At 44.7% G+C, this 56,586-nt stretch overlaps 1 protein-coding gene across 1 annotated transcript; it reads left to right on the top strand.

Moving 5' to 3' along the window:
- Positions 1–15,463: 15,463 nt before the first annotated feature.
- Positions 15,464–56,160, top strand: LOC128301682 (protein bowel). The gene is made up of 3 exons (XM_053038272.1): positions 15,464–15,628; positions 32,131–32,955; positions 53,610–56,160. Exons 2-3 carry the CDS (start codon positions 32,141–32,143, stop codon positions 55,087–55,089), a joined length of 2,295 nt encoding a protein of 764 aa, XP_052894232.1. The 5' UTR covers positions 15,464–15,628; positions 32,131–32,140; the 3' UTR covers positions 55,090–56,160.
- Positions 56,161–56,586: the final 426 nt, after the last annotated feature.

Below are 56,586 nucleotides of genomic sequence, written 5' to 3'. Positions count from 1 at the left end.
GTAGTAGGAAAAGTGTTTCCCCTCCTCCATTTCCCACAGCAAACGCTTCCCGGGAAAAAGTTTCTCTTGCCAAACGTCCCCCGACGACGTCACTTTTCACCCGCGCGCGCCGTCTTTTCTTCTGGCACCCGAGAGCGGGCGGCCCACTTTTCGACGGGGGAAAATTGATGAAAATCTCTCCCGTTCCAGCACCAGCACAGCCAAACTGGGCTGGTGTGCTGGAGAACCGTTTCATGTAGCAGGTGTTTTGGCGTGGGTAGCGAAGCGATGGTTTGACACCTTCGATAAGGATTTTCAAACCGCACAAGGACACCAAAACTTCCGGGATATTTACAAAAAAAAAGATTTAAAAACAGACACACACACACAAACTGCTAGCAAATAGGTGCGAAACGAGACCAACTTAACGAAGTGAAAGCATACAAAACACGGGGCCTCCTAGAGCTGAGTCGTAGCGTTGTTTCATCGGAGATCGAGGGATGGATCGTGCTTTTCGTAGCGTAGTATTCTAGCGGCGAATGTTTAATAGCATATAATAGCGCACAATGATGCATCAACATCAACTGTATTGAAGCACGTCGCGTCAAAGTGACGTCGATTTGATGGAAAACGTGAATGTGTACGTGGTATGTTAGATGTAGTGGTAAACATATTTATCTAGAAAACCAACCGCAAATGATAGCTTTAAGAGTATGCTGGAAAACGCTCGTTAGCAGTGTATTGAAAAAAGAGATTTTGTGAAGCTGACCGCATGTTTGCTTCGTTTACAGCCTTAAGAAGTAATGGTGCCCCCGCAACTATGCAACCCGCATAGCAAAATCTCTTTTTTACAGCACAATGTGAACAGCTTTTTCCACTCTTTAATGGGAACTTTGTCAAACGGGAAGGTTTTTGCTGGCCAAATTGAATGGAGCAGGTTGTTTTGTTTTGAATGAGATGAATGTTATCATGAATAGAATCACAGATAGACACCAGATGCTAGAATTAGCGTCTTAATAGTTGAAGGATCTAAGTAGTATTAAAAAAATATATTTCTAAGCGTAAATTAAAATATCTGTTATCTAGGACAAAGCAACTGTACAAGAGCTGATGCGATCCCATGTTTGTAAACCAGATGAAAATTGGTCGGATCGTTTCTATGGCAGACGCAGCACAAACTGTCTACTGCAAACAGAGTTATGGATAAACAACGAAACATACCACAACTTTTCAATTGTATTTTTATGGAGAAACTTACAAAATTCTCCGACGGTGTACAGACGGTGCACTTCTGTCATAAAAGTGGTCTTTTTGAAAACTTTCTCTGGATGGAAAAATGATTCCGGTACCGTTACTACCATTGTAATGTTTTTAAGAAACACTGGTCTTTACAAGAAACAGTCGCTTGACGTCTGTGCCCTTTTGTGTACATCCCAACTTTCCCTTGAAATTAGATAGGATAGAAAGGCTTAAGCAAGTACGCTTGTGTCACAACCGATCGTTGTTCCGAATACTATAGACCGATGTTTCCCACAATGAAAATAAACCGCAACAAAAATGTATGAAGAAAATAAACACTATAGGACCCACGTGGAAATGCAAAAAGTAGCATCGTAGAGAACAGAACCGTGAAACGTACATACCGTGAGCAGGAATGCCTACACCGTAGAGAATGAGATAAATGTTAGAGCTTTAAAAGTTTATCCAACCGGACAGCGGAAACCGGAAAATTGCTCCGGAAGCAGTGGCTCTCGGATGAAATAAAATCACGAAAAGCGACCATCTGGATCTTTTCCTTTTGTGCTGGGGAAAGCCATTCATGCATACACGGTAGCACTTAGCAGGAGAAACGGAAGCGGAAGCAGCAGTCGTAGAAACTTAGCAACAAATGATCGGTAGAGTAAAACCATATCAGTATATTTGTCGGCCGTAGAAACACTTTAAACCTAACCATCGAGTAACTAACTAACGGATAGTGATAAGCGGAAAGCAAGGAGACACGAGATAGAACCAGCGTTAAGAGCCAAGGAGACTATTTTGTGGTTCTCGATTCGATTCGAAACATTGGTTTTCGATTTCTTGTTATTGGTTTTCAAAGAGTGCGATACTTTATCGTGAAACGCACCCGGCAGTGCGGCTGGGCAGTTTAGTTACAGGTTTGGGTAGATATGTATATGTTGGCTAGTTAAATGGTAGTTAAAATCGGAAATAATTAAACAATGCGAATTATAAACTGTAAGCGAGTAAAAAATTCAATAACGACACGACCGGTGGAAGACGAGTAGTAAATTTAACACATTAAATAAAATCGAACTCCCAGTGCCAAACGAACGAAACGGATAATGTCCGCATCGGTATGCAACAGTTGCTAAAACGATTTGGTAACCAACCACACTTGGTATCATTTAACTGTGTTTTATTTTACTTCACTTTGTCACTTTCCAAACTTTATATCGGTTGTTCACTGTATTTTTTATCTCTTACTCACTCGTGAGCTAATTATAATGGCCCAGAACTGATATCAATACGGGTATAGGGACGATGGCGAACAAATTATTGACCGATTTTGGAACACTTCTTCTCTCGGCGCAAAGTTTCTCTGCACTGTTTTCACTGCTAAATCTTGTGCATGTTTTACGGCTTGCTCTCGTACTTGTTTGATATCTAATCTCAAAGAAAGTAAGCAAAAAGTATCATTGTCAACTTCTGCTATATTTTATTGTGTTCACCCCTAAGCGTTGGTTGCCAAAGACATGTTGTTGGATCCTCTCGGTAGGAATCATTCTTGTTATGATATCGCAGTCACAAAGCGAATAAAAAGACACAAATACACATGCATACTCACACAATGAAGCGAAAGAGCAGCAAACGCAATAAATCTTTACTTCATACGACAAATAACAGAACCAGAACAGCATCCAGAAAAGCGATAATTTCAGCATTTAGAAGGGATAAAGCGAGAAAAATCAAATCCAAAACACAGAATATTAAATTTCCACTAGTGCTTTGTGGTCGATACGGTCGAAATGGACATGATTTTTAAACAGCTTAGCCTTATAATCTTATGTTTGTAAGCACCTTTTAACCCACGTTTGATTAATTCTTTATAAATTTCTAAAAATCCACACTACTGCCCACACACAAAATCCACACACAAAACCACACTACTGCAGTTCTTTTATTTTAGATCACTTTCAGTTATATAAACAACGCCAAAAAGTATGCAATTCGGTTGACATCATTATACTGTTGGAGCAATAAGGAAACTATAGATGAATCGATTAATTTTGTTTGACCACTACACTTACACAACATCCTCCACACTCACACAAACACTTATCCTCCCCTCAAAGGTTTCCTTGCTTTCTGAAAAGCAAATGCCATTCGCATAATGACAGACACCATCAAGAGGAATCGAAAACAAAAAGCTGTGCGCACCGCAACACCTCGACATACAATGATAGGTTTGTTTATTCAACAAACGACACAAAAAGAAGAAAATTACAAACTACACAAAGCAAAGCACCACAAAACCATCAGCCTGGTGAAGCTGGCGGGAAATTTATTAAACCAAAAAAAATATTTAAAAAGAGAAACGTTTTTTATAAACGGTAAAGACTATAAACAACAGAGATAAATGTAAACAAACAAACAAAATGAAGCAGATGGCGCTGAGGAGAAAATGCTGTAGATTAGCCCAAAATCAACCAAATTTACTTCGATGTTGTACGCGAGATGTGCAAGTCACAAGGTTATATTTTTTCGCGTACGAATGAGTTTGTCTTACTGTTAAGGTACGGTTTGATGGAATGCGGTAGCTTTAGAACCCGGTATCGTATTAACGAACCAGCGATCGTTAACTCACAGCTCGCTGTAATGGGAAATGGACGAGAGAAAAGTAATTCAAAGTTTTATTTGAATTTTGCCATTACGTTCCAGGACCCTGTTTGTACTGCAAACGGGTTGGAAAACCAATTTACTTGGCCCGGTAAATGACAATGTTGTGAACAAGTTAGGGGAAAAAAACCAAACCCGAGCAAAGCTCCATTATAGAGAGTTTGCCAGTGATCGGCATGAGTTCTGTGCTGCCCACAGCATGTTTGGTAGGTTTAAGTTAAACACAAAACTCCGGTTCGAATTATGCTCGAAGCACTGCCACAAACTGAACTAACTACCAGCAGAATCCGGCAGTGAGCGTGAGTCCAAAACAGCCAGACGAGTCAGAAAGAGATTCCATTTCCACTGGCTATATCGAACGACAAGTGTTGGATGGTCAGGAAGGGAAATAGCTTTGAATTCAATGTAAGTGTTTAGTGGATCAAATAGAATGCCAAAATTGCGTCTACCCCTTGCGTAAAGGGATCAACTTGTTGAAAAAAAAAACACATTTGCAGAAAAACCATACAGTGTGTGACACACAAAACCACACAAACGATCAACGTTAGCCGCAAACGTAGAAACGTATTTAGAGCGTTTCATAAACCATTTTTTCAACGGGAAAATATGATACAAATTATATACATACATGCATACATACCGATTTACACACAACCAACGCATATTCAACCCCCGTCAACACATAGCCACGCTCAAAAAGTGCTACAGCTACACATTGTGCTGCTAAGTAAACGCTGCAAAAGCGAAAACAAAAATGAAACAAACCCACAACACAACCGTAGACCAAATTGAGCCCAAATCACCAAACGTTTAAAATGAAGGCAAAGAAGCTGTACGGCTCAATGCGAACGATTGTAGACAAAAACCAGAGAACCAAAACCCCATTTTTCGTGCAGCTGTGTGATGTGAGTGGGAAACAGAGGAACTGTTGAAGGATTAATACAATGTAAAACTTACAATGTGACATACATTATCAGCGAATAAAAATGGAAAACAACCCTTATCGGAACGATTGAAAGCATGCTGTATTGTTCTTTTTATATGTTTTCCACAATATCACAATAGATGTTTCCTATTTTTTCGATATATTTTTATAATGGTATACATAAGTTTTCGTATATCCAATCATTTCTGACCAGAAAGCATTTTAGTTTCTAACCTGTTTAACACGTTTTAATAAGGCTGTCAATAGGGAATCTTCGACACAAAACATAAACGCCTAAAGGTATGCAAAATGAGTGTATTGTCTTAAGCTCCTATGCTTACGGTACAGTGAGGCACATATACCCTTTTTATATTGTGGTTTAATACAGGCCAAAGGTTTGTTCTACTAAATTTAATATTTGGAAACATATCAACAACAAATAAATTCACTCTTGCATGTATTTTGATAATTTCTAATAATTATTCTTTTGAACTATCGGCAACCTATCTTCTATTAAAATTTATTCCAGATAACTTTACTAAACTACAAACTAAAAAACACCTTACCAAATTTCTACCCAGTTATTACAACTAACTAATCGTTACTTATCGTCAAGTAACTTCACAAAAACATCAAATAAACTATTTTCCGAAGTTGCCTTCGTATTAGTATGAATTGAAGTTTTTCTTCGCTCCTAAATCTTTACCAAAACCTTCAAAGTCCTGTAAACACGTGTTTGCCAAACATTCAACCCGATGCAATAAGATGCAACGGCAACAAATCACTCAACCAAATTCCTCTGAAGGGATAATCCATCCCAAAAAAATATAGCATCTCCCTCATCACCCATTACCATCCTTGAGATGCAATTCCTTAACCTTCACCTCGTTCGCCCACACGCTGGGAGGTCAGTTGCCCTTTTTTTGCCAGCAAACAGCCACAAGCACTCACGCACACAAAAACATCAAGCCGTGCGTATTCTTGGTCGCTGGCTGCACTCACGTCCGGATGCTGCTACATCACCTCCCGGAGCACATAAATCATTTCGCATCGTTTTTCGTTGTCTTTTGGCCCGATATCCTTTTCTTTCCGCTGCATTCCATCACATAGCAAATCCGACAAATGGCAAGGGGACAGGCATGGCCATGGGCAGCAGGAAATCTATATCTTTCCGCTTTAGTGCCAAAAGCGAATGTAGCGAATACGGCACAAACGAGGATAAAATGCAAAAACTCAATCCCGAACAGGGTAAGGTTGCAGACCGAGGGAATAAAGATGTAATCCGCTTAAAAAATCAACTTGCTTTAATCGTCTCACTCCCGAATCCCGGCGGCCAACGCGAATCGATTCCCTCGCCCTTGCCAATACGCGAGGTTGTCCCGGTTGCCAATACGTTCGGTGAAAGCGAGACAGCAAGTGACGTGCATGGGGCATCTGAGAAGAACAAGACCTCCTCCAATCCTGAAACCTTATCGCACCGACGGGATACGGTGGACGGAAACTTGACCGGAATGTAATCGAATCGGACCACGGCCCATGGACGGGAAAACCCGTTCAATCTGCTTCACGGTTGCGGACGGTAGCAGAGAAATTAATCCCTCCAGCATGAATATATTTAATTTCTGGGATAGCTTCAAACAACTGCGTGTCCCTTTTACCTTTTACCTGTCCCCAGATATGGCTACCGATGGCCAGCTCTACTTCAGCATCTTAACGACATGAGGACCGTTTAGCTAGGACCCTGAAGAAGAAGCGGAAAAAACGGAACCATCTCACTAAAGCAATCCCTTTCCACGGCTTACTGCGATGGAGCAGAACGGGTGAATAGTACAAAACCTCTACACCTAACTGCACTCGATTGAGCTTCGGTACGGCTGAACAGGTTATTGGAGCTAATAAAGTAAGTGCTTTAGTTGCCGAGACGCAGCAATCCCATGTATTGACTACGGCATCCGAATTATTAGATCTGCAAGACTCACGGAGCGATAAAGTAAAGATTATGCAAATGTCACCGTTTGGAATCCGATCGGTTGGTCATCGAACCTATTCCACTGCAGCCTACGCATCTGGGTCCGGTCCGGATCTGGGCAGATCTTATTTCTGACTCAACTCGTTTAATAGACGCCAGATAGTGTACCCGGTGGTGCTGTTTGCATGAGATCATTCAACAGTAGCAAACTAACCTGTCCAACTCCCTTTACGGGCTCGAAATGGACACTTTAGATTCGATCTGGCTAGCGCTGGCGGATGGAACGGGTAGCTATCCAGTTGCACCGGAAATGAACACAGTTGGGTCGCACACACGCGCGTTTCTTTTGCGTGTAATACAATCCGCGGATGAGCATTTAGAGTGTGTTGGAAGTATTATTTACAAGACATCCGGTAGCAGCAGTAGACACCATTACGACGGCCAGTGATTGACGCATAAATATGACTTCTGCTAATGGTGATGTTTAAGATGGTTAGATTGTTACAAAATTACATAGAAATTAACCATCGACATCCCCGGCATTTAAGTCAAATCAGATTTAGAGGAATATCTCAGAAGTGGTGGTCACGAGGTTTTCAAAACATCTTTCGAAACTCTAAAACTTTTAGTAACAAAGTGACAGGTGCTTTAACTGATCGAAAACTCCTAATCGAAGCAAGTATCTTGAGAATTGAGGCGACAATTTATGTTATATTCTCCTCAACAATTCCGGTTTCAGTATTGGTTTACAGAAATAGCTAACAAATATTGAAAGACTTCTTTAAAAACTCCAACATTAGTTCACAATTATTCCTCTTGACAGAGAAGGTACTTTAACGAAGTCACAGTTTAACTTCAAGTTCATGAACAATTGTTATGAACATACTCCATGAACAAATTGAAGCTGATGAGATCTTCGTCACAATGATCATCTGCTGCTTTGCGCTCTTCGCAGTTTCTTGCCCATGCCGGTCGTCGGTACATGCATTGCAACAGTCAGCTTCATTTCCTCCAGCACGATCGACGATGGCCGTCTCGGGACATAAAGAACCGATCAGTTTGTTTATTTCTTTTCGCTCAGCCGCTCTCCGTCCATCATGTGTGTCCTACGCTACGCACATATGGTCCTGTAGCGTGTTGTCCAGCTTGCTTCTGGATTCTGCACAGAAGCTCACACAGACGGGTGTGTGCAGTAGCACAATAAAATCTTAACATCCATCCAGTCAACCTATTGGAACTGTCGGGCTTTATGTCTTCCGTTTTTCGTTCCCCGCGATCTGGCAGACGCAATCGCATGAAGATTCTGCTTGTCTAGCAGGTTTAGCTACAACTCGGCTTTGCTCTCCCGCCTGAAGGTTGCACCGCCTGCAGCGAAAAAGAAAGTCCATTGCGTTATCGGATTGCTTTTTAGACTTTATTTCATGGCCAGCTCTTCCCATTGTCTTCCCGATACGGTCATTCTTTTCAAACGTTTGTACGTTTTCCTGCAAACCCCGATGTGTGTTTTCTTTTCTCCGGTGCTTTTCACAAAACAGAGTGTTGTCCGCCGCTTTCCATTCGCTGCACCCAAAATAAAAAGGGATCGCTCAACGGGGAATGATTATTTCGTTGTTTGAAAAGGACCAGCTAATGGATATTTCCGCAGGTAGCACTAAAAGCCCAAGAAGTGAGAAATAGACAGGTTCCCTTTTTTTCCTACTGATTTGGTAGCACTCCCGGGGCTGTCCTGACGCTGCGTGGATGAGGGTGTGAATTAGGCAAAGCAAAAAAGTAACTTTTCCCAAACAAATGGAAGGGATTCAGCTGGTAGCAGGGAACTATGATGCTGCCAATGAGCGTGCTTTTTTATCGTTTTATCTTCACTTTCTGGGACGCTTTAAGGTAATCGTTAGATTATGAAGCATAAAGCACATTACAAAGGACATTATTACAAGCTCAGTGGGGTTTTACATATTGTTATGAGGCTGGCACTGGTCCGTGATCTTCGTGTTATGGTTAGGTTCTAGAAGATACATCATGACTTGTAGTTTTGAGAACATTTTTGGTACTCTTATCTAAACGAACAAGAGAATCTGAAGATCATTTTCTAATGTACAGAGCTTCAGATTCGGTACGCAAGAACATTGCCCTGGTAATGTTCTTCACTAAAGCACTCTATGTACGATATCGATAAACGTGTATCGAATTCTCTTCCCGGTACGAAATGCTGGGTTTCTTCCAACCATCTCACTTTCTTCTATATTTATCACAAAAAAAAGAAAACCATACGCTGCCAAAAGACTCCCGGGGGGTTTTGTTTTTTCTTCAATATCTTTTCATGCTCGAACGCACAAGAACCAAAGTCAAAGCGCATCATGATAGGAAAAATATATTTAAAAAACCCATCCCATGTCTATTTCCTCCTCCTTTCGGGATGAACAGTACCAAAACAAGACAAAAAAACCTGTCGAAATTCGGGGACGACTCGACGATAACAAGCGCAAAGTGAAACAAATTGAACAGGAGCCGATAGCTCCTAGAAACGGCCGGGCATACACACACTCCCGGGCAGACCGTATAGAGTCGAAGCGAGAAACCCGGTGGCAGAACCGATAGGAGAAAATGACTGTTTTCTTTTGTCCATTTTCGGCAACAGTGAAAAGCGGTAACGGAAGTGGGAGAAAAAATGCCTTCCATTTTCCCGGAAATGTTGTTGCCACGTCATTGTCGCTTTTTTAAAGGGGCGGCTAAGACTGCCCATGGTAAGGTTGTTGTTTAGGATTGCATAAGTATTGTGTGTATTAAAAAAAGCATAAGTGACGGATTTCCAGACATCTATTCACGCTATCAAGATGGTACGCAATGCTTTTTTTAAGTATTGACCAGTTTTTATTCACAAGAATTTTTGAGTAAGATTTAAATTTAGGAAAGGGTGATCAATTTTAATATTCTATTACTCATTTTTTAAACACAGTCATACACAAATCACATATTAATACACAACAAATAAAATGTCTCATACTGATTCCAATCACCCTTTCTCAGATTCGCATAAATATCAGACATTTTGTAATCGAAACAGTAAACTGACAACAGGTCAAACGATCATCGATTTGCAAACATTGGCAAACAAGCAGACACACGGTTTGGAAAATGGCCACATGCATGCCAAGCCAAACTGCAATCCGTACGAGAGCCGCTTCGTGTGCAGCGGAAAAGCCCAAGTCCTAACAATACACAAATCTTCCTGCAGCCATTATGCCAAGCGCCCTGTTTGCTGGGGGAAAAAGTGAGTCAAAAAAGAAAACACCAGCGTAAGAAGTAAAAGCACGGCTCAGCTCAAAACAACAATAAATAGAAGCGGACGCACACATGCTTGGCAAAATTTCCTCGCGTACAAGGCAGAACATATCTGCGCGCTGTGTGCGAATGTGATACAGATAAAAGTGCTTTTCTTTTATACTTCGACACTGTCTTTCTCCCTTCAACTCGATCGTTTGCTATCCCGTCCACCAAGTGACTTAAGAAACCTTAAATCTTCTCGATCTGTCCAGTTTCCTGTTCGGTGTGCCGTTCGATCCTGCCTGGTTGTTTTTTTTCTTCCTTCTCTCTGCCACCAAGGGCATCGAGCGGGTTTTTTTTGTGTGCCAGTGTGTGTGTGTGTGTGTGTATGTGTCGGTGGTTGTGTGTGGGTCTTTTCGGTGCTTCTCCTGCTGTTCCTTTACTGCTGCTGTTAGTGCTGCCGTTGTGCGTCTTTCCAAATGCCGCCCGACGCACCCGCTTGTGTGTTGCATTCCCTCCCAGAGCAAACCCAAAAACGCAGCCCGGGCTCGGGATCGAGAAAATAACTTTTATAAATACATTACACCAAACCTTCTTCCCCCAGTGCAGCATCTTCGCCGGTGTCGTGGCCACAGACACGATGCTCCGGGACATATACACGTACGCCTTTTGCGGTTTGTGGTGCGCTTTTCTGTCTTGCTTCCACTGCCTGCGTATGGGCTTCACTCCCGTCTGATGCTGTTATTGTTTGCCTTTACGTCACCATTTGCATCTCCAACTCTTCTCCCCAGCGGCTTCCCACCGAAGACGTCAGCCATGGTTCAACCAGAGAAGAAAAAACGCTACAACACACAACGTCGCATCCCCAGCATCCCTGACTCGAACGAAGCAACAGACAGAAACGGAGAAGAAGAGAAGGAACAAAAAAAGCTCCATCGGCGTAAACGTCGTCCCTAATGATCGAACGGAGGCAAACGGTGTGCTTGATCACCGACCACCTCCGAAACCTTCGCCAAGCCCGCCGTACACCACGAGCACCCAGTTCTTCACCTGCCGATCACCAACACCAAGGTCTGCGTCTGTGAGATAGCAGAGACGGCCCCAAAAGCCGTACGAAACGTAAGGCAACAGCGAGAAGCAGAAGACGGGAGGGAGGGTGAAAAAATACAGTCAACCCCTTTAGGGGATGGGCTCGATCGTCAAAATGGTGCGAAGAGAGAAAGAGAGAGGTTCGTGGCTGGTGGTATCGTTGAAGTCTTTAGTCTGCACCTTTCTGCTCCAACGCTGTAACATTGCGTCCCCCTTTTGCCAAACCATTCCCAAGCCAATGATCGATCGGCTTTGGCATCTTCCAGTTCGAGCTCCACATCTTTCCTCCGTTTGGGGCGATCTGGCAATGGCTCTTGGTGGTCAGGATCGCGATGCTGTGGTTGCAAACGGGAGGGAGCTGGCAGGGCGGTAAAGCCGAGCGGTTGCTGAAGTAGCCCGCTGGCAGCCGGAGACCACTTTCCTACTACATGCAAGCGACATACCTACCAGACACCAAAGCCGCCTCGTTCGATGAGTCTTGAGCTCGTTTCGGAACTTGGCTAACGGCTGTCAGATCACTATGGGTGAATGGAGCTGATTTCCTGGTCAAAACACTAGAAATCCTTCTTAATGATTCAGCTTTCGTGGTTCTATCATTTTGTGTTAATTTAATTGAGGTAATGCAGTGAATTACATACAAGAGAATATTTAATATCAATGTCAGTATTGTTTGCTCCCCAGAGATTTTTGCTCTACTCCAAACAGGTTCCAATCTTACATTATTGATTCTAGCTTATGTTGTCTAATGCTACTCAAGGAAGTAACAATTCTCGTCTAATCCCACAGTGCCCACACCAACCAACGATCCATGCGACGATCATGCGGCACGTACAGTGCGATCTCGGCTGTCAGTGGGTTGAAAGAGCATTTTGTTTCGCATTTCGTTCACCGTCCAGATGCTCTCCATCCAGCTCGGGTGTCTTGTTTTTTTTTGCTGGTTGGTCCTACCCATTCCACTCGGGAAGTCTCGTCGTCATGTCGCGTACACTCCGCTTACGTTTAACGTCCATTTTTTATTATTATTATTTCGGCAAGCTCGCCACGGCCCTACCCGACCCACTGGTCACTGTGGCTCGGGTGCCGGGTGAATTTTCTGCCTTAGATTGTTCCTTCGCCGAGCGGTTTGAACTCTTTGAAAAGCAACCCCCTCCGGGATGGATACCATTAGAGGACGCCTCGTCCGTCTCGATTGTGCCATTACGGGGTGGTATGGTGGGCCCTTTTTGCTGTACGCTAGAAGGAATTTACTACCTCTTCACTGAAGGGCCCTGACAACTGTCCGACCTAGGTGGGGTTATGTTTGCTCCTAGGTCCGGGGGCGCTTTCATCAGGCACAGATAGGTTTGTTTGACGCTGGCCTGACGGGCGTCAGTGCGGGTGGAGTGTTGTACGCGGTGCATTAGAGGGAAGCAAAGGCATGCGGCAGGATGGCGCAAAAAAAGCAACACGAAACAATTTCTCCCCTTTGGCTAGGCTCTGGTTTACGAAAGGAGAGCAAGAGTTCACTAACCCAGGTCGAGTATGCTATCGGACGGGAACTCGTTTTTATGCTGCTGCCGTTGCTCCCGTGGGCCTGACGATGCGATGCGTGCGTACATGATCTGCATGTGCGTGTACGTAGATATGGATTAGATCGCGGAGATCATCTAGCGAAGAAAGCAAAGCAGTATTAGTTTCAGTACTGCTATTTTATTCGACGAAAGAAGACTGGGTAACAGATCAACAGTGCATTAAATAGCGATTGTTCGTCCGCATTCTGGAGAGTATTGGTGCCTGAAATGAACTGGTTGAAGCAAAAATCTATACGATCTCTACTAAAAGATCAACAATTGTTCAAAGTAAGGATCTTTTTCTTCATGTAATGCTTTCCCAAAACAACATTAATTTGATTATTCTTCATGACTGCAATTATCAATTTGCATCAAACCGTACGTTTCCTACACATCAACAAATTAATTACACCTCCGCGATAAAATCTTAAGTGTCTTCCGTTCATGATAAATGCTATCATGCGGCGTGCAAAAACTGCCTCCAACCAGACAGTCAGTCACGCCGACTTCTTATCTTAAACACAACAGTGCAATTAAAATAAAGCGGCGGCGCTACTTCAACTGTCGCGACTGACCGATTCCAATTCATTGTTGTCCCTCTTACGTGTGCACGTGCAAACACCGATCTCGCTGCAGATCGCTGCAAACGGTGGCGGATCACACACGTATCGCACACGGTTGCTCTTAATGTTATCAATGCAAATGTCTGCTCCCTCGTATGCAGTGCATTTTAATGCATCATACAGCAGAAATGCATCACGCCGAGAGAAGGTCTTTAAATCCACGCAAGAACTTCAGTCGAGCCTGGCATTGGGTTTAGGGGTAAAACGTCGAGAAAGACACCAACAAAAAAAAACGAAAGAAACGATGCGAAGAAGAATATTACAATAGCTGGTCCACACTTAAGCAGGACTGTGTCCAGTAAGCGTAAGCGCTCACACATACTGTGGTAGGTTCAAGCTTAAGATGAAATTACTACGTTCAAGACGTTTCATTTTGAAAAACACGCATACCAATGGGAAGGTGCAGACGAAAAAAACCGGCTTTTCTTGTTTCCGCTGTGTGCCGAAGCGGGTTTTGGGGTGCGTGGAACAGTGTGTGCGTGAGCTTTTGACATTCTTTCGTCGGCGGAGGGTTTGCTAAGGGTTGAAGCACCTGCAACAATGCTCAAGGAAGGGTGAGACGCACTATGGGATGTTTGGTGGTGTTTTACGATACGATACGAATTTCTGACGCCTTTTTTTCGCGAAATAATACAAATAATCAGTCTGTGTTACGATGAATTAATTTAACAAAATCTGAATAAACTAACTTATTAAATAAACTATCTTCTTCTTATAATTGAAGCTGGCTAACTGCTAAAGCAAATGAAAAAGAACTTAAAGAAAAGTTCAAATTTTCCCAACGAAAGCATTCATTGCGATCACTGTGTAGCTCCTTCCCTGTGTACGTTCTGGCAATGGCCACCCGCGCTGGTGTGCGTACGATCGTGCAAAGCTTCTGCGCCAAGGCGGGCTTGTTGTACAACAATGCGATCGGGAAAGCGTTCGTTTGCTTCGAGATACCGTGGCCGCATGACGCTACGCACCTGTGCACCGTCGTCACAGTCGCTAACCGCTGAAGAAAAATCGCAAAACATCGGTCCGCCTTAACCTTCCGAAGTCGCGAGGCGGGTTTAAGTTCGTCTCGCCTGTGCTCGCATCGCAAGATTACCGTGAAATGCGTTCGGTGCGCAAAATGCCGTCGGGAGTGTAGTTCGAGGGAAGAAATGGCGCACCAGTGCATGTGAAAATAATTAACACTTTTCAGCTTGCTTTTTTTATTAGCAAAAAAGTAAATAACATAAAAGTAAATGTGTGAATGAAATAAAAATGTTAAATGGTATGTGAATTGTGTACAGAAATAGCAACATTGTAAAGATAGATTAGGAGCGATTACATACAGCAGTGAAAAATAAACGGAAAAGTGCTTGGTGACTTGGTGACTTAAGGAAGGTGACTTAAGTCAAGTTAATCACACAAAAGTGAATTGATGTGCAAAACAAAACAACACACACGCAAAAGAAATAAGCCAATGAATCGAAAGAAAGGAAATATGAAAGGATAACGCATCAGTGAGAAGAAAATAAACCGAAACGAGAAGAGATTAAAAAGTTAAGCGCATTGTGCGTTGTGACGTGCGAGAATAAAGGAGGGTGGCAGATAAGCAGAGGAAAGCATGCAGTGCATAAAGTGGGAGATGGCCACAGAGGCAGCAAACGAAATGTCGAAAGAATAACAAACAACCCAACCATCTCAGAGCACCGCAGCGCATACACACATGCACCGGTAGAAGTCCGCAGAGTGGGTCCGAGAATGCAGGCACTGCAATAAGCCGCCCCGTTGGCAGCGAGTAGCGAATGGAAGGTGAAAAGTGATGTGTGGTGCACCGTACGGGATTAAACTGGCGATGTCCGAAGGCCGCTGGGAAAGGCACACGGGATGCTGTTGCGATATATGATATGCTGTGCTGTGTAGTTCATTTGGGAGGTCTTTAAACCGTTTGGGGTTGGGTTGAAACCGTTGCGACGACAACTGATTCGCCTCCCTTCCGTTTGCTGTTTGTGCGTAGCAACTGATGCTGTGATGCTGTGTGTGCAACCGAATATCGTTTCTCTGTGAGTTTTGCTAAAGAAGTTGCTGGAGGAAGGCAGCATTTTACACAAAAAGTGACGAGTGTTTCGAGTTAAACTGGGAATAATATTTGATGGAAGTAGTGGCCAAAACGGCACAGTAAGCTAAGAAGGTGGATGTGTGTATGTTTTCTGTGTGTGTAGTGTATTGACGTCGATTACTAAAGCAACACTACTGCATCCAGTTTTGTGCTTCATCTGTGTCAAAGCAAACGGTGCGTGAAAGTACGTCGTCTACAACGAGACGTAGGCTAAACCGACAATTCAGGCTGGGCTTGGCTAAAGTGGTAAGTGTTTCACTAATGACTGTTAATTATTTTAATAAGGGTGCTGTCGTACAAATGATGGCGAACAACTGAATCATACCATCTCAGCGAGTGAATTGTAATACGTTTATAGTACTTATATACATTGTAATCAACCTGTTTGTATCAAACATATTAGGCATTCCTGTAAGTTTCCAGAGCATTCTTCGTAAAGTTGATTGCTTTCCTTAATAGTTTTTTTTTCATCCATTGTAAATCAGAAATCATATTAAAAAACCAGACCAAAACAAATTTGCATTTCTCTGAGCCCAAGAACAACTCATTCCAATTTGTGATATTCTCGGTTAAAAAGAAGTATGTACCGTCTAAGATCGGTAAAGGCATTCTTCAGCAATCGCTACTAGTGTTGGATTAATCTGCGTATCTATTTTCGTATTCTGGTCATTTTTATTTCAATGTCCACTGTAGCGGAATTCGTTGGGTTCTAACCGGTCACACAAATGATAGTTTGACCACTCGGAAGCAGTTTGATGCATATGAAATCCTTTTGAACCCAATGGTGGACAACGGTTTTCAGTGCATATATATTTTAATTTCGCATTTAATAAGTTAACGCATTGAGTTTTGTGTAAGTAAAGTGTTTGAATATTAGCCATCAAGATATTTTAATGGGCAATTGTAACACAAGTTTGCATGAAATGTACAAGTATTCCATTTTAAATTTAAATTATCAATTCTCTTTTCGGGACTCATGTTATCTCATTCCAAAGCCACAAAGATCAATCAATATTAATATAATCAGATTTAAATCATTCAATCGTTCATGCTTCCTGTGGAAAACGACTTTTATTCCATCTCGCCAAACTACACTCATCCTGTGCTGCATATTTACCCCAGATATTGAAGTTAATTTACGATTATCGATAACTCATCTCACCACCATTTTTCGGTTCACTGCGGCTGGCCTGTAAACGGCCATACAGAACAAAACCTCCGCCATTCCACCGTTTTGTGCAATCACTGTTGTCGAAAGGGTGCAAACAATTTACTTTACGCGTGTACGCATCGGTGCGTTTATAAAGATCGGTTCATAAATTTCACTATCAGGTTTTATGTGCCACTTCTCTGCGCTTTGAGGTAGTACTCATTAATATTATTGACAGTGATAGCAGATAGAGCGAAGAGGTGTTGGGGTTTCTATTGATTTACTCGGAACCGTTAAAAGAGTGTTCTAGTGGGTTGAATATTTTCTACCAAGCGATTATTTTTTATTCAATTTATTTCAATTTTTCAAGTCAACATAGAAAACGAACCGATTTTGTTGATCTACTTCCTACGCGTACACCAACATGATTTATAGCTTCCATTCATATTCAATTCTTTTTTTTTTTTAGGTTTTTTTTTTTTAATTTTACTACGCTTCCCGTAACACTTCCGACCCGGTTTGGATCCGGAAACCCATACGGGGTGGGAGTGTAGGGGCAAAAAGCAAAACTTTTAATACGTGACAAGTGGCGACCTTATCCGGCGCGGTTAAGGAGGAAGCCACATACACCCGAACTGGTAGCTAACGGATGCTACTCATCCGACAGCACCCCAAAGCCTCCGGTGTTTTCCACTCTCTTTCTTTCTCCTTCCAACTGTCTCGCTCCATCTCGCTTCGTCCCACACGGAACAGCTGCGATTCCAATAAAACCAGAGGCCTACACACCTTTATTTACAAAATGGACACAATTTCATTAGCATCGAAAAGCCATAACTCAAAAACTGGCTCTTGTCGAATGCAAGAAAAGGAGAAGAGTAGAGAGAAAAGAAGCACACTTACACACACTTTCGACACAGCCTAGTTGATGGTTTGAAACCAACGCCATGTTTTTATTTTTGGGGATCGCTTTAAGTGAATGAAATGAGCGTAAAGGCGACGAACGTACGATCGGTTTCGTTTTGTTCGCGGATTGGCATGGCTGTTTTTGCGCCGTGCAAAAAGACGTTTGAAAAAACACTTTCTAAATTCGCACCACCTCTTACCTTCTAGAGGTGGATGGGAAGAGGAGTTGAAGCTGAAAATAATACTAATGAGCATTCATTACCGCTTGCCATTAAACGAAAGATTTAACATTGAGGACATTTTTTTTCAAGCACACTCATTTAATACTTCATAATGTTGGCTGTCCATTCCTAAGCGATATGTTCAGCTAATCGAACGGAATTGATCATCCGCTACATTTAAATGTACAAGCTTCCTATCACTACCAACAACAAATCCACCATCACCACCACACGGCAGCACCGCACAGCAGCACCTGATCGGAAACTGGATGGTGGTAGTGGCGATTATTAATGACGCTTAAAGGCGTCGTTGGCTGTCGTGGCTTCATTTCGACGTTTCGACTCGTACCACGCTCGATTGCTACGATCCGTTCCAAAAGGCCCGTACGATCTCACGATCGGCTCCGCGGCCATGATTCACCGTGATCGGGGATGAAAGGGTGAAGGGGATGAAAGGGAAGCGGAGGAGGATGGAGCGGTGTGCGCGGTACGGTGGGAGACGAAACAATCATTTAATTTATTGAAAACGAATAAAACTAACAATAAAAACGATCGTAACGTGCTGCGCTCCATCCGCGATCATGCTGTGTTTGGGGTGGTTGGAGATTTTCTGTTTCTTCTTCTTTACCATCCTTACCGCGGGAGGATTCATTCGTGAATGAGTATTGCAGTTTATGGATGAATTGAGCTAATATTTAGTTGTGAAGGAACTTTTATTCACCTTCACTTTTAAATAATGAACTTTAGTCGCTTCTACTAATCTCCCGTCTTATGTGAATTTTATTTAAATCAATGCTTATTTCACTGAACTAATTCGAATACTCTTCCACAATCGCTTCGAATTCGTTCGAAAGATTCACATTCGACCACAGGTAACGGTCGTATTTTACGCTTTTTTATTGCCTAACCCGGTGGGATGCCCTTCGAAATTAGTCCTATCCCATTCCGAACCGGAAATAAGACCACATACGCGTCAAAACTTCCCAAACTAGACGCAACAAGACGCGACAAATGAATAAACAAAGATCGATAGTTAAAAAATAAGCTGGCAGTCGTTTAACCTTAGCTAGCATCGGCAGATAAACAGCAGCACGAAAATATCGCTAATTTAATCAGTAGCCTCTGTGTTTTCCTTGCTCATTTTCCACCGGTCCGTTCAACCGCAACGTTTTCCCTTCCTATCGGTAGCTGTTTTTAGGAGATTTTTCATACCATCATCACTTTATTGTTTATTGTTTGCTTTTTTACTGGCGGGCCAGTCTGTCGTGAACTCTTCCTTCTCTCCGCCGATCTATTTCTTTGCTTAGTTTAGTTTGTTACGTCCTTTAATCATGTTGGCCTGTCAGTAAGATCGTTTCTGCTTGCACTGCAGTATTTCATTCCAGCAGTTTTGGGAGCCACGCTTGTTAGGCCACTTTTGGCCTTTTGTGCGTGTTTTATCTGCTTTGTTTTATTTTTCGATGGAAGGCTTAGCGATTTTTTTGTTTGCTGCCTCCACTCTCGGCAACACTAATTTGCAGTGTTTTCCCAATCGAGAAGGTTAGCTTTTCGTCCGCTAGGCGTGGGAAACAAACGAGCTCACACATCCATCTCCTGCTAACGCTGTACGGTGGACGGAGGAATGATGGAACGTTGGTGGTAATATGGAAGCACTCGAAAAATCACCTGCTCTCATCTCTGCACCCGGGCACACAGCAGTGGCTGTAGGAAGAGGCGCCAAGAAAAAAAAAACCGGAAGGAAAACCGACGGTAGCGTCTCGTTGGGGTAGTTGCTTTTGCTACCGTTCGTCTGTGTTGCTTTGTATTGCGCTGGAGTCGTTATGGTTTGCAGCTTCTGTTCCATCTTGTGTTTCAGGTTGCAGCTGCAAGAAAAATAAAACAACAGCGCTTGATAGCATTTGCCTCATTAGGCAATGTGTTTTCGCTTTCCGGGAGCATCTGCCAACTAGCAAGGTAGTTGATTAATAGCCACACAACCCGATATAGCCGGTCTGGCAAATTGTTCGAACCAGCCCGGTTTTGCGATCGGTTTGGTGTTTATTGATTTTTAAACATACCCACTTGAAAGATTAACAACCTACCGGAAGCATGTTCGGCCAGGGTTCCGGGCAGTACAGTGCGACTAACTAATAGGCTTATAGTTCGCCTACGACCACGTTCCATTGCATTGCAAATGAGCACCCCGGTGCGGCGTGTTATTATTTCGGTTGATTAAAAGCTTTTGCTTGTTTTCAAGGTCCAGAAACACACCCTCCCGAAAACAAAACATCACACAAATCACCTGTTACAGGAAGCATCATTATCACAAGAAGATGTTTAAAAACTCCGTTATGGTCTTGTGGTATAAAACATCTCCCCTCGCTAGCGCTGGGTTGAAATTTTCTCCATCAATTTTTCCACCCGAAAAGAAATCTCATGCCATCAACATAAAACGAAACGCCTACGCTACCACAGCCGGGGAAACAATCCTAGAACATCAGTCACACGCGAATCGATTGTAATGGGGTCGGATGAAATGGACCAGGGACGGCAACCCGAAGCAGAGAGATGAGGGAAAAGCAATAACTATAATTTAACAGGCTCATAAAAGTTACCATAAAATTATAAGAATTGAATTTGATTTAAAATATATACGCTCGGCCGTGTTTGCTTTGAACGCCCTTCGTCCGCTGCATCATCGATCCGGACTGATTCGAGATGTCCATTCCGTCTGCCGGCCTCATGATGCACTCACACAGCACGCTAAGGTCGCAGCAAAACTGACCCACAGAGACATGTGCAGTGTGTCTGAGTGCTGGCTGCAGTCGAAGCCATTCCACGGTAGTCGAACACGGTCCAACATGTCCACCGAGCCGGAACGAAACTGCTTCTGACAGTGGCGATCCTCGAACCCGACCCGGTGCCCGGTACCGGCAGCCTGACCGAATGTTCGCTTGTGCGACTTTATGTCGCACTCGGTAAAGTTTCTCAAGTGGAAATTTACGACCATGAAAGCATCATCCGTGCTTCCCTTGAAGTCCTTTAGAGAGAGAGACCGAGAGAAAGAGTGGGGAGGTGAGTGGGGCAAGAGAAAAGGGCGTCCAAGAATCGCAATGTTTGCCTCATGTTTTATTCATCTTGCTCTTGGTGTGCTTCGCGCTGCTCGCGTATGATTTACACGCATCGCCTCGGGTGGTGACCGTGTACTTTCGTACGGCACCTACCGGTAACCCTGCTGGAATTCCCAACAAAAAACGCGAACCATGTCTCAGGTGGACACCTTCAGCTAGGATGGTAATTTTAATTAATGGGAGCAAAGGTGAGCTTAATTACGCGCAATGCAGGCGTGGACATGCTGGAACTGGCAGTAGCATCATCGTTCTGGCCCGCTACACCCAGCCAGTTCCACCATAGATTCAGGTCACCAAAACATGTCTCAAAAAATGTCCATTATTGGAGAATCTTCCTTTGAGGCTCCATTCCCAAACACACCCGACTCGAAACGCAATCACACCAACGTGCCTGTTTTGCCATCCTATCTATCACCTCTAATTAATCTCACCCGGTTGTAAAAAAGACCCTCAAATTAATCACCAATTTTTATAGCGGCACCATGAATAACGAATCAAGCGCCTTGACGGATGCGTGCGAGATGTCGCCGACGGCTGTCAAAATCGCGGCTTTCCGTTCGGATTCGGTTTTATTTCTTTTCTGGCATCAATAAACCAAACAAAAAACGTTCTTTTTACGGGTCATCCTCAATCCTTCGATATCGCGATTGAGTTGCTGGGACTCTGCGTAGACTTGGTGGTCAGCAAATAAAAAAAAACGATGTTCAATAAAAGCTTAATTTAAAATCAAAACCCTCTTTCCCATCTCGGCCACTTCGGTGTATGGGGACAAAAGGTAAAGCATAAATGGGAGAAGGTGTCCATCATGCCGATCAGTCAAAACTCCCTCGCCTAACGAACGGTTTTGATGGGTGATGGGTCTATAAAACTCAATGCTCCAGGCACTAAGGTAAAGCGTTCAACCCTGCTTTCAAGCCATAAACCTTTTGATTAGACACTATTGGTGGTTTAGGTGATTGGGCGCGTAGGATCGCGTAGGCAAACGCTTACTTCTAAGACTGCTCCTATTGCGTCGACTGTTCGGAAATGGAGGCGATTCCAACCACAAAAGACGCAAACGTGCTGCTATCAATGGGTAACGCACGGTTCCGTAAATCCGGTGGCCATTATTTGGTCTACTTATGTCAGCGCTGCTCAGCTTCAAGTAGCGTTACTGCTGCTATATGCACAACCAGTCCGGAAAGCATTCCTGTGTAGCGTTTACCAAACAGTCGAACCGGGCAAGCGATAAGATTGAAGTGCTTTTTATGACGTTAGCAAACAGCTTTCTGATTTAAAGCTTGAATATTTAATTAGGTCGACTTGTTTGGCATTTCTAAGTAGTACAGGAAATTTACGACCCTAAATACATTAAGATCTGCAATCTTGTGGTATGACGATCGCTCGGTTTCACCTCTTTCCTACGATCAGCTTCTTCGGCAGCTAACAATTCTTAGCCTAACGAGCGCTAACTCCTTCTGTGCTCGGTTTTGCAAGATTCAACTGGAGATACCACGCATACCGAGACGCGCAAGACACACCACAGAGAGACACTGGACAGCATTAAAAATGCATGCAATTCCTCCTACCGTTCGCCATTAAAATCACTTCACGTGCTCACCGTGCTTTTCCTGTGGCCGTTCACCCGTCCACTAACGAGGGCGCGAAAGACCCATCAATGTTTGTAATTAAAACTTCACATTTTTGCTCCCTTTGCTTTCGAGCCAGTCCAGAAAGACGGACGACGGGAATGAGCGAGTTAAGAACAAAAACAACAAGGGGTCTATAATTTTACGACCCCGCAGGAAAACGGGGGCGTTCAAGATCGCGCTCGCTCGGCCAGTTAGCAAACGCTGCGTGAAGAAGGTTTTCCTACTTTAATTTTTATGGTATCGTAAAATTATAAAAATTATACCGATTTTGTCTGCTTTTTGCTCACTTCTTTCCAATGCGTGGTGCGTCGCGAAGGGTGGAAACTTTTCCTCGGAAGGTGAGCTGTTGATACTTTTGAACTAGTTTTCCTACGTCGCGGGAACACACTGTTGCTGATTACTGTTTTATGGTTTGGTTGGGGCTTTATCCCACCGAAGAATTTCCCGTCAACCTTCTAGCGTGGGGAGGGAAAACCCTTGCCGTCATTTCCCGCTAGCAGTACCAGTTTAAATTAATTTATTTTCAAAACTATCAAATTACAACTTTACGTCAACTGCGGTGAGGTTACGTTTAGGCAGGTAGATTCGTAATCGGACGCTTATTTCTACACATCTTTGGCTTTCTTTGATAGTTTTCCTCGCTATTCAACGCGATTAAAAGGGGGCCCTGTTTCGGACAGTTTGATGGCATCGAGTAGGCACTCTGTTTCCCCTTTTTCGAGCACTTTGATTTGTGATCTGCACTGCAACTGTGTGATCTGACCGGTACCGTTAAAGAGATCCACGAGGTGGTTGAAATGGTTCGCATACCTTTATTAAGAATCTCGCCAACTAAAAAAGGGAAGCTCATCACGGACAGCATAACACGCACACTTTGATCCTCCCTCGTGTCTGTCAAAGCTCGAAAGGTAGTTGCTGGTTTGCGCTTATCTTGATCCTGGTCTATTACACCAACGAACGACGATACACCCACTGTGCGCCCTCTTTCCTTTCCATCCCAGTCCATCGCCATTGCCGTTGTTTTCATCTTTCAAAACCTATCATTTGCCTCCAACTTTTCACCCACAATCCGGACGACCGTTCCGAGCGGCACGGGGTTTATTTTTCTTTTCCATCTCCCCGTTGTTGTTTTCGGTCCGCATACCAATCAGGCGGTAATAAATTGAAAAAAAATGTTAAGATAACAATCAGTTTTATTTTACTTCCCCCAATATCATCGTCATCGCCACCACCGACAGCCATTGAAGCATAACAAAGTATTTGGCAGTACGCGACCGTAAAAAAAGGGAGTCATGAGGTCGGGAGCAGCAGCATCGAGTTCCCGTCAAAAGGAAGGCTACTCCCAGTGTGCCCTTGCCTGCCGGCACACTGGGCTGGCTGCCGTTGGGCTTCTCGTGATCGTTCTGTTCGATGTTTGAATTCGTTGAACTTCTCGGCTCTCTCACTCTCCTTCTCTCTTTCTCTCTGTTTTATTTTATGCTGACGCATTCCTCGAGTCGCCATTCCGTTTCATGATCGTGATCCTTCCCAGTGAGACGATCTCACCGAAACGCAACGGCATCCCACAAAACCACAATGATCTGTTGCTTCAGACGTTGGTCTGATCCACCAGCGATCTCAAAGCCCCTTCAGAACCGGTACAGCCGGGCACAGCATCTTATCGGATCGAGCGCATCTCGCGCACCATAACAAATGCGACTTCGTTACGTGTCCAGCGCTCAGAGGAATCATTTTTTCACGGCGCGAGCGCGCACACACACACGAAAAAGCAAGAAGGAAAGAAATAATAAGCCACCGAGATCTTTGAGTTCCAAGCAGGAAAGACTTCAATCTTTTCTTTTCCTTACCGGAGAGAGAATTTAATCGGATTGCTTCAGAGATAATGGAAGCGAAGGAATCGTCGTCGGAAACAACGACGAATCCGAAAATATTTTAATTGTAATTTATGATTTTCCACTAGCGAATTAATTGTTTCGTTCGTACGCCGGCCAAGTGTGATCGGTCCGGAGTGATCACGTGCGTTGTACGTTTGGGTTGGGTTTTTTTTATTGAATTAAATTCAATTTCCTTTCATGTATGCGCGAATGGATGGAAACGATAATTGACAGATATTCAATTAAATGCATGCAAAGGAAAATCTTATAAAGCGATTACGACGAATTAGCGTTGAAATTGCTTCACAAAATGGGAAACCCTGCAGTAGGGGTTTGGAGTTTTTTGTTGTTGCAACCTTAATATAAATCAGTTCATGGTTTTTGTTAACCTCAAACCAAAAAATTAAATTTCTTTCAATATTTGAACGATAATCAATCATCAAAGTTGAGGCCAATCACCAAACTTCTCTCGGACTCGTGTAAACATCCTTCGTAAATAAAAGATTCGAACAAAACAGTAAATAACGAAATAAAATTAATCAATCGCAACACGAGCATAAACCATATGCACAAACACGGTAGTAAACGTACTGTTTCCCTGATGGACATCGCTCACCGAAACTTTGCTTCCGTATTGATGCGTTAATCCATCAAAAAACAAGCACGTCCGATTTAATGTCGCTCGAGGGTGAATTATGAGCGCGCTGTCGAACTCGTCTACCGTTCGTACCAATACCGACGTACAACCGTACCCAAGAGGGATAGCTGAAAACAGAATGTATGCCGTGCCGTATTTTTACAGCCAGTGAGGCCATTTTGAAAACACTCGCACACAAAGTAAAATCGCCTCGAGGATACTTCATTTACTGCTTCGAAAGTGCTCCACGGTCGTACGGTGTGGTCTCTTGTGGGATTTGTTTCTTGTCCCGAACGTTTCTCGTGGACGAACTTTGGTACTGGTCGGAGTGTTACATTGGACTCGTTAAAAAACGGCCCCTACCAACTTCATGACAGTGTCCCGGTGACAAAGAGCACAGATGGTAGTTGTTATTGTCTTTTTCACTGACTTTTGGGGACGAGGATGCCGGACTTTGATGGACCTTCGGCGGATAGCTAAAGGAGTCTGTTGTGCAGCCACTTGGAAGAAGGTTTTGTGGGTAAAGTTCGGTCTAATATCGTCTAGTTTCACCGGGTCCTTGGCAGTTTCCTTCAAAGAAGGTTAGAGTTTTTAAGTGGCTCTTTGAAGGAGGCTTTCGTGTAGCCGTACTTATAATTTATCATGCTTCAATGTTCTACATAGTTTATCTTGATTATTTTTTAAACAAAGCTGCCCAACATGATACTCACCGATTAAATTGTAGAAGCACATTAAATTCCAAAAAAACACATGTCCCACACTCCGGAGGTCTTCGACAATCTTGCATCGCTGAACGTCGATACACAATTCGTAACGTTTATTTAAACCGACTGACCACCAGTGTAGAGTTAACCGAATGCATGTCTAATAGCACCATTCGTTAGTCCATTTCGATGGCATCAAATTACCGCTGGAAGGTTCCCGATAGGAGCCGTATGTTATGTGCGAGCAGGCCAAAGAACAAAACAACGCATAAACACAACACGACACCAACATTGTTGCCCGTTCGAGTAGCATTTCTTGGTGGATGGAAACCGAGGGTGGTTGAAGCTCCCTTAGAACTTCTGCCCATGTTCGGAATGAAGTCATCAAACATACGGGAAAGGCTTGAGATGAATCGATGCCATTGTTTGGACAGCTTCCATTGGAGCGAGCGTTACACCCTACCGTGGTGTAATAAATCGTGGTTTCGTGGTTTGTTCGTTGTGCTCGTAACGGGTGTGCTGCACCGAGGGATGCTCGTACTGAGTGACATCATAATTTTTGCACATAGGTTTTACTCCTCGGAACATGTTGCTCTCAACAAAACACCACACACCAACAGAGAAAAATAACGCGTTATTTATTCGGAACCCATCAAACCAAAGAGAAGTTCCTCACAGGAGGTGTTAGGAAATTTGCCCTTTTTACTCCACTACATCATGGAAGTTTTTGGTTAACCGATTGATAAACGAGCATCATCGCGTTTCTTTTGCACTACAACGTCATTTGCATCTTGTGCTCTCCACATTTTACGAGCCACTTGGGCGAGGTAATGCTTCAACAGCTCTCCAGGTCTTTGTGAGTCTTTGAGCCTTGCAGTTCAAAGAGTCTTCGGTGAAAGTTTGCCCACTGAATGACAAGGTGTTGATTGTTTTATGTTGGCCAGTAAAACATTCAAATAACACGCCTCGTACCACACGCAAACTTCATTTGGTGCTGTTAACTGCTGCTATAAATTTTAAATATTTGGCTGTAAAGTCGCCCTTACCGCAGCGCAAATCATTTCGTACGTTTTATTGTACCCCAATTCCTTTTATCAGAAAAATCCTTCCACTCGTGAAGGTAATTAAGCAGGGAAAGATTTTCCATTCGCGATTTTGTACCAGGCTTCATGGCTTCGCCGTGGCGGGTTTTTTCTTCCTTCGTTTATTTGCTGTGAGAAACATCTGTGGCAGAGGGCACAGGTTCATGCCGCCTTTTTGTGCCTGACTGATTGGCTCAGCACCGACCGCGGGACCTGAAACAGACCTCCGCGTGGGGTCACGTTAAAATCGGACGAGCGAGCGTTTGATACAGGCAAATTTGACGAGAGAAAAAAACACAAAAACACCTTGCCTCCACAGATGGAGGATCGAAATTCCTTTCCCCCCCTCTATGAAACGGACCACCAGGGGCGAGCGTACACCGTGGAGGAAAAACGTACAATCAGTTTGATTGAATCGCCGCGCGCGATCGCGCGAGAGATGCGTTGATTTATCGAAATCTCAAACCCAACGTAGCAACGGGCTTCAGCGACAGATGGTGGGCCAGCGAGCTTTCGGGCATGGTGGATCAAATCATGCTGACCATAAATCACGCGCAAAAGTGGTTGAAGAAGGGTAGCAAACTGGGGTGGAAAAGTCTGGTCCGGTCCACCGACAGCAGGTACGATCTTGCTAGAGAGCCGTGTATGGGTTTGTAAATCTAATTTTTAATTTGGAATTGAGAATAAAATCTGCTTGATTAAATTAAGACAGGACCAATCATAACAGGTTTGGAGCTTATCGGGCAGTATTTTTATAAGTTTTAAAAATGTACATCAGAAAGCGAATGAATTACTTGAAATTGTTTAAATATTTTTTCCGTTTTTCCTAACAGACACTCTTCCGCATTTCGAATATGTTAATAGAGGACATGGAAAAAATGAATCTTTTTGAACAAACCACGTTACAATCAATTTAATGCGTGTGAATATTGTTCAATTTCCATTCTGAAAAGTACTGAAAAGTCGCCAGTTCGATCAGCAATTACCTTAACGTACAACCCCAAAACATTCCAATCATCTTCCTATCTCCGATGAAAGAACTCGTGTAAAACCAAAGCTCTACTTCTAGCGCTGCTTTGTCAGCACCACGGCCTGCAAATAGCTGGTTGATACACTCCATTTCGCTCTACTACGCCTTTCCCATAAATAAGGCGCGATGTTGTGCACGATGCTTCTCGGAACGAAGAAGCGTAAATCGGATCCCATCAACATAACATGCGAAACGGCACCTAGGCAACGAAAGAACAGAAAAAAACGCTAAATGAACGCAACCGGTGATGAACGTAAATGAGTTCATTCCAGTCAAGTGTCATAAAAATAAGATAAAAAGTAGCAAAAGCGGAAGATTGTGTAGCTGGTTGGGTACCAGCAAATCTAAAAAAATCTTCCGATGGAAGGTAAAGATGGAACTCTTTCCTTTGCTGTGCCAATTTTTATTGGCCTGTTGATGGTAGGGGGTCGTTCGTTAATTTTTGTGCGTCTGTTGTTGGCAGTTATGTTTTTGTTTTGGCAGTTTTTTTGAGAAACGATGCGATGGTTTCGTTGAATGAAGATTGGCTTAAAGTTGTTGCTTGTGTTCTCTTTGTATAATATATTTTTCAGAAATATTTAATTCAAATTAGAATGTTTAAGACACTTGGTGTATTTAAGAATATCTCAAACAACTGCATTTAACCTCCGAATTTAGCTCTTTCTGAGGCTTTCAGATTTAAAGCTCCGAAATAAAGCTCAGGACGAAATAAATGAGTACAAATTTTATATTCCTTAAAAAGGAGAAAATAAAATTTCATCCACAGGAGTTCAATACCACCTTGATATGTACTTCATGAACTGTGTATACGATTTTGCTCTGTCCTTCATTCTGCTACCCATATGAAAAACTTTAAACCTCTCTCATAAAATATTTACCAACATCGAATTCACTCATCCAGGGATATTATTACAAACTTCTGTTTCACCGGTAAGCGATCAGTGACACTCCATGTCTCTTCTCCAATGAGGGTAGTTACGAAAGGTCCACATAAACTTTTTTTCTCCCCTGAGCGTTTTTTTGTACTTCTATTATTTGAACTCCAGCAGCAGAATTCTAATCGGTAACAGCAGCACCCAGTGGCCCGTTATCAAACCTGGCACCGTGGGCAAACATTCCGAGTCGCGTAACCAAATGCGCAACCCCGCAACTGGAGGTGTTCAAATAAGATAAGAAAAGCACACGCCGCACTATCATCGAGGCAGTCTTCCAAGCGGACCCGGTCCCAACTGCAACCCAAATGTAGGCCAAAAAGGGGTGGGATCCCGGTGAAGTCGAAGCGTTGGTGAAGCAGAACTTTGGAAAAACAGTGCCCAAACACACATACACAAACGCGCGACGGCTTTTTTTTTTGCTTCTTGCTTATGCTGTGGTGCAATGCATATATGCTCTCACATCCCGCAGACGTAAGAGGGTGCACTTGTATGTAGGATTCCCCACAATTCCCTGTTCTCTGTGTGTTTGTTTGTGTGTGTCGGTTGGACATTTTTCCATCCGTTATCGAATGCGGGTAAAACACTGGGACCCGATGTTCGCCCTCTTGCCTTCGAGCTATGGCAAATGGTCCGGAATTCTGTTGACCACCGTTTGCAGAGAAATGATGCGATTGTTCCACCTTTTACAACACCGTACCCCATCAATATTCGTTTGCTGGCAAGCGGCAGGTTATGGGTTCGGTTTTTCGCTAACAGGCAAAAGATGGAAGATGTTGGAACCATTGTGCGATGGTGGACGAAAAGTGCATCGAATGGGGGGTGGATGGTGTTACATTACAATCCAGGCAATGCATTGCAATTGTACCAGCAAATGGTGTGCATTTTATTCTGCTGCCTGCTTACCTTTCCTTCCCGATGGGATGGATGAGTTTTTGAGCACGTACGGTAGATTTTATTGCAAATTTAGCTGGTCTTGTGTTTGCTCCATTTTTTTTCGTCGGCTTTGTTTGATGAACCCCATTTCTAGACACCTGAGCCACAACCATCTCCATCCAGGTGGGTTTCTTTTTTTACGTTTAAAGTTTCTGCGTGCGTTTTTTTCCGCAGCGTCAGCGAGGTTTATCTGTGGCATAAATTTTAATAAATAAATAAAGAAATGAGAAATTTCTCGCCTCAACTACAATCAGGGGTGACGTGCTACCAGGTGGAAACGAAATTGATGTACTACCGACCTAACAGCGGCGCTGGTATGAAATGAATTAAAATGGAGCGAAAATGCATGTTTTTGCTGCTGTGCTTTTTTGCTTGTGCGTACACCTCATCACAAACCCCCCCACGCCCAAGCCAAACGCACGGCGACACATGAACATCAACAACAAAAAGGCACATAACGTCTCACGGTTGAGCTGGGAAATGATTTATCGGAAGATTCGGAAGAAATGGTTTGCCTCCCAGACCGGTGCCTTTTCGGCATCGGCACTGTTGTGTCGTTGTGTTGTTTTACCTTATTACTAATTACTAATTCATTCGCCACCGTGACCCGGCCGTGTCGGCACGGCATGTACCGAGGTGTTGGCCGTAAATTTGTTTCCATTTTTATTTTCCACCTCCACGACGCTCGGCGCGTTCCCCTTCCCACCGCTGACAGGCAGCGAACGCACGGCACACAACAAGTGGCAAACAGCATAGGAGATAGGATGATATATGAAAATATGCGCCAAAAACCGTACAAACGAAGACGAGTAGGAACGCGCCCGGTAGCCTGGGTCGCTCGTTGTATAGTTACTGTGCCCAAGCGTTAATGAGGCGTGAGGTAGCTAACAGGTTGATTTATACGCAGCTCCATCCGCACCGTCCCCGGGCCGTGCCATTTAGGGCCGGGGTTCCGGTGGTCGATCCCGGCAGACACACTTTCGCCCCCGGGTTTTCCCTCGCATCGGATGGCTTGTTGGTAATTAAAGATTTTAATTTAACTACCGAACAACGGCTTGTACTTGATAGCAACACCGATGGCGTGGAGCATGTTCGACTTCCCGTTGTACTACAATAATTTCAAATGCTTCTGTACCTGGGGTGTTCGGCTAACGTTGTGCTGTCATGTTCGTACCGCTTAATGTGTGAATTAATTTAAAGTTTTCCCCTTTTCCATATCAGCAGGATTGCTGGCGGTGCTTGGTGCCGTGACCAGGAACACGTTAATTTTTGAGAATTTTTGTCTGTTTTTAACAATTAATGGTCATACCAGGATACGATAAACAAACATTTGCAAGGTTCTGTTTTCGTCCCTTTCATTAACCTTTAGGAAACTGAATAATATTTATGTAAATATCCCAAATTTCACGTACAACAATTTTTCTTAAAGACACAACTTTTCGCTTATGGCAGAAAAGCTTTAAAAACAATTCTGGCCTCACATTCGATATCAGGCCAAACGCAGGCCCTCCGAACAGTGTGTGTGTCTCTTTGCTATGGGAATTTTGTTCGCCGACGAGTTTCTGTGTGCGTTTAGGTTTTACTCTAACAAAACACTTCAACACCGCACAATGAGCGTGTCTGCCAGCCCGTTCGGAAGGATTGGGTCACGTTTGTTTGTCCACTGTGCTCCATGGTATCGCGCTGTAGTTCTTTAATTCTTTCCCAATTTTACTCTGCCCTGCCATTCTGGCGGGGCGAACCCGAAGGCGTGCATGGAACGAAAACATCACACCAAAAACATTCCATCGCACCGGGCCTAGTGCCTATGCTTTCGAGTAAGGGCTGGTGTGTATGTGAGGATGGCTTTTTCCTCTTTTGGCTTTCGTTGCCCTCTTGCGGCAATTGTTTACTTACTCTCTTTCTTTTGCCGAGCTTATCAACCGTTCTAGCGCTCCGGTAAGGACGAATCCGATCCGTGCGGGAGGAAATGTTTATGTTTGGCCAAAATATATTCAAGCAGCTTTTTTTCCCCTGCTTTGTTTCGGCCGGACACGCACCAGACGATCGCGGAGGCAATGCGGAAAAGGCAACAATCTTGCCGTGTTCGGTGGGCAAGAACGATCGGCCCGAAGAATGGAGCAGAACGAGTGAATGAACGAAGGCCAATATTTACTCAGCACCCCTCAAGGCAGCAGAGTGCACACCGGGAGAAGACCGGCTGGTACAGGGTGCTGACGAAAAATGCAAACGAAACACCCCATTTCTCGTGACCCGTGCAAGCAAAATGAAACAAACCCACCAACAACACGGAGGTTCCATAAATCATTGGTAGGCTCGCGATCGTACCACGCCCGACGACTTGTATTTGTTGGAAGGCAAACGATATCTTTCTCACACATCGGTGCGGGTGTTCCAAACGTTCCCCGCGCTCGCATATCACTCTTCATCCCTTCAGCCCGTCCCCATTGGTTAGGGGTTTTTCATTTCGGGACGCTTATGCAATTTGTATGTTGAGCTTGAGTTTTAACTTAAAGTTTTATTTTTCCCTCCTTCCAGACACGCCACAATGCCCACCGAAGGACCAACATTGGACGACCGCGGTCTCGCGACACTTTCCCGGTCGTCGCGAATTGATCAATTTCTGGCGGGAAATGGTGGCCCACCAACCTCACCCACCATCCGAGGATCTTCCGGTGGTTCCGGCAGTGGCAGTGCTCGGACGCCTTCGTCCTCCTCCAGCGGGTACGAAAGCCAGCTAGCGTTCCAGCATCACATGATGGCGTCCGGGGGTGGACCACCGCCCCAGCACCATGGTCGTGAAAGTTCCGCCTTTGTGCCTGTGCTGCCCTCGAGAGCGCTCAGGCCCAGCCTTTATCCGGGCGTTTTGGACGGTCCGCCGGATGGCCTTTCGAAGGAGGGCGTGCCGAAGCGTGGTTCCAGCTACGAACTGATGGCCATGATGGCCGACAAGCGAAAGGAACTCGCGCTCAGAGAAGCGGCCGCGGCCGCCATGCTTCTACCCCGCGGTGGACCACCGGTACAGTCTCCTTCGGGTATTTATCCACCACCGGGTGCCTTTCTGGGTGGACCAGGGCCTTCGCCTACGTCGGCCGGTACGTTCACGTTTCCACCGGCGGGTGTTGGGCTATATCCACCGGGCGTTCCACCCGGCATGCATGCCGGGCTCGATCGAAGGCTGCTGCGAGCACCCGGACGTGCATCGCGACCGAAGAAACAGTTCATCTGCAAGTTCTGCAACCGCCAGTTCACCAAATCGTACAACCTGCTTATCCACGAGCGGACACACACGGACGAGCGGCCCTACTCCTGTGACATCTGTTTGAAAGCTTTCCGAAGACAGGATCACCTACGCGATCACAGGTAAGCTTCTGCCGTCACCAACATATCAATTTTACTCTCCAAAAATAAAACCCACCAACCTTACGATACTTTGCGGCATTCGATCGATTGCAAAAGCATCCTTTTTGCTCTCTCATCATTATCTTTTGCATGTCCCCGGGCATGGAACAAGCATTTTTGCAGAATAAAACAATTTATGATGATTTATTTGCCCATTGCGGAAACAAAACCCTCAAGCATTGTGGGTTCGTGAGTAGATTTCCGTTCGGCCCAATGCGTTAATGTATTCTTGCCCATTTTAAAGTGTTCTTTTAATTGCTCGCCTAACAGCGAAGCTTTCTCACGAGCAGTTCGCTTTCGCAAAATCCAACCCAGGACGTACCGCAGATTGCGTGCTAGATCGATTGATTATAATTGTTTCTGCCCGCAATTCCTGGAGCTGGGACTCGAGCGGATGACAGACGATTGCGTGTGCTCGTGTAAATGTCACTGTGATTTGCGTTCCGTGTAACTCATCCTCGCGAGGTTGACGTTCGTGCGGGTGGGTCTGCGTTGTTTTAACTATTTTTGTTGTTGCTTTGCGCACAAGACAAATGGCAGCCAATTGAGCGAAAGGGGCGGTTCGGTTGCGGTTGTTCGATCGGATCGGTTTGAAGTGTGGTGTAGAAGTGGAAGCGGTGACTTTAATTGTGCGCCCCGATTGCGTGCCGAGCGGCTTACCGCTTGCGGTTAGATCGGTGAACACGGAAACATCATGTTAGAGGTAGCGTGTTTGTGCTGAAACGGTCACGAACACGGCGAGATTTATGCAGTTGGACATGTGAGGAAGGTTTGGTTCTACCTTCCTGGGAAGAAGCACTGTTATTAATAAGCGTCTTGTCGCTTATAAATTAGGATAATTTAAAATGAGCAGCTACAGACAGTAGGAAGCAGCAGATTAAATTAATTTTCATTTTAAATTGGTTAATGTTAGTCATTACCAAAACTTTGCTTGTTAGTGAAGATTTTGTGATATTCAGTATTTAAAACGCTTTTTTCTCTACTCTGCAAATCAGCAAATCGAACTATCCCAAATTAATTATGTTTCGGAATTGGAGTTGGATCCACAGAATAAGGAATTTTGGTCAATTACATTACTAGCTCAAGTGGACTATCAGTTGGAAAAGTAAATAACCAATGAAAATACACGTGGAAAACCCCTCACCAGAACAAACAATGAAACTCGCAGCAATGATAGCATTTAAAACATTTCTTCATCGTTCTTCCGTTAAGTGCAGCGTAACCACCGGAAAACCGGAAGCAACGCAAGCGAAACGGTTGCAATTGTTAAAATTAAACGAACGGCGAAGAACCTAAGAATGGGAAAAAAATGCTCTGACGCGCTTCCGTAAATAACGACGAAGCGTTTATGCAAAAGCGAAAACCTACAACAAAGGCAACCATTCCATGTGCAGACGATCGCACACCTCAAAGAAAACTATCTAAATTGATCAAAACGTGCACCGAAACGAGGGAATAAATTGTGGAGCTCGGTTTGGTGCAGTTCTACATTATTCAAGCACTCTCGTAGTTTTATTTTGTGCCTCCAACCCGAAGGAAACGTGAAGGAATCGAACGAAACCCATCACCGATCACGTCTCGATCCTTATCTTCCGGTTGGACGTTGATGCAGTCCAACCCGTCGCTGTCCCAAGGTGGAACGAGAAATTAGCGTAACAACAGGTGGTTATGGTTGCATTTGTTTTCATTGCGCATTGCTTTGTTTTTTATTCTTCGCTCCTTTTATTATTCCAATTTCGAATGCTGACGATTGAATGCGCTTTTCTTCTCACGTTCTGGCTCTGTCCGGTGTGCCTTGCGTGGCAAATGTAGGGGATGAAAAGAAAATGATGGTCCCTGGCCCGATTGTCCATGGCTTCCGTTGAGCGTTTGTAAGTGTTCAACGGTGTAACGATCGATTTTGCAATCATTTCGCTTCATTTCCGTTGCCGATGAAATGGTTCCGGTTTGCTGAAACTGAAGGTGGTAGTAACACCGTACTCTGCACAATCATTTTACCTGTAAAGACCAAATCCCCCGAAGAAAGGGAGTTTTTCGTATTTATTTTTAGAAGGAAGATTAAATTTATCTCCTTATTCCATAATCCTAATTTAATTCACACTTCGCTCAAATAGCTTCATCTCCAACTCCTACAACGGATACTTCTGCAAATGTAAGCTGCATCGTACCACAAAGTGTAGCAGCCGCCCGAAATTGAAACTGTCTCTCATTATCGAACCCATTTACTTCGTAGCAGCACGTCAACATTTCATTAAGTGTTGCCAATTAATGGTCACCCAAAAAAGGTACCAAAATAGCACACAAAAAACCCCCAACTTGCACCTGATCATCTGTTGCATCTCTACCGTTGTTGGACGCCTTTCGGAAATATGTTTGAAAATGTAGAGGATAAGCGAGAGAGAACGTGAAAGATGCAGCAAAAAACTAAAGTGAAACATTGCATGCAGTTCGGCCATTTTCAACTTTTAGCAATTTTCATCATTTTCAACTTTCATCCTGGCAGTCACTGACTTTAATTGAGTTTTGCAACGGGATATCCCAACCCGGCTCGAAATCGCTCGGTGCTGGGCAGGATCACATCCTGCCGCTCATTAATATGCAAATGGGTAGTCGCCCCCGGGGGTATGCCCCAAAAAAAGAAAGAAGAACCAAACAAAACGCGCACCACGTCCGGTGCAGGATGCGTTTGTGTTTCGCTGAAATTAAACCAAGAGAAACAGACGAGCAGAGAACAGAAGAAAAAAAACAGGCATGCTGCCTCAAATGCACTTTGCCGCATGTTGTGGAACAGTGGTACTAAAGGCCATTCTTCCTGTTCGCCCAACATGGAGTACCTCTTATCGGAGTTAATTTATCAAGCATTTACCGCCCAAAGGAAGGAAGAAACACAACAAAGTGAACGGAATCGAAAATCGCACCTCTCGCTTGTTCGGTTTTTTTGGGGTCTTCAGGAGAGCTTGTGTGAGCTTTTTCCCCCCTTGCAAGATATCTGCCGGAACAAAAAAGTGAGAATGCTGTGTGCAAAAAAATATTTCTATCAAAGGACAGTTTTCTTTCCCATTCCACAACAATTAATCACCATAAATAAAACTAACCGTAATGTAGTCCTTTAATTGACCTCGTATCCTGTTTTGTTTTTTTTTGGGGGAGAAGTATTAAGTTCCGTTAATTAAAAGAGAAATATTGCTTTCAATTAAGCTTTCAAAGAGGCACGATATTTTCTTTTGCTTTCACAAGATATTTTAGTTGGAAGTAAAGAGGCACATGCAATGTGTCGCCTTGAACTGAAATTTAAATTACATTGCTCAAAATCGGCTTAATGCATGCAAATTGCATACTTTGAGGCGTTTTTTAGTTGATACAACTTATAAATTACATCACTTTTCGTGCAACGCATGATACATGGTGCTGCGTTGTGTAAAGTTTACCAACTTAAGTTTTGTATATGAATGCATAATCAAATTGAGAATGAGAGCAAAACACCTTATTCAATTAAATATTCATCAACCCCCAGATGGCTTTCTTTCCCACTGAATGTTCTAAAACTTTCTTCGTTCTACAATTCCACTCAATATTGCTGTAAAACATTTCCCACTCTTATTCGATATTCAATCAACGCCAACAACAAGTAACTGGTGCAATGGACTATGGACCAGCCAATAAAAAAACTACATCTTACAAGACGTCTCGAAGGATATCTTGACCAACCGGGGAACCACAAACTCGTGTCAGTTTTCACTGCGAACAGCAAAGTTTCTTTGAAAACGCTTGTTTTTCCGGACACAGGAGCAGCGAAAACTTTATCTTGGGTTTGCTGCATTCGAGCACAGAACACCAACAGAACACCAACAGCAGCAACTTGCAAACCACCGCCGAAAGGGGTGCAAGTTGCAGGGAGAAATGTAAAACATCTCATGGCAAACATTAATTTGAGTACGTAAAGGTAAACTGTTTTGCTACGTTGAAAGCTAGCACAGGCTGGACGGAGTGATCGCTTTTACGGTGCAGGGCGCTGTAGGATAGTACGTATATCGGCTCTTTAGTCATTCCTGGAAGTATTATGGTACACCCTTTCAGAACACTCCATGTATTTAAAGTTCAACAAAGCGAGTTAACATGTGTGCCTGACAGAATGTTATGGAGAAAGCTCAGCTGCCAGTTTTTGGAGTGAGCTTAAATATTAACGCCCAGCATTTTCCTGGAAGGTGAAAACTCTCGTAACCGATGTCCAATAGGAAAAAGCAGGTGCTCTACCGATAGGACCAATTGTTTTTAACGCTTGATTAATTTTTTCCAACCTTTCGGAACAGTCTGTTCGGGGCAGATATTTTCTTTGGGCAATAGTGTACGAGAGTGACGACTAGTTTCTAAATTGTAATCGAACTTTGGGCATAGAAAATTGGCTCGCCGTAATCTGTTGATTCCAGCCAGTTGGAATGTAAGGGATTTGCGTTGCAAAAAGGGCATGCATAACTTTTCTGCTTCAGTCCTACTACACTACGCACCCACACGTCCGTTCGAAAATACCGGAATGGGTTGTGGCTTCTCTCGGACACTGCAAATAGCACAAAAAAGCACATCCCTCGAACTTTTGCAATTTGATTCCAGCTAGTGCTGCACTTTGCTGATTGTTTGCTGCAGTTTGTGTTCTTAGCTTTGTGTGTTCTGGAAAACCCCGGGACCAATTTCCTACCAATTTCCTTGATTTGTGAACGGTTTCGTTTTGGTGTGGTTCCTATGCACACAATGGCCACTAGGAGAGCAGGAAAGTCCTCGGGTACGGAAAAGTTGAAAAAAAGTTCCCCATTTTTTTGTGCAGAATGGCACAAACTTCCAGACCCAGATCCAGAGAAAATTACCAGACCGGGACGTGGAGAGATGATCGCCTCTGCCTTTCGTTCGGATCTGAAACGGTTGTCCACACTAAAGTAAACGACTCACGTACCGAGTTGCTCAAGCCTGCTCACGAATGAAACGATCCCCACAAGAAGCGAAACGCGCACACACACACGGAAACGCCTCACGTAGAACGTGTTTCGTTTGTGTGGCAAAATAATTACATTGAATTCTTTTATAATTATACACCAGCACGAGTGCTTTGCGCCCCAAGGTCTCACCGACAACAAGTCCAGAATGTTGCCCCGGTGCAAAACTGCACGGATGAAAAATTAAACTTTTGCTTAAGGAGCATCACATGGACATCATCTTCAGAATCAGTATCAACCGTTCACCAAAGGCCCTGCAAGAATCGATATACGGCCCTACGTGCTGATGGTGGTGTTCCGGTGCCTCCGATTCCGTTGGAACTTTGCTGGATGACGAAGATAAAGTCGCCTTTGGGAGAGCTGAAAGGAAACCGCAATGCATCTGCAACCGGCCGACCTGTACTCTGCACATCCCACTCGTACCGCCTATTGATTTCCGATGCCGATAAGAGTGCCTGTTACTCCCTCGCCTTGTGATTTTTTTCTTCCATTCCACAGCATCAGCACAGGTCCAAAGTTCCTGGTTCCGCAATTTAAAGGTTTCCTTTTATCTGGCGAAAAATTATATCCCAAGGTTCCCTTCTCGCCGAGATATTCTGCCGAATTTCTCGACGGGCTCTCCGTGAGTGATGGTTGAAGCGTAGTGTAACGTTTTGCTAATGGACTCGTTCCATTTTTGGCACTGGCACAACACACACACACTCACTTTGCGGTTGGAGTACGATGGTGTGAATTCCTGTTCTCCAAGATATCAGATTACTCGCCATGGAACGAGATTTGGGATGCGATTTTCGTTTTTTCGTCTTATTGGACGAACTTCTGGATCGTGGCGTAGATCACACGGGGAAGCTTTAATCAGTTAAAGTAATATAAATCTACCAACGAGAAAGATTTACAAGCAGCGCAACCCGGTTGATCTAATACCGTGCTTGTTTTCCTACACGGTTCTTTCTTTTCCGTGTTTTTCCCGTCAGGTAAGAATTGTGGAAAGTACCATTCCATTTTCGAAGAAAGCTCCAATCCCACCCGACGTATCGTCATCACGTGCATAACAACCAGCAGCCAGCAGAGCTAATGGAGTCCCTGAGTGCAGGTTTATTTGTTCCTACTTTGCGCTTCTTTCGATGGTTGTTTACTTACTACACAAGCACACAGTACCTGCATCCGTGTGGGATGGAAACGAGGTAAAAAAGGATGTGTATGCTTCGCGTTCTTCGGGAATTTCAGTCCGCTGGTTGGGAAAACACAGCTCACGATCCTTGAAGCTCGCTCACATTCCATTCCACGGGTGCGTTCCCGGGGCTCCTGGCTCCTAATCGACCATCTTTCCCCATCGCAGAGCTTAATCGAGCTCTTACGGATGCAAATTTTATTCCACCATTTCGAGCTGGCGCGCAATGAAGAGCTGAGAGCTGTTTTTAAAAGTCTCTTTCCAAGTGTGTAACACTTTGCACTAGAACGCCACCGCCATTACGTACAGGTTTTGAAGTTCTGCGTACAATTGGCCTAGGAAGATCTGCCGGCGCCCAACAGTGGTTCGCATGGTGACGGACTTGTTTTGCAACACATTGGAAAGGCTGCGTCTTCCAGCGGATATGTTGTCCGCTTGGCGCGCTGAGTGTCCAAATGTGGTTCAAGTTGCTTTCCCACAACCGGCATCTCTCTGCGAGCGCGAATAACCCCAGTTACTGGTCCAGTTCTTTTTTGCCTCTCGTTTTTTATTGTTTTCCTAAACGCGTCACTTTCAACACTTGGTAATATGGGGCCCCTGCATTCAATGTGTGAAAGCACCAGGATGGAGGAAATGGTTGAGGATGCGAGAAAAAATCAACTCTGGAACCGACGGTTTTTACCCATTAAAATTCAATAGATCATTAGAAAACAATAACATAAACGGTCCGCAGTTCGGTGCTTGTCGATAAGCGACTCGTCTTCAACCGACACTGGGAGGAATAGGACCACAACCGTTCAAGTGGTACAGGTTTGTTCAATGTGGGGGTCCTATGACAAAGTTACGAGAGCTACCACGAGCTCGAGATCGATCGGCATCTTCGAGGCGTTTTTTTTTTCTTTTCTTTGCCTTACTCCGCTTTGTTACTACTTTTTTCCTCTACTCGAGAGCTCTCCGTGCGATGATGGGCCACTATACGAAAGACTCCAAACCGAAAACGTACTGGTGCCTCGATAGGCGAATGGCGTTTCCAAGCTCATTTGATTTGCATAGGACCGTGCTGCAGGGCACGGTGCACGGCGAGCGCTGGTAAGAAACGAATTTTTAATAGCTTCTCATTCCAAAACGCGGCTGCCTTTTCTTTTCCTTGCGAGGCACTTGGGCGAAGTCCGAACTTTACAGGGAACAGTTGCTTTTTTTCCCATCTTCTTTCTCCACATTACACAGCCCTTGGCAACGGTCGACCGATCGGCTTGCCGAAGGCGGCGTGCATGGACCACAAGTAGATGCTGGATGAAGCCTTGGACGGATGAATAGGTTCGATTTGAATAATTTATTCATCGCCATCACCATCCTGTCGCAGGAGCGTAGGAATGTGCTTCACCATGCACATGCCCAATCGCCAAAATAAAGAAAAGAGGAAATACACCAAGACGCTGATTTTCAAAATGGCGATAAAATAATCACCCCAACAACTCTGGAACTTTCAGAATAAGTGTCCCATATATGTCAGCTCCATCTTTCATCAACCGTACACTTTAGTGCTTAGCGGCCAAACTTTTGACAGTTCCAGTTCTGCTGGTGAACGCAAGAGGGCGCAAAGGCCTTTCAAAGAAAGAAAAAACCGTCGTTTGCTTCACCATGTTTGTGTTGCTTAATCTCGATCCTCGCCGACCGGTATGGGGCAACATTAAAGAGAAATAACATTAATTAGTGTTATGTTGCTATATTTAACACATTCCACCGCCCTCGTCCTGGTTGCCGTGACAAATACAGGAAACGTAAAGTGCTCGAATGGGATGGATGGATTCGTTTCCTGTCCGGTTCTCCTTTCGAACGACCGCAGTAAGAATCGGTAATGGCCGGCGGTACGTTTTTAGTGACATTCTTGAATGAATTCTACAACCGGTCTAGAGCCTGAAAGTGGCTCGCGAAGAGACACTGCGTCGCTGCGAAGATGAAGTGTTTCGTTTGTCTTTTTTGCTCATTATTATACTACCGCGCCGCCGTGTCAGGTGGTGTGTGATGCCGTTCGTTTAATGTTGCGTTTCGTTTGGAAATGGCAGCCAAGACCTTGCCGCCTTTCTGAATGGAGGGTTTGGAATGCCATAAAGGGATTTGAGACCTTGGTTATATGAATGGAAGATGATTTTTCGTTTGAATAACAAGTCCGCGTCGTTTCGACAAAGCTTGTGGTCCGATAGATCGGTCTTCATACTCCAACTCTTTTACACAGTGGTATAAAAGTAATAATAGTTATAGTATAACTATTAGTAGCACTAAAACAACTCAATGTTCAACCTCTTCAATGACAGTTTCTCCTAACATTTTTACACTGTCGAATCGAGAACTGATCAACTAAACTTCACAATGGGACCATCTTCAACACAACAAAACCTTCTTCACACTACAATACACGTATGACGAATGGCATTTCTCAAGGTTTCTCGCCATAAGAATAGCTGTTGTGGCTTCCTTTTCACCTCTTACACAAACTTCAGTTAAATAAGCCGAGGTCTTGTAAGTAATCTTCACCACAAAATGCATTCTGAAAGAAACGACAAAGTAAGAGCTGCAATTCAGCATGAATCAAATAAGAAAAAAAGCGCCTGGAATCGATTGCACTAAAAAGAAAGAAATTGCATGCGGACAAAAAGGCCTTGCAAGACAAAGTTTCACAAGCGAAACAAAAAATAAGGGCTGCCTTTTGATTTATGGTGGCGAATCATTTGCGGTCGATCGGTGATGATAATTATTTTGTTCGCGTTTTTCTTTTTACACGTAGTAATGCTGTTGTATGCTTTCTTACCACGCTCTAGCACCTTTACTCAGTTCCTGTCATTCAGTTTGCATGACACCGCCACTCATAATAATCGGGCTCAGAGGAATGCAATCTTATCATTATGTCGCCAATGTGCAGCTATAAATCTCCCCTGCTCCACGAGCGCCCATACACGAAGAGCACGAAGAATTATAATTATCGGAACCACTTCGGGCAGATACTTTGCGTAATGATTGCTACCCTGCCGATTGATTTCCCTTTTGCTCCTTCGACGCCAATCGAAACGCTCCGAATGTCACAGTGCATTCAACTGGATGAAGGATAAAAATGAAGCCTCTCGCAAGATAGCGTCGGCTACCAGCGCGTCCATTAGCGCATGATGCCGCTCGACGAAAGTCGCATGATCGTGTCATTGATTAATGCATTCAATCCCGTCCATCATTACACGCGGCGGCTAGCCCACGTTGTGTCAGAAGTCGTGCAAACTGGACGTCACCTTGCGCCGGTGCTACCATTTCTTGACGCTTCGCAACATTGTGGTGCCGGACAGCTGCTACCGTGTACGGACTCCATTCCGCTCGATTACCTTGGTATGATTAAGCCAAACCACCAAGTAGGTGAGAAACGCAAAAGGCTTCATCGGAGAAAGGGGGAAACATAAAATAAAATCCTTTGGGACGGAACATTTCATTCCGAGGATGAAGCGCAACGATCGAACCCATTGTGGAAGCGAAATGAAATGAGTTTCGGGTGTAATCATTTATCAAAAAACCTTCTCACTGACCAACTTCAGAAAGGAGACGCTCCGAAGTATGGTGACAGTGACAGATGGATGGGACCAAATGGAACCTACGTGGGGAACGACCTCCACCACGGCTAATAAATGATAGCGAGGTACGTGATCGTCAAGGTTGATAGCGGCCAAAGTGGACCGTCTCCTGTAAGTGATGCGCTAATTGATATCGGAGCAGGGTCCCATTCCGTTTGCAAAAATGATAGCGCGACATGAATTCGCTACTCACACTTACCATGTCGTATCATTAGGGTCCATTAAGGGGAACAAGCTCTCTGCTGGGCACTCGCAAAATTTGACTCCCAGCTTCTGAAGTCGCCTAGAAGGTTCCTCTCCAAGAGTACATCCTGCAGTTATTTATAGTGTCGTGCGTTGCGATTCCATCTTCCGCACACAATCGTTGGTGCTTGATTTTGTGGTTGCCGTGTCGCGCTTGAAATTATGTCCCATTAATAGAACGTCTGATTGTATGAGCCTGACCTCATCCACATCGAGCGATATTAACTGCAGGGAAACGCACATAAAAACCGAGCTGCGGTTTGATGAATGTTGATCACTGTTGTCGTATCGATCAGGGTTTCGTGATAATAGAGGAATGGGACCGCAAAACCTGAAGAACACAAATCTGACATAAAACCACGTTTTGATGCGGAGCGTGGAGTATCGAAAAATTGCATAATGCCTGCGGGTGTGCAACAGGCCCCGTTGGACGTCATCTTCCTCATGATGTTTGGGCCGTGGTCGTTCATCATCTTTTGCATTGCACATCAATCGCATTACACCGCACCGACCGATCATCAATCGTCCGTGCAACCGCACACACACACATCCTGTGGAGAGGATAATTATGCACACCGGAACGGCCGGAGACTATACGCGGTGCGTTGTGAGGTTTTGCCATAGTGGAGCAGAAATTGCAACTAACCGATAATTACCTCCCCACCTTACCAAACGTCAAGAAAAACTTCAATACTCGCACAAAAAATGTCTTCAATCCTGAAATGCGTCGCCTCGATAGCGTATAGTAATGAGTAATTTCATGCACCTAATGATTAAATGTGCCTTGTAAGAGTCGTCCATTGCTTCCATTCTTCTCCGCCATATTCAGTTATTTTCACCATCTTTCTTCACCAAATTCACTCAAAGAATTTGTCTCGCAAGGGGTGAAATAAAAAGTTGCAAATCCACCGAAGCAACATCATCCTCGAAAGGTGCGTCCATGAGCGATTCTGCGATTTTTGTACCCCGTTCTTCTGGTGATGGTGATTAATTTCCCAAATCAACCCACCTTCCCGGTTCGTCCAGTTTCACCCAATCTTTCGACTCGGCAACACAAAACCCTCGGCTTTGGGATGGGAAGAAAATTGGACCACGCCAATGTCTCGGTGCGGTTCGTAGTATGAACCTGGTAATTACGAAGGCTCCACCATTTTCAGCGTGAAGCTCCGTATGTGGAGCTGTTTCACTTGAGCACCGAACGCATTGTGCTCTCGTTCGGACGCTCTGTGTAGTTGTGGCCTGTCGGCCGGCTCCATTTGTCTTCCGAGCGGAGATCGATCGAGGTCAAAAAATCGGCCACAGAATCAGTGTCGAAGCATGACTGGCCGACCGGTTGTTTGGACCATTAGCTGCAAAAAATCTTGCTTGTGTGCCTGTGTGTTGCCCAAGGGACATTCCTTCGCTAGGTGGTACACTAGACAACAGTAACGCAGCAAGCTCATTAGAAATCAATTACCGATTCTCAACAGTTCACACTTTACGTTACAGCTCTGATTGTGAGTAATTGTTGGAAGATTCAGGAGAAGACCTCATAGTTAACCGGCTTTTTCTGGGGTGTTGTCTATCAGAAAATCTCTTGTTAGAGTTTACTACCTATTATATACGCAAATCGCATCATCTTCCACTAAAGATGCCACGGTTGATTTTGTTATTTCTTTTCTTTTTGCGAAACCAATCAACAGTAAAATATATTCTCAAGTTACCTGGAACGCAAAAAGAGGAGCGAAAAAAAAGGGTCACATCAGCGCCACCTCAACTTAACGTCGATAAAGTTTATCGTTTATTCTTTAACTGCAATAAAATATTTTGCCTGCTAACATAACTCCATCAAAATTTTGATCCCGTCCATGTCCACGTTCTTGACATCAAACACACTTCCCTACCCTGAACTCTCCTCGCTTACGCAGGGGCTTCACCTTCTACGGAACGTCGTAACGACTTCTAACGAAACCACAAAATGCAATCAAACCAAAAACCGGCCATCGGACAATAAAGAAACCCCCTTGAAGCTTGGAGAAGAAGTGCATCTTTTATAACTCACCGTAATTCCGCTCTCCTTTCCATTCTTCCGGATCCTGCGTGCGGCTATCGTCGCGTGTGTTTGTGTGTGAACCGACACACTCTTCCACGGCGTCCCCAGGCACTGTAGACATAATTTTAGCGGAATAAAAACCCCACATTCTCGAACCAGTATGTTTTAGAACACGTTTTGCGTCCAAGCACCCGATGCCTTCGATTTATGTGGTTTTGGGAAGGATTTGTTTTTTTGCTCCTTCACCACCTGAATGTCAGACTTGCCCTTGAGACTGGATTTGCCCTAAACGGATTGATCCTAGATGATTATACATCAAAAACCTCTCGATGCGGTCCGAAATCCCATCCCTAAAGCGCACCACAAACGAACGGGCGAATCGCACGTTCGTAAATCATTGCAGTTTGTTTCGTGATTGCAAAAAAATCCCACACGATCCCGCATTTTACGACACGAATACACGAAATTCTACATCACTGTCATAATTGGTGGAGTCCCTTTTTTGTAAGCTGGCGGTTCGGAACCAATTTCCCGGAAAGCTCACCGTCTTAAGTCGCACATTTTACAACGCATGCGCAGGGTTGTGTAAAAGTATTTTGCTCTGTGGCAGCAGATACATATTAACCTTAACGCTTCTGGGTGCAAATGATGGTGACATGAGTGTGCGAAGTACCGATCAACACAGCATGACAGTGGTGCTATAAAGTAGAAGTTTTGCAAACACAAAAAGGAGCCATTTATTTAACTTCATTAAGGCATGTGTGTGTGTGGGTGAGTGTGTTTGTGTATGCATTCGAACGGAATTCGCGGTCAATCAATGCACTTAGACGATGCAATCCGAACCATTAGCCAGCCATTGGAGGTGGCTAAAAGAAGACGACGATAAAAAAAAAAACACCCAACTCCCTCAGACTCCTCCAACTGTCTCAAAGAAACGGACCAACGTAAGGCAACCCACAACCCTCTCCAGGTTTTTGAAAGGCAGCGCAGAAGGCAAAAACTAAAAGTTTGATATAAAATATAGCCTGCCAGCGGTCTCGTATCGCTTAATTATGCTAATTACCAGCCGCGAAAGATGTCGGGCTGATATTGGCCCGCGTTCGAAACGGCGGCGTATCGAATGGTGTGCAAATGAGGCTTGGGTGGTTTTCGTTTCCATCGGCTTTTTTTGCGAACGAGGGGACTCATTTTCCTGAGAGAGAGAAAAAAAAGGAGTCCGTTGGCTGGTGCTTAAACGATTCGATTATTTATTTTGTTTTGTTTTTTTTTTTTGTGGGCTGCTATTAGGAGCCAGCTCCAGATTGGCAGATGGCAGATTAATGGAGCTTCCCCCTTACCTTCACCAATCGGTGACGCAACTTGATCAATTGGCTCGATGGTCCATCGCTATCGATGACCCTTTCATTTCTTTGCCTCCAGCTTGATGTCTCGCTATCTGATTTCTGTCATCGGGGGGGTTTCGAGGAGCAGACCTTTTTTCCCAAATGGTTTAATACGTTACCATTGGAGTGAAGATCTCGCACAGATCTTCATCTACAGAATGGGACATTATTCGCGTGGATTCCCAATTTTGGATAAAGCAGGAATCCCCTATCTCGCGTTCTTCACACGCCAAACACCACCAGAAGTACAGCATCGATTACGACCGCTGTGTTTGTCTAGTTTCTCAAACGTAACTGTCCACCGGAGGTCCAACCAACAGGACGGACGAAAGACCTCCTCGAAGATGAGACCTCTAGACGTACTCGCGACGCGGCGCAATATTTGAACTTGGCGGTCTTGACGCTTTAATCTTCAACCGGACCCGGCTTCGTTTTCGTTGTCATCGTTAAAGTAAACATGGCCGTGTGGTTTCGAGTACGTCCGCTAGAGTCTGCCGCTTCATGCGCTGCGCCATCCATCAAGACCACGGACGCAGCAGAACGAACGAAGCTCGGTGGCTTGTAAGGGTGCTTCTCGTCGAGTGTATTAAATAATTCCCTTTCGTGACACAGATAGATAGAGACCGTGTCGTGTGACGATGGACGCTTACAAGAGATTTCGTTTAAAGGGTAAAAAAACAATGCCAGTACCGGACTGCATACCAACGGCGGTATGGACAGCAACTAAACAAAAGCCATCCCCCGATACTCCAGCACGGCTTCTTGAGACGGAGCAAGTGCATCGATGGGGTGCATCGTTTGCAGGGAAAGCAGCAGAGATTAAGTTGAAGTGTTTAGCATAGGCCAATATTGACCACTCGTCTTACCTGTTGTCGCTTGTCGTTTGTTCAGACCTCAAAACCCTCCACCTAGAAGAAGGATATGAAAAATCAATTAATATTCAATTCCCAAACCATTACTTTTCGCTCATTGTTCCTTCGCGCTGTGTCCTTCTTGAGGAAGACAAAAAAAAACACTCTCTGTCGGAGAAATCGTTTGTGGCGATGAACTGTTTGCGGATGATTTCAATTGCAAACACACAATCAATGACGCACTGACAAAAGCTCGGACAGTTTCTTGGCCGGGTTTTTTTCTATCTGTGTTGTTTTTTTCCTCAAGACACGAAAAGCTACTCACTTACCACCCAGGCATGGGAGCCCGGATCTAACTGCCGCATAAGGCGCAAACCTCTGACGCTTCGTTCGAATGACGCACTCACTGCACAACAACGACCGATTCCTTTATGACCATAACCGTTAGCAACAAAGTTTCGGAATGGGGCTTTTTAAAAAGTATTTCACACTTCCGTACACGCAAAAATCACTCCCCGCTTCGGCAACTGTGTCAGCGTACTGAGGTTCGGAAGCATTTACTACGGCTGTTTTGTTACTGTCGCTCGTCTGAATTTTCAATTTACGAGTAGAACATAAAATATAATCCTTTCGCCTGTGTTTTTTTTTTTTTCATTTCGCCCCGTCAGTAGCAAAATCGGAAGTGGAAAATTGCTGCCTAAGCCGCTCACATCCCAGTTGCCGATAGGATTCTTGTTTTATTTTGCTGTATTTTACTCCTGCATTCACGGTCGTGAAGTGTAAAAGCGACTAAAGTGCCGACACTTTCGCAGTAATTTTATGTTCGAGGATTTCGGTTTCGTTTTTTTTTTTTGGATCGAATATTCCATCAGCTCATTGTGAGACGTTTTTAATCAGCTTACAGGGCGTATCGATCACAGTGTTCGATGATGCCGGGTACAGTTTCGGTGGAATTTCAATCATCCCAACAATGTTGATGCAGTAAGCTTTTCAAATTCGGTCAGAATTTTGCTGGTGGAAGAGCTCATATTTTTGTGACGATGAAATTTTAATTTTAAGCCGTCACATATTTGAAATTGATATCATGCTGAAAGCCCGTTATTGTTTAGACAAACTCATGTGTAAATATTAAAGATAGCCATTTTTATACAAATGTGCTGAAAGTTGTACAGAAGAACACCCTTTTAAGTGTGCCTAATTGTTTAAATGCGATATTTGTATTGCTAATTGACTACCTTACGGCGTCACCGGTTCCGCAGGAAATTAATTTAAAACATCGAACAGCTCGATAAACTTTCCTTATCAATCGATGCCTTCTTCTGTGCCCACCATTACGCACTCACCAGCATGAATCTCCACTGCTCATGAATATCAATCCCGCCCATCCGGTCGTTCTGCCACGTTCCTTCCAAGACTCATCTGCTCATCTGCCCCGAAACCCGGGAATCCGTGGAAAGAAAAACCCAACCCTGGGGGGAGGGGGAATAGGATCATCGTCGTCATCTTCGCCGTTGCCGATGGTCGATAAAGATAACACACGAACGAAACCAGTTTCTTCACCAGCGGGATGTGTTTTGCACTCACCGCTTTTGCAACCCGGACCCGGTTTCCATCGCTAGAACGTTTTGTCTCTTCCTGGTTCTTTTTCTTTGCACTTATCTTTCGCCGCTCGTGACAGCTAGGTTTTGATCAACAGTTCTCTGTGCGATCTTATCAGCCTTCCGTTTGAATTGCTCAGAGTAAAAAAGCAATTAATCCTGATACTTTTCTACGTCTCACTCGCTTCCTCCTTGCCAGCAACCATTCCGGATGCGGTGCCCTTTAGTTGAAGGCCCGTAGTTGTCCCGCTGGAAGAGTTGTGGTAAGGTACGGTGGGGCGAACCTATCGATTGATGCGATTAATATTTTTCCACCCTGTTGAGCATCGATTGCACGGTGGAAGCTTACAATGTACCGCTTTGCTCGAGTTCAATATGAGTGGATGATGCTAATATCCCCGGATTGAGCTTCTTATTGAATATCCCCCTGTTTTCCAGTGGCATTACGGCTGATTGCGCACGGCGGTTCCAGTTGGTACTTTGTTGCAATGGATGGCATCGCAAATGAAACGGGCGTACGCTTTCGCACTGTTCCGTTGAGCACGGGTTGAGTAATCGCGATAGATACAAGCTTGTTTGACAAATCGATTTCTACTGCCGTCGGAAGTGGAGGTGTTTAATTACAACTACTGCTTCCAGCGATTCTTTATCATGTGACGTCAAATGCAGTACTCAATCCAAGCAGGCTATTAATATCTGTTGATGATGTTTTAAGATTGTTTCATATATTTTAATGCCCAAAATCTCATTTAAAATGCTCAGATGATTGGAAAATGGATTTCAGAATGTATTCTTCAGGTGATCGTGACGAGGGATTGCATTAAGTATAATTTCATTTACTCTGTACATTTAAGCGGCAGATTTCAGCACACCTCTGAGAATGAATGTGATGAAACGAATGTGATTAAAATTCATTAATTAAATCCAGCCAAAGCTGGAGGAGGCATCGAGCTGTTAATCCAAAACTGGACCAAAATGCAGTACAGCTCGTGTGTCCTGCGAATCCGGAAAAGCACACATCGTTGTCATATGCAACAACACTGAAATTGTTTCATGTAGCAATTTTCCGAATACGCACATCCCTGCAAACTATATCTGAGATTCTGCTAGCGAAAACCAGCTCCCGGAAACAGGCTGTCAACCGTTGTCGAACGTTTGTTTTGTGTGCACGGGAAAAGTGCACACATTGCAACACGGTTGCGTTCGATGATCGGTCAACCAGAAGCCAAACATGGACCCTGATTTTGGGTGCGGTTTGGACAGCAGAATTGAAATGGACGAGCAAATAAATTATTTCACACCGAGCTGATGCATTAATGAGGAACGGTCATGTTTGATGGAATTTCGTTTTTTCCACCCCTTCATCAGGTCTAATCTCGTAAGAAGAGTATATCAGCAGTTAATCCTTTTTTTTTTTGCTTATTGGACATTGCCGCGCTACATCGATTTGATGCGTAAACCCATAATCTGTCATCAATTAAGAAGCGCTGGTTCCATTTGAAAATTATGAATAATTCCAATCCCATTAGTCGATCACATTCTGGACAGCGTTGAACATTTTCCGGTTCGCACAAATAATTTAAAAGCTCGTACGCGGAAAATTGGACCCATGCTCAGATGGATTCGTTCCGAAATCATTTCAGCTACCGGTTTTCGAGACCGAGAATGATTTTACAGCGTGGTGCTTCCGTCGGGTAAATTGAGTACATATAATTTTATTTGCCTATTTAAATAGAATAAAATTTATACACGTAAAAACACACCTCTCGAAACACCGCACCAAAATTACACTATCATCCTGCTCAATTTGTGTGTTTAATTTTGCGCTTCGTTGCCCACGATGAAATGGCAGTTTAAGTCACCATTGTTACATACTAGCCCGCAAAAGGTGCATAAAACACGGACCAACCGACATGCGAAACCACATTACCATAGGGATGGTACGTTTTGATCCCAACCGCCCGCATGTAGGCAATCCCTTCGCAAAACCGACCGTGGGGCACACATTTTAGGACGCTTTCAACTGAAACGATATCCCATCCAGAAACCATCCCGTGGGTGTTGTTAAAACTGACCTTTATCCAACGTAAAGCTCCTATCTCCCTTTGGCTGACCGCTTTCGGTTGTTCGCATGGGTTTTATGCGATGTTAAATTTCCATCCTGAATTTCTGGAAACAGTGAGCCATAACTAACAGGGGCCCGAAAAATGCATTAACCGTGGTGGTCCTTTTGCGCCCCGTCTCCCCTCCAAACGGTCTAGTGAAGCGTGTGCCTTGGGGACTGATACAAACTCTGCTGTACAGCAGGGCATGGGGTATTGTTTGCTTTGTACGGCTGCAAACAGGGATGTGCTTAAATCTTTTCCCCAGAAACACTTACGCGACACTAACGATGCAACGGTGCGCTGATCCTTTGCCGGTGGTCCCAGCAACTCATCCATCACCCGCGCGAGAAGTCAAGGACTGCTACCGCTAATTAAGCTGCTAAGTAATGTTCTAACCAAACGTCCAACGGGAACTCGGTCGCATGAATCCCATTTCACGTGAAATGGATTACCGGGCCGTTGCAGTTTCGCTCGGCCTGACGTCCATTTTATGACCTTCCGGTGTGCAGCTACAGAGCAGCAGACGGATTCATGGCGAATCCCTTTCCACACTCGAAGATGACGTTGATTATGGTGTGTTATTATCATAATTCCTAAATCATCCACCTCAAACCCGCAGCTACAGCGAACAGCGAGATCATCGCCGCTGTAGTTTCCGCTAATGAGACAGTCTGGGAACGTCCATTTTGTCGTTTTTTCACGGACCCAACCAAAACACACACAAACACACGAAATGCCCAGAACGGAGTGTAAAAGTGTCGAAAAGTGGCCCCGGGAGCCGGACGCTGAGAAACCGGACCCGAATGGGTTTGTGCTTCTGTCGTAAATTACCCAATAAATTATGCCACCACGGTTCGGTGTGATAGTTCCGCACAGCAGCCACCGTACGATGGCGGAAGTGCTTTATGCATCCACTGACGGTTAAAGCTGTCTTGCGGGTAGCTAAATCACCACTCCCTTGCCACTGTCAACATTCATCATGGTGTGCTTGGTTCGCGTGGAATGGTTTACTACAAAGTGGTTTTTCAGCAACGTTTCACATCATATCATCTCTCTGCGGTAAGGCGTTCTTCCCCTTTTGACAACTGCAACAATGTTGACACGCTACAGTGCTGCATTTCGTATCGATACGCGCGCCACGCGCCACGAACACCGAGAGCAAGCATCAATATTTGCTATTCATTAATTCAATATCGATGCTTGACGCCATCCGCAATTCACCAGTCCTTCCTCTTTCACTTCGCTTATCAGATCGAACCACTCTGGTACCAGTCGGCGAGTACCTTCCGCTAGGAGCACACTGTACATGCACTTCAAACGGTGTACGACTGCCTGCGAAGTCAAGGCAACCGCCGTACCATCGTACCATGAACTTCATCCCACCGCCCTTCGGTAAACCAGCCATCCGTATCACGCAATCTTTTTGCCATCATTTGCCTTGCCGATCCCAATTTCCCCCTTGTGTGTGCGTGCGGCGAGGAATCAATCCTTTCGAATTGGTTGCTCGCTCCTCGCTCCCGTGTGTCGCCTTCTTTCTAGTTGTAGCAAGTAAATCGACGGAGATACACCGACGGGGGCAAAAAAAAGCTCGTTTTCCCCGCCCTAGCTGGTGATTGTTTTTCCATTTCGCTTCATGGAAAACCTCAAGCAACGATTTCTTCCACTTTCACACTCGACTGCATGCCGTTGTCGGTAAACCGGTACCCGCCAAACTTCGTTCGACTTTACCGCTGAAGGGACCATCATATAGTGTGGTATCGTGTTTCGATACCATTTAGTACAAGAAACAACCGCAGTAGCACGCAAAACACTCACACATACCAAAAAAAAACCTCTCCAACCGCCATCTTGCGGGAAGGGTTGTTGCATGGCTGCCGTTGATATGAGCGCCGCGGATTGACTACGGGGGAAAACCGACCAGATAAAGTCGGCTACTTCGATCCGGGGCTGGGATCTGGAAGACTATGATGTATGGAAGTGCTCCAAGCAAATGAACCAAAAGATGGCATGGGGAACCGGTACCGAAAATGTTCTGGTTGTGGCAGCCCGACACAATCGAATCATCCGATATGCCCGCTGGTGTAACATTCGTATACATTTCATTTACAAGGTTCCGTACTTTGTGGTAGCATTCCACGGGTATCTTTCTTCCAAGATCGTTTCTCTAAGCAACATTTTGTTGCTGGAGGTTAGTGATGATACGAGACATCAATTTATTCTCAGTAATAACTGTTTCATCATCAAGCCTTTGTGGGAAATAATAAACAACAGAATACAATTAGATGCTGGTGTATTTCTGGCCGACGCTAGCCGTTTGGTAGAACAGTTTAATGAAGCAATTCTTTATAGGATTCTTACTTAAAAAGGGTTTAATCAGTATAAGTCCCCCTATCAAACCTTCCATAGCTTTTTGAATATCTTATTCTTATTTCAGCTTTTTTTGCGAATGGCTCTACAGATTAGACGTATCATGTTTCAATGGTACAAGACATTACGGTCTGTCTCCCCCAACAAGCCCATGTGTTTGACACTTTCCAAAAACAGTCCAATGTCTCGAGGTCACACAAATTCTACCCCTGCGTAACTTGACCCACACCGATACTGATGTTTTGTCTCTTCCCGATCCCTTCATTACAGATACATTCACTCGAAGGAAAAGCCATTCAAATGCACCGAATGTGGCAAGGGTTTCTGCCAGTCGCGGACACTTGCCGTACACAAGATCCTGCACATGGAGGAATCGCCCCACAAGTGTCCGGTGTGCAATCGGAGCTTCAATCAGCGCTCCAACCTGAAAACGCACCTACTCACCCACACGGACCACAAGCCGTACGAGTGCAACTCGTGCGGGAAAGTCTTCCGCCGGAACTGTGACCTGCGGCGCCACGCACTGACGCACACCGTCGGGGACGTCCCGTCGGAAGCGCTCGATGTCGGGGTGGACGATGACGGACATCAGCTGAGCGGGGACGAAGATGAGTCGGTGCTGGAGGTGGACTCACCCGTACACTCACCGGCTGGACGGAATCGTTCGGTATCGCCACCGCTGGATATGCCCGTGTCGGCAGAGCTGGACGACGACGAGCGGGAGGAAGACGAACGGCAACCGGAACGGAATGCCCGTCGAGCCGCGCACGACGACGATGAAATGGACGATGAGGACGAGGAGGAAGACGATCTGATCAGCGTGGCGGGCCACGAACCCGATCCTACGCCGGTTGTGCAGTGTCACCATGAACGGCCGATGGGTTCGAAGAGCCCGTACACGATGCGTCCACAGTACGATCACGGCAGTCGCTCGTCGATGTCTTCCCAATCTTCACACCATTCCAGCTCGATGCATCCCTCGGTACACGGTGAAGATTCGCGTGATAGTGGACCACTCACAATGCCACACCCGTCCACACACGCTCCCGATGTCTTCGTTCCGATGCTTCATGTAAGACGTGATCTCCACCACAAGATGGGACTGATCGGACGTGCGTCAGCTACCATCACAAGTGGTTCCAGTGGAGGACTTCTGGACAATGGCGGTAGCTTCCTCAGCCACATTCCGCTCCGCAAACGGGCGATGGGCCCCGACGGAGAACCCCATCCTATAATGAGTCGTGGTCTGCATATGACTCCTAATGGTCGTGGACATCACAAGAACCATCTGGTGGAGGATGTCCACTCGGGACCACCGGATTCCCCACACCGTGAACCGATACCACTGATGTCGCCCTCTGTACCGTCTGCCTCGCCGGTACTGCTTTCACCTCATCTTCCGCCGGGTCTTGCACTTCCACCGCCACCGCCTCCACCAGCACTGCCCAGCTCGATGGCAGTGCCGATCAATTTGGCGAACCTGTCCAACCTACCCGTCGTGTTACCACCGGCAGCAACTTCAACCAGTTCAGTATCTGGCAGCGGAACCAGTAGCAGTTCAGCAGCCTCACCGCACCTCCATCATCCGGTAGTGGTACCATCTCAAGTGACATCCTCCAGCACATCGAAAGGTGCTGCCTCAACCACTACTTCTGCGTCTGCAACGAGTAGCGCGCCTCAGGGGGTGCCAGCACCACAACAACCGCCACGCAAGACGGGATTCAGCATAGAGGACATCATGCGTCGCTAGTGCCCTGCAGTTGTAGTGTTGCCGGTGACAAACAGTACAAATTGGACCAACATCAGCCTTCCGAAGACGCGTGGTACAAGTATGCATCTCTCTTAGAATAGATTCACCGGTTCGACACCAAGTGTCGAGCTCGGGTTTTTTTCCTTCCCAGGCGAATGTGTTTGCAAGAGCAGTAAAACGTTAAGGCAACTCTTCCCCAACTAAGTGCTGGTAGGTTACGTTACGCTAAGCTAAGCTAGAGAGGTTATCCCAACAGTGCCTTTACATGATGATCTGCAGTATGAAGCGTGTAGGTAGGTGAGCGCAGCGGTGGTACGATCGTTTTTACTTCCAGTAAGATATAAGCATTTCGACTAGGTAGCATTAGGGTAGTTCTTCCACGATACAGTAATCCGATAGTCTATGTACAGGTGAGTCTCGCACTTAAGAACCCAGTTCCGAGGATTAGGTAGGAAAATCAGAGTCGGTAGTGATCCACTCACATCCGGGTCCCGGTAGTTCAGTTCCGGGGCTTTATTGCGTGCCCGACGTGCCCGAGCCAAAATGGCAGTTGTTAGTGATATATTAAAATGTAAGTATGCAGCCAGAAGTGGAAATCTGATCCGGTTCCGAAACCGTTCAGTAATCGTCTCCTTATGCCCTTCAGCTGAGGGTAGTGTAGATTTCAGTTACTGACCTGCTTATGGTCGGTACACACCAGTTCGTTTTAGTTTGCATTTAACGCTCGCTGTTACACACACTGAATGACCGAACGATGGAGCCATATTCAATGTCCCTTTCAGGGGTACTGTACAGGGGGCCCATCTCGTCATTTGCTAGAAGTATGTAGAGATTAGCATATGTCAGGAACTGTTTTGTAGCCAGGAATAGCGATAGACACTCCTAATGTAAGTTATTTTGTGATTCGCTCGAACATTCGAAAAACCTTTTACTTGTGTGCTCTCGGGAGCTTTTAGCTAGAATTATAAGGATTACAGCTTATCCGACTCTGCGCCGCGTAAAAGAGTCTGCAAATCGTACAATCATTTTCAATAATTGTATTACGTTTTATCTTTCTCCTCAATGACTAGAAGCGATCGAAATAAAGTAAAACATGATTTTTTCAGAAGGTAACAACCGCGCTGTTTATTATTAACTCTCTTCATACGAGCTAATGCACTGGAAAGAAAATTATCGTCTCCTGTCTTTTGAGCCTTTGATTCCATCGGCGCTGTAGTTCGGTGCTGCGGGCCACGCTAATGGATTAGAACGGAACCGTTTCATTAGAGCTATTGTTGTGAGAAACTGTGCCATCACATACGATGGCGATCGTACGATGATCTCCGTGAAGGTAAAAGACGATCGGTCGTTTCTTCATTTGCGTGATGTCTAATTAGTTCTGGAAAGAATTGCAAAATTCAACCATATCATTAGCGCAGTTAGGCGAGAATGCCGTGAGACCAGACAGCGACTCGGCCAGCTAGCCGTTGGGGATTTCTCGCTCATCCTTTTTTCACA

Source organism: Anopheles moucheti, chromosome 3 (genome assembly GCF_943734755.1).
Source record: "Anopheles moucheti chromosome 3, idAnoMoucSN_F20_07, whole genome shotgun sequence".
In the NCBI taxonomy this organism is placed as follows: domain Eukaryota; kingdom Metazoa; phylum Arthropoda; class Insecta; order Diptera; family Culicidae; genus Anopheles; species Anopheles moucheti.
Note: the sequence above shows the minus strand (reverse complement) of the source record. Positions and strands in the feature narration are given on the sequence as shown.

Excerpts from the sequence above, each read along its gene's own strand:
- LOC128301682 (XM_053038272.1), top strand. The coding sequence starts at position 32,141 with ATGCCCACCGAAGGACCAACATTGGACGACCGCGGTCTCGCGACACTT. Across the intron at positions 32,956-53,609 it reads GATCACCTACGCGATCACAG|ATACATTCACTCGAAGGAAA; the intron begins GTAAGCTTCTGC and ends CCTTCATTACAG.